We start from the raw sequence: 72089 nt of genomic DNA on the forward strand, positions 1-72089 counted from the left end.
GCTCTTCTTGGGGCAGACTTGACCCTACGTCCTCCACACATGAACAACAAAATTAAAGTTATCTACTAGCATTTATATGATTTACCATGTTTCTCCAAATCATAGCCAGCCTGTGTGCCTGTGCTTGAGTCAAGAGCCTCAGCACATCATGGGCTAAAGTTAATTTTAAGTGCAGGGCTTTTCCAAGCTGTGCAGCCTTGTTTAGTACGGAATTTCCACTTAACTTAATAAGGTTTTCTTAACTAGACTGTTTGAATACTTTTCCTCCGAGTTCTTGAACTCATTGTACAAATTTTTCCACGTTTCATCTTCTATTAGGTCAGCATAAAATGCATTTACAAAATCAAAGTTTATTGTCACATCTTAATTCTAGGATGGTAGGTGTGTACCTTCTCTACATTTGCATAAAAAAGAGGACATTTGGGGAAGACATAGAAACAAAAAACAAAACACAAAAGTTAAGTTAAACATGATAACAATTTGCAAAATTGTCTTATTTGAAAATAAAACTATAATAATTTAAGGATATTCTAAAACCAATTTAGAATGTCAATTTGTTGAAGAAGAATATATTTTTATATATTAAGATTTATAGAAGTTAAAATTTTTGTCTGAGCAATTCAATATATTTTTATGATGATAAATTATATAAATTCTAGCAGAAAATCATATTATATGATTATGGTTTATTTAAGGATTCTAGGAAAATATTTAATATAAAAAAAATACTCCTATTGGTATGCATACAGAACATAGTCATCTACCATTCATAGTTTAAGCAGGAGCTACTAAGAATATTAGATTGGGTAACTCAATATCAATATTGATATCCATTGTAAACATATACAATAGAAGCCACTAACCTTACAAAAAAGATATAAAATTACTGAATTTTTTTACAAACAATATTTCATAATAATATTTATTTCTGGGCTATAGTGTTAATTCTAAAAAATGACAAAAATTTGTAAGAAAACATATGACATTATTTTGACCTATTGAAATATTATTAAATGTGCTATTAATTCAATAGTCATGAAAGCGCTTATATGAAAAGAAAGTATTGTTCATGGCAGTTACAGAGAACACATTGGTATGACTCCTTCAGGATATTTATAATAAATATGAAGCAAGATTTGACTGAGAATACTGAAGAAAACATTTATTTAATTTTTTGAAACAGCTCTGAATAGATGAACAGCACTTATTTTGGTTATTTATTCTCTTTTGCTTCCTTTCTCTTTTCCTTCTTTTCTGTCGTAGAAGAGCCAAGCAAGTAACCCAAATGCATGATATGGACCAGGTGTAATAAAATTAAGTAGTGGAGAAATTCTGGTAAAATGAAGCATCTGAATTTTGCTTGTAAAGGTCAGCTTCTTAAGTCTATTCAGTATAAACTGCCTCCATCATATTTGAGGTTTATCAAGATAAACCAAAAATACAAGATTGCAAAATTAAATATTGAAATAGTCAACTATGGGCAATGTTCTCAATTAAAAAACAAGGAAGCAAGCAAACAAACAAACAAACAAAAAACACATTTTGCTGGCCCAGACTGTGAAAGCTAAAGTAACTCTGGAAATGTATTTGGATCAGTTACTGTAAATTTATAATTTTGCTTTAGGAAGTAGACAGTAAGATAAACCATTGAAGTGTTTCTATCTTGTTTTAATGTAGTTCCAATACTTATAAATATGTGGCTTGGACATGTTAGCTTCTTTATTTTTAAAACAGAACAAAAATAGACATCATGTTGATTTGAGTACTAAATGGGATAGAATTAATAAAGCATATATGGTAGTGCTTAGTACATTAGTAAACACTTGATAAGTAAGTGGTAGCTATTATTATTGCTTGCCAAACAACTTTACAGAGATGTCCAAAAATTCAAAATCCCATCATGTCCTCAGAGTTATTTCCGATTGCCAGATGTCCTTGCTTAGAAACTAATAGGAAGTACACACCAAAATTTGACATTTAGATGTTTCATTCAACTTATTTGTCTTCTAGTTTAAAAATACCTATGAAAATTCTTCATATTTTTTTAAATGTTAAAAGATAAACAGCAAAACAAAATATAAAGTGTTATTTAATGAATTCAAATTCACAAAACCACTTATTATCCTAAAATACCTTAAATAGTTCTTATATTGCCCTCCCTAATAAACTCTACCTTCTTGCTCTGCAGGCAATCACCTGCCTGTGCTTCATTTATTTTTCCTCTGTTTCGTGTTTATGATCCCTATACATTTTTACTTTCTTCTAATATTCAATTACTAATTCTAAAATAAAGGTGATATTTTTGCCTGTTTTTAACTCTAAATAATTTTATAATTTCATTATATCATTTCCTAATATTTGATTCAAACTTGAGTGATTCACAATATTAATTTGCATTAATTATCAGTGACGTACTATATCCCACTATGTAAAAATAGCTTGAATTATATTTTGATTCTCTACTGATAGATATATAGGTCAAATCTAGGGTTTAAAAAAATGCCAAAAATGCTGCTATAAGTACTCTTACATGTTTCACTGTGTATGCATGTGTGAGAATTTTTCCACAATATATACACGGAGGTACCTTTGCTGGATCAATAGCAACTGTGCATTTTCACATTTTGGGTACTTCCAAGTTTTCTCCAAAGTGGTTGTACAGTATATATGTTCACCAGCACTATAAATGGTAAATGAAATTTATCTTTATTACCCTTGGTAGTATCATACATTTTCTTATTTACCAGTTTAATCATTGGTGAGATGGAATTAGCATTGATAAACCTATTCATGATTCTTCTTTTCTTTCTTCAAATTACCTTATATTTAAGCTACTCTACTACTGGAATACTTTTCCACTTAATATCTTTCTTTGTATTATCATTAGTTTTGAATGTTAATACTTTTTGAATTATAAACATCTTATTTTTTCTCCTAGTAGCACTTTCCTATTTGTAATTGCATATTTTGAAGAATGGTGTTTTACACTTTGTCATCAACTTAATATTTTTATTTAAGTGTAGCTCTACTTTAAATCATGTTTATATCATTGGTTAGCCTAAGCTGATAAATATTCTACTGTATTACCTTCTAAAAGTTTTTAACCTTTTACTTTCTATCTAATTCTTTCAGATATCAAATAATTCCTCATATATTATACATTTCCCATGAAGTTTTTATTTACATTGAATGAATTTGTAGTTCTTTAACCATGTGAAACATTTCATTTTGAGATATTCCAATAAAAATATGATGTATAACTTTTATCAGTATGTTTTTGCTCATTCTTGCATATGTTAATTTTTTTGGCTATTAAATTTTCTAAGTGGAAACTTTTTGGTAAAATTTTTCTTTCTGTTTTAACCGACTATCTGATTGAAAAACAACTAAAATGTCTACAGATGGATTAAAGAATTACACAGAGAAATACAACTTTAGTGAAGTAGATCCATATGTCACCAAATAGCTTAAAACTAACTTGTTTTAAAAACAAGTCAATGTGACTACTTAAACATTTTGTCCAGATAATTGCAGGGATACCACTTTGAAATAATCTAACTTAAAATCATACATTTATGTACATAAAAGTAAATTTGGTATCAATGAAAACACTAAAAACTCAAAAACAATCTAACTTCTAAAATTATTCTACAATAGTATAAGAATATATTTTATATATGCTTGTAATGTAGGAAGGCTCTTTAAAAGCGTGACACAATTCCTAAAGGAAAGAATGTTTAAAGATACTGATTAATTGATTATTAAGCCAGATTCATGTAACCCTACTACTAATTTACGCAATTATATAATGAATCTTTGAGGCTTAGATGCTAATACATATGAAGTATCTAAAATAAAAAGTAATAAATTCCTTGTAATTGGTTTACATTTATTTCAGCAAAAATCATATATTACTCTTTTTTTTAAAAAAAAAAAAAAAAAGCATGTGTTAATGTTCAGTATGCTATTCTGTAAGTAAGTGAAAGTATGTTTGAAAATGGTAACGATGGAGAAAAATTACTTTTTAAATTTATTTTATTCAGCTGCATTTTACTTAAAACTAAACACACACAAATTACAGATAGAGTCCAATGAGTTCTTAAGAAATTTATTGAGCTATAATTAACATATTAAAAGTTGAAAATATGTAAGATAAATTATTAGATACGCTCTGAGATATTTTTACATCCATGAAATCATCATTACTATCAAGATAGTGAACATATAAATCCACAAAATATTTCCTCATGACTACTTTTAATAATCCCTTTTGCAATTATTGTATCTCCTAATAAGCGTCATAGCTAGACAACTGCAGATCATCTTTCAGTATTGTATATTACTGTATATTGTATTTTGGTTCATTCAAAAATTTTATATAAATGGAATCATATAAGGTGCACTATTTTTGGTTAGCATTTTTGCTTTACAGCAAAATTCTTTTGAAATTCATTCATGCTGTTGCATGTGTCAGTAGTCCAATGTTTTTATTGCAGAGCATAATTTAGCTCTGGATATATGGATATATCACACAATTACTTGTTAATGAATATCTGGGTCATGCCCAGGTTTTAGTTATTACAGAGAAAATGCCCATGAACATTTATACACAACAATTTCCTTTTCATTTTTCAAGGTGGAAATATCTAGAAGATAAATGACTAGATTACATGGTAAGCATAGGTTTACTTTTTAAGAAATTGTCAGTCTATTTTACAAAGTGGTTGTCAATCAAAAGTACATTACAGTTTCAGTTCCTCCATTTTGTTGCCTATACCTGGTAGGGTCAATATTTTTTTTCACTTTGGACATTGTAATAACTATCAGTAGTATTTCTTGGTGGTTTTCAATTCTTTAATGACTACAAATGTTAAAATATTTTCATATACTTATTTGTCATCCATGTCTTCTATCTTCTATCCATGATGTCGTTTTCAATCTTCTGCCTTAAAAAAAAATGGGTGATTTGTTTTATTTTTGATTTTTGACAGCTTTTATATATTCTTTATGAAAGTAATTTTTTAGTGTGTTGGGGCTCCTTACGACCACCCTTAGGATCAATTATTAACTATAATGATTCACAGGTCTTAGAAAAGATGTTACATTCACAGTTACAGTTTATTACAATGAAAAGATACAGATTAAAATCAACAAAGGAAAAAAAAAAGCCCATGGGGAAAAATGTAGAAGACATAAGGTACAAGCTTTCAGGTGTTCCCTCCCAGTGGAATCCCACAAGAACACACATAATTCTCCCAGCAACAATATTGGACAACATATTGAAGTGTTGTCAATCAGAGAAGCTCACTTAAGTTTTGGTCTCCAGAGTTTTTATGGGGCATCAGTCATGTAGGGTAGCGCCTATATGAATGATTTCAGCTACTCAGACTCCAGCATCTGTCAGAGTAAACACAGCCATTCACCTAAATTATATTGTTAGGCTAAACCTTTCTGGACAAAAGCACAGCATGGTCCAAGGCCTCAGACACTCAAAATCAGCTGTTCACTGTACTCTAAAGCCAAAGATATATAGAAACATTGTCATCATACATAATATATTAAGGGCTCACAGGTTATCTCCCAAAAGCCAGCCAAGTGCCAGTTCTAAAGACAAACATTAGTCCTGATGAGATAAACCCTTCTTGGCCTATAAGATGTATGCTATTCAAATATTTTCTCAGTCCATGGCTTTAAAAAAAAAATTATAAATGCCCTTTTCCCACTCCTATTAAACATAGTATTGAAAGTTCTGGCCAGGGTAATCAGGCAAGAGAAAGCAATAAAGTGTATTCAAATAGGAAAATAGGAAGTCAAATTGTCTCTGTTTGCAGATGACAAGATGGTATATTTAGAAAACCCCATCATATCAGTCCAAAATTCCCTTAAGCTGATAAGCAACTTCAGCAAACTCTCAGGATACAAAATCAATATGCAAAAATAATAAGCATTCCTATACACCAATAACAGACAAACAGAGAGCCAAATCATGAGTGAACTCCCATTCACAATTGCTACAAAGAGAATAAAATACCTAGGAATACAACTTACAAGAGATGTGAAGGATATCCTCAGGGAGAACTATAAACCACTCCTCAAGGAAATAGGAAAGGACACAAACAAATGGCAAACTATTCTGTGTTCATGGATAGGAAGCATCAATATCATAAAAATGGCCATACTGCCAAAGTAATTTATAGATTCAATGCTATCTCCATCAAGCTACCATTGACTTTCTTCACAGAATTAGAAGAAACTACTTTAAATTTCATATGAAACCAAAAAAGAGCTCATATAGCCAAGGCAATCCTAAGCAAAAAGAACAAAGCTGGATGCATCATGCTACCTGACTTCAAAATATACTACAAGGCTACAGTAACCAAAACAGCATGATACTGGTACCAAAACAGATATGTAGACCAACAGAACAGAACAGAGGCCTCAGAAATATTGTCGCACATCTACAACTGTCTGATCATTGACAAACCTGACAAAAACAAGCAATGGGGAAAAGATTCCCTATTTAATAAATGGTATTGGGAAAACTGGCTAGCCCTATGTGGAAAACCGAAACTGGACCACTTCCTTACATCTTACACAAAAATTCATTCAAGATACATTAAAGACTTAAATGTAAGACCTAAAACTATTAAAACCCTAGCAGAAAACCTAGGCAATACCATTCAGGACATAGGCATGGGCAAAGATTTCATAACTAAAACATCAAAAGCAATGGCATCAAAAGCCAGAATTGATGAATGGGATCTAATTAAACTAAAGAGCTTCTGTACAGCAAAAGAAACTATCATCAGAGTGAACAGATGATCTACAGAAAGGGAGAAAATTTTTGCAATCTATCCATCTGGCAAAGGGCTAATATCCAGAATCTACAATAAACTTAAACAAATTTACAAGAAAAAATACAAACAACCCCATCGAAAAGTGCTCAAATGATATGAACAGACACTTCTCAAAAGAAGACTTTTATATGGCCAAAAAAATGTGAAAAAAAGTTCACAATCATTGGTTATTAGGGAAATGCAAATCAAAACTACAATGAGATACCATCTCCAGTTAGAATGGTGATCATTAAAAAGTCAGGAAACAACACATGCTGGAGAGGATGTGGAGAAATAGGAACGCTTTTACACTGTTTTGGGGAGTGTAAAGTAGTTCAGCCACTATGGAAGACAGTGTGATGATTCTTCAAGGATCTGGAATCAGAAATACCATTTGACACAGCAATCCCATTACTAAATAGAAAAAGGATTATGAATTATTTTACTATAAAGACACATGCACATATATGTTTATTGCAGCACTGTTCACAATAGCAAAGACTTGGGACCAACTCAAATGCCCATCAGTGATAGACTGGATAAAGAAATGTGGCACGTATACACCATGGAACACTACGCAGTCATAAAAAAAGATGAGTTCATGTACTTTGCAGGGACATGGATAAAGCTGGAAACCATCATTCTCAGCAAACTAATTCAGGAATAGAAAACCAAACACCGCATGTTCTCACTCATAAGTGGGAGCTGAACAACAAGAACACATGAACACAGGACGGGGAACATCACACCCTGGGGCCTGTCAGGGGGTGGCGGGCTTGGGGAGGGATAGCATTAGGAGAAATACCTAATGTAGATTATGGTTTGAAGGGTGCAGCAAACCACTATGGTACGTGTATACCTATGTAACAAACCTGCATGTCCTGCACATGTATCCCAGAACTTAAAGTATATTAAAAATAATAATAATAGAGTAAAAACTTTCACTTTTGAAGAAGTTCAAGTTGATACTTTATTTTACAAATTAAATGTTTAATGTCATATACAACACTTATTTGCTTCAACTAAGGTCACAAAGATTTATCTTATGTTTGTATCTAGGATTTTAATACATTCAGGTTGGCTTTTTATTAATGTTTATGTATTTTACAAGCTATGAATCAAATTTATTTTTCTATTGCTTATAAATACCCAATTGTTTTACACTTCTTCTTTTGAAAACTCTTACATTTCTTCAAAGCTGATACTTTCCTTAATGAATTGACTTGCTTTAAAAAAAAAAAAATAACTATATGTGTAAATCTGTTTTTGTATTTTCTATACTGTTCTGTTGATCTATTTACTCTTCCTTGAGGACAATATCACACGGTCAAAACCATACTTCAAAACCATGAACATTGTATATCTCCCCAAATTTTGTCTTTTATTTGAGATATCTCGAAAGCATATAGGTCTAGAAATTGAAATTTGTTCTACGTATATTAGTTAGTCTTCAAGTAGGAATGATGATGGAAAAGATTGTAGAGATGAAAATTACCTAAGGAGAATGTATACCATGAAAGAGTAAAAAGCATTTTGTGCAGATCTCTGATGTAGCTTACACACCTAGAGGAAGATTAAATGAAAGTGAATTTAAAATTCTGTAACAAATTTTTAGGAGCTAAATTAGGACACTGCGTGGTGTTACAGAATCTAAAGAACTATTCTGAGCTGCTTTTGAAAAATAAACATAAAAGTTACCAATCTGTATGATTGAATTTTGTAACATTATCTCACTGAATACACATATTCTACAAAAAAAAAAAAAAAAAAATTGTAACCTTATCATTTGGGACTCACTTTATGTAGCAGATCTAAGCACTCATACATTCTTACATATGTTCACATCTATTAATTATCTATTATATTTTCAATGACATTTTCTTATTCTAATAAAAGCATGCTCAATTTTAACTATTTGTGTTAACTTATTTTGGAGATTCAAGATATTTTTGTTGTTGTTTATATCATTTTATTTTATTTTATTTAAGTTCTAAGATACATGTGCAGAATGTGCAGGTTTGTTACATAGATATACATGTGCCATGGTGATTTGCTGCCCCTATCAAACCGTCACCTAGGTTTTAAGCCACATGCATTAGATGTCAGTCCTAATGCTGTCCCTCCCCTTTACCCCTACCCTCAACAGGCCCCAGTGTGTGTTGTTCCCCTCCCTGTGTCAATGTGTTCTCCTTGTTCAACTCTCATTTATGAGTGAGAACATGTGGTGTTTGGTTTTCTGTTCCTGTGTTAGTTTGCTGAGGATGGTGGTTTCCATGTTCCTACAAAGGATATGATCTCATTCTTTATATGGCTGCATAGTATTCCATGGTGTATATGTACCACATTTTCTTTATCTACCACTGATGGGCATTTGGGTTGGGTCCATGTCTTTGCTATAATAAATAGTTCCACAATAGGCTGAGCACAATGGCTCACACCTGTAATCCCAGCACTTTGGGTGGCCGAGGCAGGCGGATCACAAGGTCAGGAGATCGAGACCATCCTGGCTAACATGGTGAACCCTGTCTCTACTAAAAATACAAAAAGAAAAATTAGCCGGGCGTGGTGACGAGCACCTGTAGTCCCAGCTACTGGGGAGGCTGAGGCAGGAGAATGGTGTGAACCCTGGAGGCGGAGCTTGCAGTGAGCAGAGATGGTGCCACTGCATTCCAGCCTGGGTGACAGAATGAGATCCGTCTCAAAAAAAAAAAAAAAAAAAAGAAATGAATAAATAGTGCTGCAATAAACATGTATGTGCATGTGTCTTTATAGTAGAATGATTTATATTCCTTTGGATATATACCCATTAATGAGACTACTGGGTTATGGTATTTCTGATTTTAGATCCTTGGGGAATCTCCACACTGTCTTCCCCAGTGGTCGAACTAATTTTCATTCCCACCAACAGTGATTCAAGGTATTTTTGATGGTTTGTTTGTTTTGCGTTTAATTGGTTTTTGTAAAGGGAGAAAAGTTTGGGCTTAAGGAATAGCATAATGCTTTAAACTTTTAGTTATTTCTTCTTTTTATTCTTCAAATAATGTCATTTTGTCATAGATCTCTGAAAATGATCTTGAAAACTTCCCATAAAAATCAACTGAACTTATGATGTTCAGAGCATAAGAAATAAATGTCACCTTACAAGATTCATCAAAATAAGCTTAGATGAAATTTTAATTGCCATACTCAAGCCACTTAAATAGTTAACTAAGATACTCTCACTTGTTTCTACAGTGATACATAGTGTTGAAAATTGCTTTGACTGTACACTCAAATTATTACAATTCAACTTTATTCAACATCATAAATTGAAAGGATATCAAGTGGATCTTTGTAGTTCCCAATTAGGATTGAAAATAACTTCTGACCAAATTAGTAGTGTAGAGACTTATGGAATGAAGTCAATTTAAAACAGAGAAATTTTTTTTGGAGTTAACAATAAGAGAGAGTTTGTTGCAATAAAATTCTTTGAAATTTTAGATAAGAAATTGGTATAAAAACTTAATAAAAATTCATCTACTTGATTTTTTGTGATGATGTCACAAATAATAGAAATATGGTCTCATTTTTCCTAAATATTTTGTTCTTACTCTTTGATAATACTGTAAAATGTACTTAAACTACATAGGAATCTTCTAGTAAAATAAAATGCAACATTTCACTCAGAAGTAAAACATTTTCAAAATAGTGTCCAAAAATTGCTTCAAGAGGATGACAACCTATGAACACACCATTCTAAATATTTCTACCCTAATTGACTTTATATTTATTTATTTATTTATTTTTGAGACAGAACTTTGCTCTGTTGCCCAGGCTGGAGTGCAGTGGTGTGATCTCGGCTCACTGCAACCCACGCCTCCTGGGTCCAAGTGATTCTCCTACCTCAACCAACCAGGTAGCTGGGATTAGAGGCAAATGCCTCAATGCCCAATTAATTATTATTATTATTATTATTTTAGTAGAGATGAGTTTCACCATGTTGGTCAGGCTGGTCTCGAACACCTGACTTCAAGTGATTTGCCCGCCTCAGATTCCCAAAGTGTTAGAATTACAGGCATAATTCACCATGCCTGGTCTCCCCTAATTAGCTTTTTTAATCCTCTCTGCATCATCACAAGATAGGTGTTACTATGATCACTATTTTACAGGTGAACATATGAGGCACAGAGAGGTTAAGGAGGAACAGGGTAATCTGCTACAACTCTTCAGCAGGGCATTCTGAGAAGGACTCTCTAACTTGTGAGAGGCAAGGGGACTATTTATAGCCTATGTATTCCCTTAAAGTAACAGACATATGTCAAGAATAAATATTACAGAATATTTCTAGCTACAATCTAGAAATAGGAAACAGGATCAGTACCATATTGGCAGATGATAGTAGGATTAAATTAAACAGGAATGACTAAGTAACTCAACCTTTATTCACTGCATTTAAAAGAAAAGTACGTCTTGGAGTTGAATTAAGTAACCTGGAATAGATTCTCTAAAAATCCCTAAGTGAAGCAGGATTACATATTAACATGTTATACTAGAAACAGAGTCTGAGAAAGGAATTTGGCACTGGAATCTACACTGGGAAAAATTAAATTACCCATAAATGTTTTTTAGTTTATCTTGAAAAAGGCATAGTTCCAAAAACTCCAGAAACACTGCTAGGCCCTCCAATAATATGTGTGATCTCTAAGACAAGAGTGGAAATAGAGGCCCGCATAACATATGTATAAATATTTTAACATTATAAACCAAACTACTCCAATAATCTGGCCTGTATTTCTACCTAGGTTCTCAATGGCCCACTTCCTGACCACCACCCTCTGGAGTCCAAAGGAGCTTTGCTTATTCCCAATGTTATTCCTGTAGATCAGCCAAAGAAGAGCAAAGAGTCGTCTATCTCACACAATCATGTTCAGGAAATGATCAGATCAAGATGTGGAGTGAGCAAGCCTTTCTCTTTGGTGCCACATTTCTGACCAGTATTTCAAGGTACTTCTAAACATACAAAGACTATTATAAGAGGGAGGAAGGAAGGAAGGTCAGTTATCTGAAGAACTCAGGCTAGCTAGAAGCCCAAATTTGGTGTGATGGGGGCCATCACGTCTCAACAGAAACAGCTTTATCTCTCTGTTAACCCAGACACGGCTTGTGATTTTTTTTTTTTTTTTTCTCCACTCAGCCATAGACTCAGCTACATATCCTCTAGCCTAGAGTAGTCAAATCGGCTCATCTCTCTCTTATACCAAACTTTCAAAAACAAAACAAAACAAACAAACAAAAAAACACTTTTGTTATTGGAATAAATGAGAAGAATGTATTTGTGTTTAAATATTTGTGATACATGAACCATCAAAAGCCTCGCTGCTAATGAAGGCAATTATTTAGGTTTACTTAATCTGTTAACTTATCAGTTAATAACTGCTATTTATTCTGCTAGAAATTCCCAATGGTACAATTGTTTGTGGCTGTAGTTCCTTCCATGCTTTGTACATCTTACTTGTGTTGGCAGAATCATGGCTCTCCATGAATGATATGATTTGGCTTTGTCCCCACCCAAATCTCACCTTGAATTGTATTAATTCCCACATGTCAAGAATGGGGTCAGGTAGAGATAATTTAATCATGGGGATGGTTTATCCCATGCTGTTCTTGTGGTAGTGAATAAGTTTCATGAGATCTGGTGGGTTTATAAATGGGAGTTCCCCTGCACAAGCTGTCTTGCCTGCCACCACATGGAATGTGACATTGCTTCTCATTCACTTTCCACCATGATTTTGAGGCCTCCCCAAACATGTGAAATTGTAAGTCAATTAAACTTCTTTCTTTTATAAATTACCCAGTTTCAACTGTGTCTTTATTAGTGTGAGAACAAACTAATGCAACGGGTATCCACAGTCTAGTCCCCAGAATTTGTGAATATGTTAGTTGCATGGCAAAGGAAATTTGAAATTGTAGACTGAATTAAGGTTGTTGATCAGTTGATATTAAGATAAGAAAGTTATTCTGGATTATCCTGATGGGACCAAAATAATCAGAAGGATATTTACAAGTGGAAGAAGGAAGCAGAAGAAGTTAGAGTGATGAGATGGGAGCTCATAAACTGCCACTGCTGGCCTTTTAAAACAATTTAAATATTGTTTTATGACACATAATAATTGTACATATTTATGAGATACAGTGTGATGTTTCAACACGTGTATGTATTGCTTAAATATTGAATCAGGATATTCAACATAATCTTCACTTCATACATCTTTGATATCTTTATGGTGAGAGCACTCAAAATCCTCTCTTCTAGCTATTTTGAAATATACAATACAATATTGCTAACCATAGTTACCCTGACTCCATTCCTTATTTTAAGATTGGGGGAGGGGATTCTGAGTAAAAGAATGCAAGCAGCCTCTGGGCTGTGTAAAACCAAAGGAAACAAACTCTTCCCATGCACCCCCCAGAAAAAACAACCCTGGCAATATGTTGTTTTTTACCATGGTGTGATCAAGTCAGATTTCTGACTTACAGAACTGTAACATAATAAATCTGTATTGTTTAAGCTACTATGTTTGAAGTAATTTTACTAAAACTTGAAAAGAATTTACATTTTGCTTTTAAAGTTCTTTATTTTTGAAACTTTAGACAGAGATCAACAAATCCTCAACAAAAGATAGCTCAATTTTTACCTTTGAAAAAGGAATTATGTTACATATCTGTAAGAATGAATAACTACAGCACAGAAAAATACTCATAAATAATATATTATTTGAAATCAGGAGTCTAATAAGAGAAAATGCAAATGAGCCCTTTTCTATGAGATTTAAACTATATGAAAAAAAATATGTGTGATAAGAGGTATGTGTTCTGAGTTAATATATATATAATTATAAAATCTGAAAAAATTGCAACAGGAACAATAAATAAGGAAATTGAAATCACAAAACAATGAATTTGAAGATCATTCAGAGAAATGCTTATATCATCTTAAGATCAATTTATTCTAAAAGTGCACCAGTGATAGTATTATAAGAAAAAATAAACTCATTATCATTTTTTACTGTATTTGTTTTTTAAGACAGAGATTGGTACTAATTCAGTAATGGAAAACTAATTACAAAATTTGTTCTGTGGTAAGTTTGGAAAACAAGGCATGGCACGGAAACAGCATATAATAAAATAATTTGGCATAAAGGCCATTTGAAAGAGATTAAGTATAGTGATGAAACACGTCATCATTTCCCGGACAAGTAGGGAAGATAAGCAATGAGAAGGCTATGGAGGACAGAGAAGAGAGTAGAGTACATAGAGTGACAGTCTTCAAGAGGTCAAAAACCTGTATGAGTTCAGGTCTTGAACAAGTGATATTGGATGAAATGGGAGGTAGAGAGGACCAGAGAGTAGAATATTTTATTTTTTTTAATATTGAGAAATATTTGCTGTCTAAAATAGAGAAGAAATGTTATTAACATGCATGGTGGTCAAGAAACTGACAGGTAAGATTTGAAAGAGTTACCAGTTTGTGGTAAGCACAATAGAAAATAATGACAGAGTTTATAATGGAGAGAATGTCTTTGAAAGCCAAAAGCAAAAGTTGTCATAAAGGAGAAAGAGACCAAAAAAAGGTCTGAAAAAGCAGTTGAATGGAAAACTTGGTGTAGACCAACATTATGAACCATAAACTGGCAAAGTTTATTGGTGATGCTTATTGGTTTATTTATTTGTTGGTTTTCAGAAGGAAAGAACTATAATAGACTGATAACTACAAATTAACTGAAATTGTATGTACCCAGCCTCCTCATTATTAGGCAGGTGAAGATGGGGTGAGCAAAAAAGTAGCAACACATTGAAAGGCCTATTGAAGGGGTTATATTTTCCAGACACATCAGGAGTTCAATTTTTTATTAAAAATGAAAAAGAATTTGCTAATCAGAACATAAGTCTTCAAGATCTATCAGGATGTTAGATAAGGGATAGATGATTGATTCTGTTGGAAAAACAGAGTCATATAATGATGAAAGTCTGATAATACTTCTGAGACTTGAAAGTGACAGAAATAAACAGGAACATGAGGCATAGAGTTTTAGTTATGATAGTCTCTTTGAGGAGGAGGAATAATGGCACAATTGTCATTTTTTGAATATTTTCCCTAGTATTTTTAGTGATTTCACAAATTGTTCTAATGGCTTAAAGGATGACCACTCTGGAATATCACTTAAAGCAATGTTCTTGTGAGGATTAGGTTTAATAAAAAGTCCTGTAATGGTTGGACATATGGAAAGCTAACCAGTAGTATATAAAACAAAAATTGTTATAGTTGAAAGTTATTATTATAGGTATTTTCCTCATCTTTTTGCAATACTTATAATTTTTTTTCTTAATGAAATATGATATTTCAGTTTTTAAAGTCAAATTGTATTACATTTAAAAAATTAATACAGAACTATTCTGTTGAAGACAATGAATACATCTTATGCTTAACACGTTAATATGCGTTTCACATTATTTATAGATTTTGTCTACTGCATTGAAATTTGCTAGAATGCTGCATATGTACAGCTTAATGTAATCACTTCCTAAATATAATCTTTGGAGCCAATCGAGTTACAACAAAATTAATCTAATTTTATGTCTTTTATTTGTTTCTACTTCTAGGTTAAATATGGTTTGAGAAAAGTGTTTTAGAAAACTTTGAAAAATCACTAGCTTATTAGAAAGCATGTTCTATTAAAAGATATGAGTCTTATCTCCAGATTACTTTAAATATTAGTTTTATTCCAAATTATGTTCTAGTTTTCCTATCTTTAAAATATGTTCATGAAACATTTCACTTCTCTTATGAAATTAAATGTACTTTTAAGTTTGAAATGTATTAGGGAACTCTAATATATGCTTTTTTAAAAAATAACACTCTGAATTACTTTCTAAAATGAAAGCAACCCTAAAATAAAAATATATTACCAATATTCAGTTTTACCTCTGGCTTCAACTTATTTTTCTCTCAAGATATTATTCTCTTCTCCAGCCACCCAAGGTGCCAAAAGGAAAGAAGGCCAAAGGGAAGAAGGTGGCGCTGACCCTTGCTGTCTGGAAAAAGCAGGAGACCATGAAAGTGGTGAATCTTCTGTTTGAAAAATTTGGCACTGGACAGGACATTCTGGCATTGGACAGAACATCCAGCCCAAAAGGGACCTCACTTGCTTTGTCAAATGGCCCCATTATACTAGGTTGCAGCAGCAGAGAGCCATCCTCTGTAAGCTGCTGAAAGTGCCTTCTGTAGTTAACCAGCTCACCAGGGCCTTGGACCACCAAGCAGCTATTCGATGGGGTAAGCTGACTGGCAAGTACAGACCAGAGAAAAAGCAAGAGAAGCAGCAGAGACTGTTGGCCTGGACTGAGAAGAAAGCAAAAGCGACATCCCCACTAAGAGATCACCTTTCCTTCTAACGGGAGTTAACACTGTCACCACCTTAGTGGAGAAAAAGAAGGCTCAGCTGGTGGTGACTGCGCAGGACATAGATCCCATTGAATTGGTTGTCTTCTTGTCTGCCCTGTGTTGTAAACTGGGGGTTCCTTACTGCATTATCTAATGGAAGGCAAGCTTGAGACATCTAGGATTAACAAACAAACAAACAAACATTCTTTAAAATATTCTTTTAAAACTTCTAATCATTAGTTTTTTATCTCTTCAGTACATTAAAATGTCTGGTGGTAGGAAAATAATGGACTCATATATGACTGTCTATGTAATTTGTAGGGCCCAGTGCAAAATGAAATGGAAGTTGTGCCTCGTTCAAAGTGTTAAGCACTTCAAGATGTCAACAGCAGGGCATTAGACCAAGTATGAGGTCGTTATGTGCATGGGTCCTTGTGTGACCACACAGGTCACAGGAACATGAAGCTAGACCTGAATGTATATCCAGATACGTAAATCTTACATATTTCTAACACTCAATAAAAGACAAACTACATTTTGTGTGTGAACACAAAAATTGGAATTAAATTGGCAATAGCATTGGGATTTGTGCTCAGAGTCACAGTTTATATCTGAACACAATTTCTATATGATTTTTTAAAATAAAACAGTAAGAATTTTAAAGAAGGTTTCTGAAATTTAAAAATTATAACATAATTAACTTTGATATTTTAATTTCATGTAATTTAAAACATTTAATAGATATATAATGTTCCACTATTAATTTAACTAGAAGTATAAAAATAAAATATATATAATAAAATATTCTGCTTATTTTTAAATTATCTATGCTATATTGAATAAAAGAAAATTTAGGAATATAAATAAATGAGTATTTTTGAACATGTAAAAATTATTTTCTTGCTATTTTTAGGAGACTGTTTTAGCAGCACAGAAGCTTACCTCTGATCTACCTCTGCTCGGACAAACCAGTGATATGATTTGCAAATAGGTTGTAACTTCCCCCAAAACACATCACAGTAAAGATATGTAGTGACTTTCGGAGAATTTGACCTAACTAAGAATTTGTAAAAGAGAAAAACATTGTCCTTGTGGCTAAACTATACGGCTGTTTCTTTTTAAGTCACATGTATATTTACCTGACCGATTTGTTTTACTCTCTATTTCAAGTTATCAGGTGAAATTATTTTGAAATACATTAATGAGTTGTCTGTTCTGAATAAATGTGCATGTTACAAATGCAAACACGTGTATGTATTATACAACTATGCAGCTTCAAGAACTGACTTATTTCTATCAGCTTTTTATTCACTTTTAAAAATTAGGCTACTGAAGTATATTAGAATTTAATTACACCAATTAGTACTGCCACATCAGACATATGATGTGCCTTCAATTAAGAAGTACCTAATGGGTATTAGTACAATTTAGCTTCATAATTAAAGTTCTAAGAACAGAACAAATTAAACATTATGATTACAAAACATTAAAAATCTACTGGTGAAATTAAAGCTGAATATTTTAGCTTCTCCTTTTGAGCTGATTTTAAAAAAGAAAATCAGAATTACATAAAATGCAATGTTATTATTGAAGCATTCTGAATTTAAAAACAGAAATTAAGCTCACATGCCCATAAATATGTGCATATATAATGATTAAATATTAAATAAAATATCCAATCTAACACTTATGTCATCTAATAAGCATTAAAGGTTATCATTTTGGAGTTTCACTTGGTTGGGTTGTTTTTTTTTGTTGTTTTTTTCATAGAAACATTTGATATATGTGGTCATCACTCACAACTCTTGCTTCAGTGAGCATGGATGACAGGAAGCCCCAGCTACTGTTTTTCTGGTCCTATGACTGTCTTTGCCCTCAGGCCGTATTTTCTCAGTCTGTACCTGGGCAATGTCTGAGCATACTGGGAGTTCTGATGAAAGTCATTTTTAAGATTTGTGATAATCTTCCAACAGAAGACTTTGGACTGGAGACTCCTACTGTCCTGGCCAAAATTTCCTAAACTGTGCTTCAGGCTGTGACTCTTTCACTCTCATCCTTCTTCCTTGTCCCTCTCCTTTGACAGAGGCCAAGCTTGCATCACTGAAGACTCCCTGCACTTAGATCTGCTTTCTCTTCTTAATCTTTAAATAACATTCCTCTCATAATCTTTTGAGCAACTTATAATTGCATAGTGTCAGCTGCTTGGAAAACCTGACTTGACAAACTATCCTATTTGAAATACAGACATATATGCATTTAACAATTTTTGACATTATTAGCACATTGAGTATTAAATAGTATCTGAAGAGAGATATATTTTAAAATGAAAACACCTTCCTATTGGAATTTTCTTCAAAACAAATAGATTATTTTTAAAAAGATGACAACTATAGCAACTTCAGTCTCACCTGTTTTATCCGCTAGAGTGATTTGCTTTCTCTGCCTTTCTTAAAGTGATTGGTTGAAATGTTTTAACACTTAGCAGTTTCTTCCTGGTTTTGCAGATATGGCCTCTGAAATGGCTTATGTGTAAGGCAAATAGAGGATGTTCTTTACTGAGCTACTGCTTTTATTTCTCTATTTCGCTTGTTCTATTTTTTTTTTTTTTTTTTTTTTTGAGACGGAATCTTGCTCTGTCGCCCAGGCTGGAGTGCTGTGGCCGGATCTCAGCTCACTGCAAGCTCCGCCTCCCGGGTTCCCGCCATTCTCCTGCCTCAGCCTCCCGAGTAGCTGGGACTACAGGCGCCCGCCACCTCGCCCAGCTAGTTTTTTTTGTATTTTTTAGTAGAGACGGGGTTTCCCCGTGTTAGCCAGGATGGTCTCGATCTCCTGACCTCGTGATCCGCCCGTCTCGGCCTCCCAAAGTGCTGGGATTACAGGCTTGAGCCACCGCGCCCGGCCTCGCTTGTTCTATTTTTTAAGTGAAAATGGCATTAATATCTTATTTGTCAGACTTTCATTTTCATATTTGAGAATTCCGCTTGTAGATAACCAATAGCTATAACCTGTTCAGGTCTTTAAAAAATAGAGCCTATTGAATGAGCAGTCACACACAAGAAATTCTGTTCTTCCCACAGTCTATCATGCTTCACCCGTACTCAGCTTCTCACTTCTGTATCTAAAAACATTAGATTTTATCAGTCTACTTTAAAGTTTCTATTTTTTAAAACTTTTCCTAAAATACTCAAATTTCCATAAAGGAAGGAGGGGTAAAGCTTAAGAATAAATTCAAAAGGGTCATAAGTGGGGGGAACAAGATCCAAACACAGGCTCTCTTGATGTAAAGATAGACCTTTAACCATGTACAATGAGTCTATTAAGAGAGGACTCTAAACACAAAATTAAGAGTGTAGTTGCCTCTGTGTGGCTGAAAAAGAGTGAAAGATAACTGCAAAATTATTGATGCTGTTCTTCTGTTTAAATTGGGTTGTGTGCTTACATGTGTTGCTTATGTTAATATGTCTCATAGGTTAGGTATTTTAATCAAATATGAAATTATATAAATACAATACACTGAGATAAGATAACTAGCAACACGTTGAAACAAAAAAACAAGAATAGGATTGAATACTGGCAGGATCTTTATAAGGTCTGGCCTTTCACTATGTAAATAGATATCTTTTAGTCCAACAAACCAGAGCTTACACATTTTTAGGAAAATAAAAAAAAAAATTCAATAGAATAAATTAATGCTATGTCTTGTAAGCAAAAGTCTACTGAGATGAATTCATAATATCCCATAACAGCAAAAAAAAAAAAAAAAAAAAAAAAAAATGCATTCAGAAGTCCTAAATCTATAAACCATAAAAATAGTTAAACACATAGAATTTACTTAAGTTCAAAATCATCATGCTCATTAGACTTATATAATTCTTGTAGCATTCAGTACATACTGGATAATTCTTTTTCCCATTATTTATTACTAAGCACATTGAAATTTCACCTTAATAATATTATTTTTTAACTTTCATTTGTATTGTAACTGTTGGTTTTAACTGATGAAGATGTAAGACAAAAATAAACATTCAGGTAAATAACTATTTTCTAGAAGGATCCAACCTGTAAGTATGGTTTGATTCTTTCTTTTTAAAGTTATGTTATTATATGTATATAAGAAATTCAGACTATAGATCCTAGGTTATGATGCATATCATATTTGCATAAGCTGAATATATTTTAAAGATAACCAAAAAAGATAATGCATAATTAGAAATATAAATAAACATATTACTCAATATAATTACTCTTTAAATATTCAATCCATTTAATATAGGTCTTTGCTTCCGTAAAAGAACTCCCATGAGCTTCCAGAGAGACTTGTTTTATTAAATGTTATAAAGTCTCTGGCTCTGACCAATCATAGCACTACAAACACTGTTATAAACAATGTAATAAGCTGTTTAAAAAGCCAGAGGTTTTTTTTTTTGTAATTTGATTTTATTATCATGTTTTCCTGCCCACACAAAATAATCAATACATTAACATACAACCATCACATATATTCAACAATTATGATTTTGTTGTTCCTGCTTAAAGCATCTCCGTTCTTTTCTTGACAAATTATTTTAAAAACGTATCTCAGAATGTAATTTTATACCTACATACTTAAGAATACATCTCTAGAAAATGCAAATATTTAGTAATACATTTTTGTACGATTAATTTATTTTTCTTCAAGATCTCAATTCAAATATTGTTTCTTATTAACAAACCAATCTAGTATATGTTTTACTATATTTTTAAGAACATAATTTGGAAAAAAAAAAAAGTCTGACACATAGTCCATGTTCAATTTACCTACTCAACTAATCTACTAAAAGGAAAAAATGACACCAATACTTATTACTCTTCCCTGAAGTTAGCTTATGATACTTTTAGATTTTGAAATCCTGTAAAGTGTGTTCATTATTGGTTTCAAGTACATTTCCTAACTCATTTCAATCTCTTCTATAATCAACTACAAGAGAAAATATACAATAGACCCTATGATTGTAGAAATAAAAGTGGAAAAAGCTAGTCTAGATTTCATAAAAGCAGAGACATATAAAAACCTTGAAATGATAAAGGCCATAATTAACTGAAATTAAAATTATTCATTTGAGTTATTTTTGAGTATTCTTCCAATTTTATTTTTTTTTGATGTAGCAATTCTCACAATGTATGCCTTCTAAAAGCAGAGTATGAAGTAAATATATATATAAATGGTAACATAAGCATATAAAATAAAATGTGGCAATTACTATTTAATTAAAAATACAGGGACAGTTGGGAGAGCATAGCAAGTAAGGGAGTGAATATAATCTGAGATAAATACATTTTTGTTACATGAGTCAGGTGTTACCCAAATAAATGAAAGATGAAAGATTAGGACACAGAGTATATAGGGTGTCAGTTCATATAACACTTTGTATTAAAGGAATTTGAGCTTTTGGATGAAACAATAGAAGTTATTGGGTGTTTTAAGGGGATTTATATGAAGGGGGTAAAATAGGAGTCTATAGCACTAATATAAACTAGTATGTGAATGGAAGTCAAAGCTATTTAGTGGAGTAGATTGAATCAAAATTGATGACTAAGTAGGTGGTGTGTAAAGGAAAGGAAAAGTTCAAGATTGTGTCTTGGTTATATGGCATGTGAATTGTACTAACAATGATATGCACAGTTATGTTGAGGCTTAGTGTATGAGGAGTGGCCAGTGAAATATGGAGCCAAGTCATGCAATTCACTTTCAAGTTGTGTTCTTAAAACTTCCTATGGCACCCATGAAGATTTCAAGAATCATTTCTTATTATATCCCATCTTGACTAATACCAAGGTGTTAGAAAAAATGAAATACTATTGTAACAATAAACTAAAATAAGTGGTATTGTCTTAACAATGAGAAAATATAGCATGAGGAAACTTAAGACCATAGATGATGAAAACTGTTTTCCCCAACCCCACTCCCAAGAAGGGAGAGGATGGGATTACACAAAATGATTAATCTAGGTGTTCTTCCCAGGAAACAAAGGCAGAGTTTAATCAAATAACTTCTCCAACCTTTAGTATATGGTTCATTCAAACTGACCTGTAGTGTTTCAGAATTATCAATGGTCAGTGGTTTCTGTGTACTATACCTTATATTTTGCCTTTCTAAATGGGCTATGAGCATTACATATCTTATCTCATTTATCTTTTAAATAACTTTAAGAAGCTGGTATTATTATTAGCTCGATTTTGCTGGTGAGAACATTGAGATGTAGAGATTCAGAGTAGCTAGCGTTTGGTATAACTGATTAAAATTCAGTTCTGTCATTATAGTATCAAATGAGTATGTGACTTCATATTGTAATGAGTCTCATTCTAAATATACAGCAGATGCAGTCTAAAGTCTTGTTACTTTAGGTGGTGACATTATGTATTGACTCATATTGAGCACTTCTAAATGTAAGTTTTCAAGTAGCTTTTTTTCTTTAGAAAGGTGCTGAAGATAATTCAAATACTTTTTTGCATGCTATTTTGTGTCCCTGTAGATTGCTAGTACTATGAGGGCAGGGCCATATCTATTGCGTTAATCTCTCTATATTTGTTTTCTAATACTGGTCCAAGAAACAGGTTGAGATGCCAAGTAAGGAGGCCATAGAAAGCATCACTGAAAAGATAGCATTTATGCAAAAATTTAAACATGATGAGGGATTAAACATGTAGATAACTGAAAAAGGGAACCCAGGCAAAGGGAAAAGGTAGTGCAAAGACCCAAGACAGCCCCATATCTGGCTTGTTTGAAGGGGTTCAAGGAAACCAGTATGACTGGCGTTGAGTGAAGAAGGGGAGTTAATGATGAGCACACAGAAGTAATTTGGGCCTTAATATATGTTTTCAATTTTTAAAAACATATGTTATATTTAAATAATACATAATAATTGTACATATTTACAGGGTATTTTAAACCTCACACTGCCTTAGAATTTTACTGTCACTATAAATAGAGGGTCACTATAGGTCCTAAGAAGAGAAGAGACATGATCTTTTATATAAAAAGGATGACTGTGGATATTGTATTAGTAACTGACTGTAAGGGGATACTTTTAGGAAAAGTCTCCTGTTTAGATGTTGACTTTATCCAAGAGGAAAACAGTAGTAATGGAACAGAAGTAGCAGATTCTAGATATTGTAGTAATAGAACAGAAGTAGTATATTCTAGATATTGTAAAGCCTTTGAGTTTAAGCAACCAGAGGAAGGTCTTGCCATCAAATGAAATGGATAAGCATAAACAGGTTTGGTAGTGACTGGGAGATGGAAATCAGCAATTTCTCTTGAGTCATACTTACTTTGAGATTTCTGTTAGGTATCTGAAGTAATCAGAAACTAGCCGAGAAAATTGAAATCATTGAGAATTTAAAACAAAGGAAATTGATACAGGTAATTGATGGTAGAAATAGTTTTAAAAAATTAAAACTATTTTAATTCAGTGAAGCAGCCTACAATTTAGCAACAGTGGGAGGCTACCACCACCTTCCCTTGGAAAACAGGGATAGGAGGCTGTACTACTGGAGCTGCAGGGAGGGATATCTGGAGGAAGTTGGAAATACAGTGCGCCTATGTAAAAGGAGCAGGATTCTGTGAAAAATGCAACTGTTATTAGGGATGACAGGGAGAAACTGAGACAATATCTAGATTTCTCCTTGCTCCTGCCTTTCATCTTTCTACATGTGTCTCCTATTGTTTGAGCCTACCTGGAAGACAATTTTCAGAAAATCTGCGATACATAATCCACAGTGTTCATCCCCTCTGTCTTATGAATTGAGCTGGGCAGAGTGAGGAATGGCTCTCAGGAAAAATAGACCCATTATCATCACAACATTCAGGTGGAAGTGTAAAAAATGCAATTGAATTTATGAGTGTGGAATTCGGGATAGAGATATGGCATGGAAATATAAATTTGGGAGTCATTAGCATTTACACTGTATGTAAAGCCATGAGATTGGATGAAATAAACAAGGAAAGAAGTGCAGAGAAAGATGAGGATGGGGGGAAATACAATACTGAGACCTGGAGTATTCCAACATTGAGTCTGAGGAACAGAAAAAACACTAAAAGAGAGAGAGAGAGAGGGAGATAGAGATAGAGAGAGAGAGAGTGGGAGAGAGAGAGAGAGAAAGAGAGAGAAGTATACACATAATATAAAACCAGGAAGTCAAATGAAGATAATATTATGAGAATAATCTACTTCAAATGCTGCTGATAAATCAAGTAAGGTGAGAAAAACAACTATAAGATTAACAAGATGGAGGACAGGTTTAATTAGAGTACTGGGGAGCAAAAATCTGTATGGAAGGTAAATGATTAAAGGGAAAATGCAAGGAACAAATGACACAGTGAGTATAAATTATCCTTTTAAAGAGTTTTGGTGAAAAAGGGATCAAATTCCCTGGGGGTATCTGACAATGAAAATGGGGAAAATGAAGAATACCGGTTGCTTATTTGCTTTTATTTTCTAATATGACAGAAGTAACAGCATATTTGTATGATCATGAAATGACCCAATAATGAGGAAAATTTGATTATGTATAAGAGGGGTAAGTATTGAAAAGTGTCTGTGTATAGCCTGTGTAGTCAGAAAGAGTTGATGAACAAGCAAAAGCATAAGCTTGAGGTAGGTGTATAAACATTTCATTTCTGTCAGTGGTTTTCTTTAAGGAGAGATTTCACTCTGCAAGGAGCCAATTGGCAATGTTTGGAGACGTTTTCTGTTGTCACAACTTGTGAATGGAGTTACTAATAGCATCGAATGGGAGAGGCCAGGGATGTTGCTAAACATCCTGCAACATACAAGACAACTTTTCCACACCCCATCCTAAACATAGAATTATCTGTTTCAGTTTGTTCATGGTACAAGAGAAAAAACCCTGCTCTATTAATATGCAGGATGAGTAGCATGTAATTTTAGATACTGGCATTAAGTATATGTGGTAGTAGGATTCTGCATACCTTTCCTCTTGATTGCTATTTATCTATCTATTCATTTATTTATTGACACAGGAAACAAGGTCATTAGCTGGCACTGAGATTGAAGAAAAGTATGTGAGGGGTGCGAAATGAGAAAAGAATCCCTAAGTTAATCTTATATGAGAGGGAGAAGGCAATGGCTAACGAAAGAAAAGTGGGCTTGTTTGCCTGCATGAAAGGCACATTTGCTTTTCAAGGTTGTGATTTTAAAGAGATAACAATCAGCACAATTTGGTTGTGTGTCTTTCTCCCACTGCAGTTTAGTGTATAAAAGCAATTCCAAAATTGATGGAGACATGCATGAAACTAAGGCTATAGTTTTGCTAAGTCAGTCATGTTTAGTAGATAGAAATTTATTTAGTGACCAAGGGTGGAACAAAATGTTTAAAAGACTGAATAGGTGAAATAATAAAGCACATTTGTGAAACAATAAATTGCTTTTTGTAAAGGTGGATTATTTGATGTATCTTGAAGAAGAAATAACAACTGTGAATCAAATATTTATTTGTGAAATTGGCAGAGAGTAAATTATTAAATAAAGTTTCAATGATCAGAGTGTCATTTTAGAGTAATTATCATTATAGGACATGAAGAAAAGTTTGAAGAAGTTAAGTTATCGAAAAAGGAAGCTATTGTTTTAAATTAATGCACTGGTCTAACTGTGATTTCATGAAGATGATTTCGTAACTGTAACAGTAACAATAGAAATATTGAGGACAAGAATGTTGAGTACAGAAATTAAAGATAAACTTATTGGTTGAAATCAATTCAGTTTTTAGATTCATTACGACTAATGTTTAAGAAGGAATATATAATGTCTAGTCAATATATAATGATGTAAATTTAACACATAACAAATATGGATAGAAAAAAAATATTCTACCTTAAACACATTGCTAGACCATGTGAGTGAATTCTGTAGAATAGATTCAAGAATGGTGTGGAAAGGGGTGGAATCTCCTAATCAGTTTTCTCCTCTGATGGGGGCAGGTGTGAAGGAAAACCCCGGGAAATAAAGAAGGCAGGTGTTCTGGTTTAATTTTTTTTTGTAAACATATTAATGCAAGTCTCTTGGAAAATAAAATAAATAGTTTTTGGTAGCAAAAGAATCATTCTTCATAAAATGTTTTTAGCAGACCATGCAGAGTTGTCTAAAATTGCTTATGAAAAATAAGCCAGGAATCAATAAATGTAGGGTGATGATTCCCAAGAAAATGTCATGTTAGCTGTGTTGGTCTCTTAGTATAAAAGGATATAGTTTGTAACTGAGAATACACCTGAGTAAGTAAAGCAACTGTACATTTTACTTAAAAACCAAATCTAGAAACTTGTACCAGACCACATTCAATGAAGATGAGAGGACCCAGGTCTCTCCCCACTTAACTCATACTTGATTATTTTATCTTTGAAATTATTCAGAAAGCATGATATCAAGCAACATCTTCAATCTGAGTCTGATTTGACAATGCAATGCTTTTTGTGGGTTCAGATTGGCACTGTGAGCAGGATCGTCTTTTAGACCCACACACCAAAATAGTGAATGTTTCCTTTTTCTACCTTGTGCTCCTTTTCAAAAGGAGATAATGAAAAAATATGAAAATTTGTTCTCAGAGTAGTTGACTATACATTTTTGGTATGAGGTATTGGAATCTTTGAGGTAGGTTAAGGGAGATAAGTCTTATCATTGAAATCTGGGGGCCATAGAATACAGTCTGGGAGTACAGGTCCAGGGAGTACATGGACAAAGGGAAATTGGGTGAAAATCCCATTGACTGACTCTTGCTAGTATACCTGCAAAAGTTAACCTTTTAATGAGTTAGTTTTTAATAGGAGGAGATGATAGTGGGAGAAGAAGCTGCGAGATTACATTTTATTCACTGGAAAACCTTCTTATTCCTCCCTGGTTTCTTGGAGAAATTTCTTGTATCCTTAGAAATTACTCAGAATATCGATTATTGAACAAATTATTTATGTAACTGGAGTCCAAGGTCAGTTGATGAGTGAAAACTATATTTTATTAAAGCACAGAATATTCACTAACAGAAGACTGGTGAATTAACATTGGCATGGATTCTTCAAATTAATGCTGGAGGACATGTTGCAATTCTATTATTATCTGATGCAAAGCGCTATTCATTTTCATGACTAATCATTAAGTGGCTGTAAACTTTTGAGAAAACACTTCCAAATACTGTGACAGCATATCTGTTGCAGTTGTTAAGGTGAGATTTGTCAGGCCTATGCTGAGAAGGGTAACTGCGACAACTCCTCTCCAAATTGCCAATTGGATTCCCCTTTTCACATGATAGGAATGATACAAGTGTAAATGTTGACAGGCTTTACATTTTCCAGAGAGAAAACACCTTACTTAATGCTATTGATACAAATAATAAGAGTTAGAGTGAATGGGATAAGCTCATGCTTCTCTGTCTTACAAGACTTATATAACATTGAGAGCCAAATATATATATTCAGAGAACAGTGACAAATATACAGGTTTAGTTACTATACATGGGATTATATGGAGAAAAATATTTATATCATATGCACAACAGGGAGAAATTAAAAGAAGAGAAAATAGAAATGCAGCTCACTTGAATTAATTTACTTTTCAAGAAAAGATAAATAGGATTTTAAAACTAAGCCTTGATAGAATTTTCAATAAGAAAGTAAAAAGCACATTATCAACTTTTGAATCAGAGGAGAGGAGTACTGTAGCCCCCACCAATCCCTTAAATAATCTAGAAAATTTGCTTTATTTATTATGGCTGAAAGGGTTCCAATCCAATTATGAGGATGGTGATATAGAACAGAATATACTTGAACAGGGGGCTGCGTTTCCTGCCTTAATTAAAGCCATAGAATCTGAAAACAATTAAATAAAGAACTGAGGTCTGTTCCTTCCAGTCCCAGTCATGGATCTGAGGCCATATATAATAATTTGAACAAAGTTACCTGGTAGTATTCAAAGTTTCTTATAATTGGTAGGATGTAGAGCAAAATTTACAGTAGGCCTTATAGAAGGTAGGAAAGAGCCTCATACATCTCTAAGTGAAACCTGGAGTGCATGGAGAGAACATCAGGGAGGAAACCAAGGTAACGATGAAGTTACAGTTTGGAATGTGTGGTTGAAGAGAATATTACCTGCTTGTGCTACCTTTACGTAAATACAAAATTACAATTGTCATTCAATATGAATGGGACATTGTTGTCTTTGTGTTTTCCACAGAGGATGATGACTACGCTCACACTTCACCAAATTTTAATTAGCCATGACAAATGGGATCCTTTGGAATTGCTCAAGCTCTCCACAGTAGTAAACATTAAGCAATGCAGAATTCCAAGGGGGCAATAAGAGACTACTGTTGTAATTAAGAAAATGGTTCAGAAGGAAGTTACCCTCCCTACATTAACTTCCTTTGTGTAGTTCTAACTGGTCAATAAGTAGGTAGCCGCTGGACATTTACAGTAGAGTATCAAGGTGGTTCATTTGCATGCTTTATCTGTACTTGATATGATGAAGAATGTACAGAAAATAAAGTAGACAAGAGGCTCTGATATGTTATCAAGATTAACTACATAATTCATAGAGCTGAGTATAAAATGAAAATGCATGGATACTTACTCAAAAATTATTAAGAATTTTGGGATAGCTACAACAGAGATTTAAACCAATCTTAGGGGCCTCCTAAGATTTTTTTTTTTTTTTTTTAGTTTCAAGTAGGCAAAATTTTAAGCTTTGCAGAATAGAAACAAGTATATGTTTACGATCTTATCATGGATTTTAAAAAATTCATTTTCACATTGCCATAATCTGGTAAAGAATAACGTAAAAGATAGAGTTCATACACTACTTTCATGGTACAATGATAATTTTCTTCTCAGAGCAAAAATTAGGAGAGGAGTTAAGGACCATAATCATCCATATTACAAATAGAAACTTGCTGATAAATCCACCTAGAATTTAAGGCACAGCTCAAGGTGCAAATTAATTCCTGGAAATTAGTACAGATCAACTTAGGACATTCCTTAAACTGTGAAAAGTAATTTATCTTTCATAGGACCCACCAATAAGCAATAAACTCAGAGACTGTCAAGACTGTTCTAAGAATCTTGTCTACTCGTACTCACAAAATAACTGGAAAGAGTTCAGAACGTGAATACAGTATTGTAGTACTTTCCTAGGGCTGCTAGAACAAATTACCACAAACTGGGTAGCTTAAAACAACTGAAATGTATTATTTCACAGTTCTGGAGGCTAGAAGTCTGAAGCCAAGGAGTCACTAGGGTCATGCTACCTTGAAAAGCCACAGAAAATAATCTTTTATTGCCCCTTCCTAGATTCTACTCTCTCCTACACATTTTGGGAGCTTTATTACTTATAGATTTATTACTCCAATTTCTGCTTTCATTTTCAATCTCTTCTCTGTGTGTCCTCTCTTCTTATAAAAACACCTTCAGTCATTGGAATTAGGACCCTCCTTAATCTAGTAGGAACTCATCTTAACTAATTATATGTGCAAATTTCTAAAGAAGGTCACCTTCTGAGGTTCTGAATGAAGAATAATTTTAGAAGAGCACAATTTAACTCACTACAGGTACTGAGCAGAAATAAGCACGAAAAGTATTGTGGTAGGTGGTAGCACAGGCAATAACATTAGGCCCTTATAATTACATCCAACTGGTAAAATGATACTAGAGCATACCCAAACTGGAGCCCTTTAGGAAAAGTTAAATGGGACCACCAATTTAGACTCCTCAGGATTTTGACTCAAAATACACCTGTGGCAGCTGTTTGCTATAATCCTTTTGAAAGACACATGCTATTGCACTGAATGGCACAGCCAATGTCAACAGGAAGGACCAGCTACATAACTTCTGTAACCCAGTGAAAAATGAAAAGCAAGGCCTCTTACTCAAAAATTATTAAGGGTTCATTTAGTGAAACCATTGCGTCCTGAGACTAATAGGAGAAGTAAATCACAAAATCCACTGTACCTTACTAAAATCAAGAAGTAGTAATGAGGGAGTGAAGGAGAATGTAATAATATAATTTTATATCTTTCCCACCTCTAATACATTTATTTGGCCTCTAATGGTGGTCCCAAACCCAGTTTTAAATTTGTGTGCACCAGAGGAGCTTATACAATACCAAAGACATGATATTTGTGTCATTTAATTTGACTGTGCCTTTTCTGAAAGGTAATTTGTGGTGTATCAAAAGTTCCTTCCCATGTAACCAAATTAGAGCTAAAGGTGAAGACAGTTCCATTATCAAGCAGAGGAGAGACTTCTGAGGTCCTTTGTCTATCACTTATAACATTTGTTTGACAGCAAACCCCCATGACACTAGTTTACGTATGTAACAAATCTGCACATGTATGCTTGAACTTAAAATAAAAGTTAAACAAACAAATAAAACCCAAACATTTGTTTGGGTATGCTAGTAAGGTTCTTGTTATTGGTTTTGCAGGCAAACATTATGCATGATGAGTTATACAGCCTGATATTGGAAGGAAGTGTTTGCAAATAGGATAAAATCACAGCAGATGGGAAAGGTATTTATAAGTAGATTACATTACCATGGAGGGAACCCATTACAATATTTTCATGCAAACAGCTCAGAGTGAGGATATCATACTTAACTATCTTTTGCTATTGTCATCCAAACAAATGGGCTTTGTTGGTGAAAGTCTCTTGGCCTACTTACTGCAGAAAAGGGAAATTGGACTCCTACTGATTTGGATGTTCTACCTGTATAATTTGAATAAAACAAATGACAAAGTGCCCCCGATGACTCAGCTATGTGTAGTTGACTACAATTATCACTCAATTTCTAGGCTTTGTTTACCATTCTAGATTACTTTTCTCCAGAGAAACTACCAATGAATTATACAGAGCAGAGGATGCTGTACAGTATAATTTCTGCACCCTATATGGCCATAAATCAAAGTGATACATTGCTAAGACAGTTCTCTGGTTATGAGAGAAAGCAGATAGTGGCTGCCTGTCTGGTATGTCACAACTTGATCTGATCTGTTGCTTTGAACATATCAGTGTGAATGTAAGTGTGAATGTAAATAGAATTAATTTAAAGAATATGAAACTAAAACATAGAAAGCCTCAGAGAATGTGATTTTATGTTTGATTTAATGCTTAAAAATTATAAATGATTCCCTCAAGAGGAACATATAGAACATTTAAGGGAAGCCTATGGCACAGCCAGATAAAACAGTATCTGGAACTAGAATATACCTAATGGAGAATTTCATGAAGCATATTATTTGGAGGTATAGACAATGCTTTCAAACTAGACACATTTAATTAGCACATAATATGAATAACATGAGTGGCATGTTAAGCAGCTATGGACCTGTTGCCAGGTGTTTCAAAAGAATTACAGGATTTGGTCATGCAATATTGAATATAACTGAGGTAGTGTTCCAGGAGGCCCATTACTATGATAAAAATGACTTGCTGCTTCAAACAGGGACACTAGAGGAAGCTGTTTTTAGAGGACTTAGTTGTAGTAGGAAATCAGTTTGATTTAAGACAATGCTTGAACTGAAGACATTTAATAAATGATGACTTCCATTCTTATTAACAACACTAGGATTAACTTTGTACCTTCAGTCAAGAAGGACTATTGGATATATTAATCACTCTGGGATATTATGTCTTTAATGTTGACTTGCAGGAATTAATAAAGAAACAAGCTCAAGGCCAGGCGCGGTGGCTCACACCTGTAATCCCAGCACTTAGGGAGGTCAAGGAGTGAGGATCATCTGAGGTCAAGAGTTTGAGACAAGCCTGGTCAACATGGAGAAACCCCATCTCTACTAAAATACAAAAATTAGCCAGGCTTGGTGGCAGGTGCTTGTAATCCCAGATACTCTAATGGGGGAAACCCACCCCCAATATTCAACGTGGGTTCTTTTCCATTTCCCTGAGTGTCAGTTGGTCTGAGAAATAAAGGAAAAAAGTACAAAAGAGAGAAATTTTAAAACTGGGTGTCCCGGGGAGACATCACATGTCAGCAGGTTCTATGATGCCCCCCAAGTGGTAAAACCAGCAAGTTTTTATTAGCAATTTTCAAAAGGTAGGGAGTGTACGAATAGGGAGTGGGTCACAGAGATCACATGCTTCAAGGGCGACAAAAGATCACAAGGCAGGAGGTCAGGGTGAGATCACAAGGTCAGGGCAAAACTAGAATCCCTAATGAACTTCCATGTTCCATTATGCACTCATTGTAATTGATAAACAAGGTTCAAGAGCAGAGAACTGGTCTGACTAGAATTTGCCAGGCTGGAATTTCCTAATCTTAGCAAGCCTGGGGGTGCTGCAGGAGACTAGGGTGTGTTTCATCCCTATCTGTATCTGATAAGGTAGATACCCCCAGAGCGGCCATTTCAGAGGCCTCCTCTGGGAATGCATTCTTGTCCCAGGGCTGTTAATTATTAATATCCCTTACTGGGGAAATAATTCAGTGATATTTGTCTTACCCATTTTTGGTAATAAGAGAAATATGGCTCTGTCCTGCCCGGCCTGCAGACAGCCAGACTTTAAGGTTATCTCCCTTGTTCCCTGAAAATCGCTGTTATATTGTTCTTAAGGTGCCCAGATTTCATATTGTTCAAATACACATGCTCTACAAACAATTTGTGCAGTTTATGCAATCATCACAGGGTCCTGAGGCAACATTCATCCTCAGTTTATGAAGATGACAGAATTAAGAGATTAAAGTAAAGATAGGTATAGGGAATCATGAGAGTATTAATTGGGGAAGTGATAAGTGTCCATGAAATCTTCACAATTTATGTTCTTCTGCCATGGCTTCATCCAGTACCTCCATTCAGGGTCCCTGACTTCCCACAATACTGCTCGGGAGGCTGAGGCAGGATAATTGCTTGAACCTTGGAGGTAAAGTTTGCAGTGAGCCAAGATTGTGCCATTGCACTCCAGCTGAGTGACAAGAGTGAAGCTCTGTCAAAAAGAAAGAAAGAAAGAAAGAGAGACAGAAAGAAAGAAAGAGAGACAGAAAGAAAAGAAAGAAAGAAAGAAAGAAAGAAAGAAAGAAAGAAAGAAAGAAAGAGAAAGAAAGAAAGAAAGAGAAAAGAGCAAGCAAGCTCAAGAAGTAAAATTATGGAAAAAACGTGCTTAGTCTAAGTTATGGCAAGGTTTCACTGAACACTGCGGCCTTTAATGTTGTTCTCTGACAACCCTGGAAATATGGATGAAAAACAAGTTTATCTCCCATGTGTGGAAATCGTAGAAAGTGGTTGGATAAAGAACAATCCTCTGACATGTGTGGGCCATGGGATGTGAATGGGCTCTTTGACATAATGACCCCTGAAAATTAGTATTTGTACCAACATGGAATATACCTAAAATACAGTTCATAGAAACAAATTTTTTCAGAAAATTTGATTTGAGAAGAAAAAATACGCATTTAATTAAATACTCCCATAAGCCCATGGAAAAGGATGCAAATAATTGAGATTGGTGGAGGAAAAATGTAATTGACTTTGTGAATGAACATCAACAGATCTGTAAAGGAAGACGTTAATGAGTAACATGCTTTGTGGAGGAAATTCCTACTCTTTATTGGATGGTTCAAATCAAGGTCAGAGTATTAGTTGGCTTAAGTGAAACATTGCAGAAAACGTTGTAAGCCAATAATGATAATACACCAGCAATATCTGGCACTAAGATGTTGACCAAGGCCAGAGCAAATTGGGAAGAAAAGGGTTTTTGATACTTTTTGATTACTGAGAGGACCTGCCAGGATCCAAGGAAGGAAGGAAGCCCAGTTTGCTTATATAAACATACTAATGACAGCTCCTGACAAACAATTTGAATGTTTTTTTGCTAGCAGGAGAGTGATTATGTATCACAGAAATGTTTTTAGCAGAATGTACTTGGTCGTTTAGAATTACTTATGGTTAACAAAGTAGAAGGCTATGGATTTATGGGGCTCCCTGGAAAATGTCATATTTACCACATATGTAACTCTCTGCATAAAAAGTAAGATATTTGGTAATTGAGACAGGTATCTCCAAGTAAATAAAGTGTTGGCATACCTCTCTAGAAGTCTCATCTATCTGCCTGGGCAAGGGAATGACAGAATGAGGGATCTAAAGAATCAGATTAAGAGATCTAAATAATTATGTGATTTGCCTATGCCTAATGATTACCTGAGTTCATGAAATTACTAGTAAAGCTTTATATTTTGTAAGATCTTAGATTCCTATAAGTCTAATGTCACAATCCAATAAGTTTTTCCTATCTCAAGGAATCATGTCCATATAATGAAATTAATCCAGAAACTCTGAAAAGTTTTAATATTCTGGGGTCAGGGTAGATGAGAAGGAGTTTCTGTATGACTTATAAACATGTAAGGAGAAATAGTAAAATTGTTGCAAAATTAAAAGAAGAACAGAAATTCATAAAGTAAGCTATAACTATCACGTTAAACAACAAAAACAAAAAGCCAAGCATCTATCAGTTACATGATTGAGTAGAAGAGCCAAGAGAGAGTTGTCAGTGGTAAAGGAATAAATATTATTTCATTTGATAGAGTGATTCTATCAGTCCATTTTAACACTGCTGATAAAGACATGCCAATTACTGGGCAACTTAAAAAAGAAAGAGGTTTATTGGACATACAGTTCCACATGGCTGAAGAGGCCTCACAATCATGACAAGAAGGAGCAAGTCACATCTCATGTGGATGGCAGCAGGTAAAAAGGAAATTGTGCAGAGAAACTCATGTTTTTAATGCCCATAGATCTCATGAGACCCATTCACTATTATGAGAACAGCATGGGAAAGACCTGTCCCCATGATTCAATCTTCTCCCATCAGGTCTCTCCCACAACATATAGAAATTATGGGAGCTACAAGATGAGATTTGGGTGGGGACACAGAACCAAACCATATCATTTCACCCCAGACCCTCCCAAATCTCATGTCTTCATGTTTCAGAACCAGCCATGCCTTCCCAACAGTCCCCCAAAGTGTCGACCCTTTTTAGGATTAACTCAACAGTCCATAGTCCAAAGTCTCATCTGAGACAAGGCAAGTCCCTTCCACCTATGAACTTGTAAAATCAAAATCAAGTTAGTTACTTCCTAGATACAATGGGGTACAGGGATACAGGGATTGAGTGAACACAGCCATTGCAAATGGGAGAAATTGGCCAAAACAAAGAGGCTACAAGTCCCATACAAGTCTGAAATCCAGAGGGGCAGTCAAATCTAAAGCTCCTCTGACATCGTGTCTCACATCTAGGTCACACTGATGCAAGAGGTGGATACCCATGGTCTTGGGCAGTACCACCCCTCTGGCTCTGCAGGGTGCAGTCTCCCTCCTGACTGCCTTCATTGGCTGGCATTAAGTGTCTGCAGCTTTTCCATGCACACAGTGCAAACTGTCAGTGGATCTACCCTTCTGGAGTCTGGAAGACGGGAGTCCTCTTCTCACAGCTCCGTTAGGCAGTACCCCAGTAGGGATTCTATGTGGGGGCTCCCTCCCCACATTTTCCTTCTGCACTGCCCTAGCAGAGGTTCTACATGAGGACCCCACCCATATGGCAAACTTCTGCCTTGGCATTCAGGTGTTTCCATACATCTTCTGAAATCTAGGCAGAGGTTCCCAAACCTCAATTCTTGACTTCTGTGTACTTGCAGGCTCAACACCACATGACCCATTAATTATCACGGGACCTGCCTTCATGATTCAATCATCTCCCACTGGGTCCCTCCCACACCATGTGGAAATTATGGGAGCTACAAGATGAGATTTGGGTGGAGACACAGTACCAAACCATCATCCATGATTATTTAAGATTTTTTGGAGAAGCCTAACTGTTCAAGGAAGGTGTGTGATGGCAAAGAATAAAAGCTACAGATAATGATATGGCATCAGCTTGAATGGATCCATATTTTGTGGGATCTACAGCACATTCAATTTGGAGGTCAGGGTTTGGGACTCTTTAAGCAAGAATACAAAACTACAAACTCAAAACTGGAAACTCAAATGCAAATGAGAAGGCCAGAAATGTAAGCCTCATAACTTAGGACAAGAGAACAAAAGCTAATAAACATTTTCTATAAAGGGCACTATAGTAGATACTTTAGGCTTGCAGGCCATATTGTTTGTGTTGTAAATATGCAACTTTGCCTTTGTAGTGCTTAAGCAGCTGTAGGTGATATGTAAAGGAATACCTGTGGCTGAGTTCCTATAAAATTTTATTTATAAAAACCCATGGCAGCTTGGCTTTGGCTCATTGGCTATAGTTTGCCTACCCCTGGCTTAATAAATCTGCCTCTACTCATAAGTAAGATTCTGTTTGTGTTTTGACTTTGCCATGTGCTCAAGGAAGGTAAGTAAAATTAAAATGTCTAGAAGAAAGTGTAAATAACACCAAATTCCTGGTGGCAACGTATTTATGAATACGGGAGAAGAGATGTCCTCTTATCTTGTGAGATGGAAAGAAAAAAAAAAAAACCTAAGAACAAATACAAATTAAAGCAAGCAATTATAAAATAAGAGAATTAACATTATTCTGGGAAGTAGAAGACAAAGTACTTCTGCTAGGAATGGGAAGACAAAATATGGACTGGAGTATTTGAAAACTTGTTGGATATTTGGAATATCTGTTGTGGGGAAAAAAAAGAGAAAGAGAAAAGAAACAGATCAAAAAGTCAAATAATGTGAAGTAATTATAGGGAAAAGTGATTTGGACACACAGTTTGTTTCATCCACAAAAGCATCTGACCAAGAGAATAAACTCTGTGTCCTGAGGTCAAAAGTTACTATTAAAATATCATCTTTCAGATTCAGTGCTTATTTCTAATTGATACAAAAGTGGCAACTTGCCCTACACAATGTTATACTTTTTGTTATTCAGAAATGTTGAAGTTTCTATGTATGAGGTTTTTGTTATTTGACATAATGATTTATTTCACTCATTGGGTTTATCTTATCCAGATTAGATAGAAATTGATCAATTTTAACTTTCTGTCTGTTCTGTATATATGTTTTAGTAATAAGAAATTCAGGAGTGCATGCAAATGCAACATGAAGTGAACAGATGATAAAATAGAGTATATTTGCATAAATATAAAGACTTTACAAAAGTTATAATAAACACTATCAAAAACATCCTCTTAAACTGTTTTTAAAATGCCAATATAAGTCATTTTTAACCTAGTATCAAAATCATAATCATGTGAAAAGTAAATATTTCTTTAAGTTTTGTAAAAGATTTGATGTAGAATATTTAGCTCCAAATTAATTAGGAAAATTTCATAGTGTCTTATAATTAAGCTGCCCTTAAATACGCCCGAACCTTCATGCAAACATCTGTGGATATTTGTCTCCACATGATTCAGCATATGAGGTGATTTGAATTCAGCAAGAAAATTTAATAGCTTAAGTTTAAACAGGAATTATCCTAAGGGAATCTGTAGAAATGCATTCAAGAGCAGACGAGCTATATCTATTTCTTTCATGCTTTGGTGTAGTAAGTAATTGTTCATAGCCAAACACTTTTCGAAGATAAATGATTGATATAATGAATGATGATCCGAAGATGCCCAAGAGCATATGAAAACAGAAATGCCTTTGTCCTGAAGGAGAACGTCTTAGGATAGTTATAAATTGAATGTAAAAATTGTGGCTGAAATTATTCTAAAAATTACAAGAAGCTGCATTTAAACTGTGCTATGGCATCCATTCAAAAGATTTGAAACCATTTGTTTTCTGAATTGCACCCAACACAAAGCTTTCCCACACAAAACAAAGCAGAAGTGAGCATCAGTCACACTTCCAACATGCATATATTTTGTTCTAAAGGAACAGCTGTTACTTGATGAAAAGTCAGTGAAAGATGCCCAGCATTTGTTTTTAAAAAGTTATCACCCAAACAAGAATTGTTTGGAACCAGATGCTAAAATCGAGCGTGGTCTGTTTATTTCAGTTTAAAGTGTTATAAAAATGTTAATAAGGTATTTTTATGCCTATTACTCAGCTATATTTGACTCTTTAATGTGCTTTTTGTTATAATTGGCTGTTGTTTCTATAGGCTGGCATTATTGGCATTAGATCACTGAAGAGTAAATAAAGTGAGCATGAATACTCTCTTGTCACCAGATTACTGAGGTGGACTGGAGATAGGCTGAAAGGTTTTACAGATGAGTTACAGTGAAAACTTTGAAACACTAATAATCTCTTGTGTGTTGAGAAATAACCTACTAATCATTAACACAATAATTATCAGTTCAACCGGGAAACTACACCACCTAAAAGGTAGTTAATTTTATCACTCATAGACACCTGCAGGAGACCATGATTCTCCATTATGTGAATGCCTTGCTGCCCATGTGATGCCCGCCCCCATCAATTCTAACAAGTTTCAGTCATCCAGTATTTAATATGTATTTTTTTAAATGACATAAGTAATACCTTCTCCTTATAGAGAATTGAAACTTTTCAGAAACAGTTAAAGCCTAATTTGACTATTGCCAAAGACCTGTCTCTTCTTCAGAGATAACCAGTGTTTCCAGTTTGGTGTGTATTTTCCCCAAATACAGTGAATGCATGTATAAACACATGTAAATTTACCTGTTCTGGATATGAGCATTTGCTTTGTGAGTCTGCTTTAAGTCAAGTTCTAAAATATGGCTCAGTTTAAAACTTCTATTTTTCTATTTAATAATATACCTTAGAAGTCATGCCATGATATTAATATTAAGATGAATAATAATGAAATTATTAATATTAGTCAAATTTAATTGGTTACTTATTACTTAGTGGGTACTTGGTGTGATATATGGATTATCTCATTTAATCGATTTGTTTTCTGAATTGCACCCAACATAAAGTTTTCTCACACAGAACAAAACAGAAGTGAGCATCAGTCACACTTCCAACACGCATACATTTTGTTCTAAAGGAACAGCTGTTACTTCATGAAAAGTCAATGAAAGATGCCCAGCATTTGTTTTTAAAAAGTTATCACCCAAACAAGTGAATAAATTGGCAATGCTATTATCTCATTTTACAGAAGAGAAAAAAAGATTGTAAGTACTTTGCTCAAGGTCATTTACAGAGAGACTGAATTATTCAAATCCATATATTCTGCTTTCAGAGATTGTATTATTAACTATTATGCCACAATGGAGGCATTGTCGTCTGCATGATAGTTCAACTATTTTTATTTGTATTTATATTCTGATGAGTATTTATTTTTTAAAATTACAACACAATACTGCAATTGACATTCTTGCATGATTATCTACCATGTATTTCCCAAAGTGGAAAGACAAACATATATGTTTAGTTTTTACAGAATATAGACTATATAACAATTGTACTGCAAAGGAGATCTTGTTTACACATTTATACCAGTATAGTTTGAGCCTATCCACTTCCCTGTGCTCTCAAAACCCTTGTTAACATCTTATGTTTTGCCAATCTGATGAAGAAAAAATGGTATCTAATTGTTTAATTCAATAACTTGATTACTAATTAAGAATTTGTTTATATTTATCATAATTTGTATTGCCTCTGATCTGAAAGGGATATTCATATTTTTTGCCTGCTTTTCTATTAAGTCAAGGCTCTCCAAGATCTAGCTTAAACATTAGTTTTTCCAAAAAACTTCCCTGATCTCCCACAAATGAAAACATTATCTTCCTACTTTAGTTTCTTACAACATTTTATCCAAATTTCTCTTATAACACCACTTCCCACTTTGTATAATTGTTATTTTAGTATTATCCAATCAGTCCTTTAATTTCCTTTGGGGACTAGTTTATGCTGATTAATCCTTATGACATATATTATCCACATTTTTTTGACAAAATTCTCCAATCAAGATTGATAATTAAAATTAAAGAAAATTAAAATAATTTAAAAATTAATTAACTTAGCTTTTAATTTTTTAAATTATCATGTAGGTCACCTACTGAGATATACAATTTCCAGTCTGAAGCCTTACTTTGAAACAATTACAAGGAAACTAGAAAAAATATATATTATTCTAAGATACTTCAGATTGGAAAGTTGTTTGTTCTATAGAACAAAATTTACTCTCTCCATATATTCTAGGATAAATTCATCATCTCTCTAAAACTTCCCTAATTTTTGTCATTCAGAAAAATACCCAATTCCCGTCCTTCATTAAATTTTAATGAATAATCAGTCAATTTTAAAAGTCTTTAAAAATTCATATTAAAAAGGAAACATTTATATTATTAAAAATAATAATTACAGGCCTGGAGCAGTGGCTCACACCTGTAATCCCAGTACTTTGGGAGGCCGAGGTGGGCGAATCTCAAGGTCAGGACATCGAGACCATCCTGGCTAGCATGGTGAAACCCTGTCTCTACTAAAAAAACAAAACAAAACAAAACAAAAATTAGCTGGGCATGGTGGCAGGCGCCTGTAGTCCCAGCTACTCGGGAGGCTGAGGCAGGAGAATGGTGTGAACTCGGAAGGCAGAGCTTGCAGTGAGCCGAGATGGCACCACTGGACACCAGCCTGAGTGACAGAGCAAGACTCTGTTTCAAAATAATAATAATAATAATAATAGTAATTACAAAATGCCCATATAAATATTATTTAGGGCCAGGCACACTGGCTCACATTTGTAATCCCAGAACTTTGGGAGGCTGAGGTTGGCAGATCACTTGAGCCCAGGGTTTGACACCAGCCTGGGCACCATGACAAAAGCCTGTCTCTACAAAAAAATTAAATATTAGTCAGATGTGGGGATGTGAGTCTATAATCTCAGCTACTCAGGATGTTGAGGTGGGAGTGATAGGGATAGGAGGCAAGGAAATTCTGGGCAAGAGAGAACAGGTCCCTAGCGAGGGCTCCACACTCAAGCCTGGAACCGCAGCCCAAAGCTAGAACATACATTCCTGTTTTCCCACTCAAATGTTGCCTTTTCCAAAATTACCCATGACCTCCCCTGCACCCCATCCTGTGCCCATAAAAAACCCCAGAACTCAGCTAGCAAAAAAGAGAAGCAGCTGAACATAAAGAAGAGAATCAACAGCTGGGCGTGGGAGACTACGGTTGGATGCTGGAGAGAAGCCTCTTGACTTCAGAGCGACAGCTTGACAGTGCAACTTTGGAGAAGAGTCTAGCCAGATACCTTCCTGCTATATCTTCCCAGCTGCCCTTCCTTCTGAGAGCCACCTTCATTGGTGATAAAATCCTCTACACTTACCATCCTTCAATTCGATCCTGTGAACTGACTTTTCCTGGATGCCGAACAAGAGCTCAGAAGTGAGTGTGTATACAAAAAGGCATGCTGAGCTGCTAACACTTCAGCTGTCTGAAGATGGCAGAGCTAAAGGAGCACTGTAATATGCCCACTGGGGCTTCAGGAGTCACAGGCACCCCCCAGATGCTGCTACGGGGCCCACACGGAGTTTGCTCCTGCCAACACTCAAAAGCACTCATCCTGGCTCCTGTACCTGTTCACCTGCATGCTCTCTCCTGCAAGGTGTGGAACACAGCGGGTCTGAGAGTGTGGAGTTCACTCCTTCCGGCACCAAAGAGGCCACTGGTTCCTGTACTCCAGTTCCTGCCTTGTTCACTTGCGCACTCTCTCCCTTGAGGAGTTGAGAGCAGTGGGCTGAGTAAATGGGGCACCATTGTCACGAGTCCCGTGAAGGGATCAGGGAAATGCCCTGCTTCAGGAGAGTTTCTTGAGCTCAGGACGTGAAGGATGCAGAGAACCAAGATCATGCAACTGCACTCTGGCCTGGGTGACACAGTGAGACTTTGTCTCAAAATAAATAAATAAACAACTTAATTAATTAAATTTAGCTGATTCTTTTGAAGTTCATTCTGCATAGTGATATAAATTATGTGATTTAAGACAGTGAGAAAGAAAGATAAGCCAGTGATGGACTTCTAGTAGAATTCAGAGTAGGAGTGGGACTTGTTTGAACATTTCAACCAAATTACAAAAGATTCCTGCAATTAGTTGACTCTTCAGTCTACCTCAGTTTTAAACATGTCCCAGGTTGCCCTTAACTAATGAGTATATTTTACTTTGTGCTGATAAATTCTGTGGATGGCAAGAGGTTGTGAATATCCCTTTATAAACCCAGAACTAATGCTAGATGTCCCTGGCATTAGTGCCTTATTTATCTGAACTTACAAATAGATGGCGTGAAATTCTGGGATATGGGCACGGAATTAATAATTGAATACCTTATTTTGTATGGTCATTTGCTCACTGACAAAGATAGAGAAGCAACTGAAATTCATGAGTATGATCTCTAGTTAAATCTCTCTTTAAGTCCTTATGTTTGGTTCCCTGGAGTTTCAGCGCATTTATATTTAGCAGCACCCAAGTTTTTATAATCTGTAAAGTATTACTACCCAGGAATAGCTACTGAAGAATCAAGAACCTGTAGTTCGTGAACTTGAAAGACAATTATCCTGTACAGTGTTTCTTGAGGACACTAATTTCTTGGGATAAAATGAGAGGAAAACATGATATTCACATATGTACATAAATTTTAGAATATTATATGCTTTAGTTTCCTCTTAGATATTTACAAAAATATTAGCATATTAACAGTTACAGAATGAAGAAACCTTTTTAGTTACATTTAAACTAGTGCTAGAGTTTGAATATATTTCCTCCAAATTCATGTTGAAGTTTAATCTTCAAAGTGATGATGAGGTGGTGCCTTTGGAGGCAATTAAGTCATGATGGCTCTGCACTCATGAATGAGATTAATGTCCTAATAAAGGAAGCTTCCGAGAGCTTCCTGGCTCTTCCATTTCTTCTGCCATGTGACATCATGGCATTTGTGCATTTTGTCCCTTTGCCTTTCCTACCATGTGATTATGCCATGCAAAATGACATTTGTGAAACAGGTCCTCATCAGACAATGAATCTGTTGGTGCTATAATCTTGAACTTCCCATCTCCTAGAACTTTCAAAATACATGTCTGTAATCATAAATTACCCAGTCTGTGGTATTTGTTATAAGACCAGGAACAGACTAAAATAGCAAATGCTTTCCCCCATCCTTGACTACTTTCAGAATGTATAAGACTTGTCCATGCAGTTTCTTATGGCAATTATGATGTAGATATTTTTCATGAAAGTGGCATTCATATATGTGAAATTTTTTAGAGGAGTTGAAAAACAAAACAAAACACTTGCTTGGCAATGTTTATTCCTCATAGAATCAGTGCTGTTTACTTTCAAAAATATCTTAGTATGCTGCTTGTTGCCTTATTAGTTGTTTTTCTCTCATTGCAATCAGCTATTGCCATGTATCTTTTGCATTTGGTGGTCAAGGTCTGTGGAATTGCATGAGTCTGATATCAAATCCCAGTTGTATTGCTGACTAGCTGTGAAAAAAGATTTTAAACTCATTATTTTCAGTTTAGTCATTTATTAATTACCAATATTAATATCGAAACTGGAGAAGTAGTTTAAATGGCATACTGAATGAAAATAAGCTTATATAGTAATTGTTACATAGGAAAACACTCAATAAATCAATGCTGTTATTATTACCATTAATATTCCCTAGATGTGAAGATTGCTTTCAGAAGAAACATACCAGAAAAAAAAAAAAAAAGAGTTTTACAGAAGTCTTGCAACAGAAGTTGATTGGTTTTACACACATATTTACACACATATAAATATGTATATTATATATATACACACATATTTGTTTCTACTTAAAATGAAAAAAGTAAGTTAATCATGTGTGCCCAATTTTCTGATACACTAAAAAATGGAAATATCTTGGCAGACACTATTGATAGGCTATGCAAAAGTAAACTTCTCTTGCCTAGTTTTTTATTTGGAAAGTAAAATATCTATGTTTCTTGGTGTAGCCATGTGAATTTTGTGACACTGAAATGAATATCATAAGATAGGTCCCCAGGAAAGCCTTTAAAAAAGCACAACTTGACCTGCATGGCTTTGGCCTTTTGCCCCTTTGCCCTTTACTGCTTCAGCCTGTCCTATTTTTCTTGCCTGCAGTATAAGCAATCATGTCTCAGGGTGCTACAGGCATCATGCTATTGAATATGATACCTCTTTCTAAGCAAATACTATTAATGTCCCTGCACGTGTATAACCAATCTTTGGTGTCACTGTGTGGCTGCCCTTCTTATCCTGGCCTGGCTTGTACTCTTTCTTTTGTAGAAGTAAATAAACATCTTGCCTGTGAAAACTGCTTTTAATTGCACTATGTACTCCTTATAGCTAAACCCTATCTACCTGAAACCTATATTGATACTTATGTCATATATTTAGTTTGGAGACCAGATTAAATTTAGAGTTCCATTAATTCCATAATAAATACTTTTTGAGTGGTTAGTATGGGTAATGTGATATTTAAGCTACTGATATAATGTAGTGAACTGAAGATATGACCTGAAATGTTTGTAACTTGTATGATAATAAGTGCAGAGAGCTGAAAATTAGGTAAATAAATAACCACAGATTTTGATCTGTTATACAAATATGATAAATATGGCAGAAAGGACTCTATGCTAAGGAGTAGAGTAAGAGAAGGCAATTATAAAAAGATTGGCAACTAAATGTTATCTAACAAGTGATATTTGAAGGCTGAGATACTTTAAATTACAAGACAGTTTTGTAAAAATCTTGGAAATTGTATTTTTTAAGTTAATGGTGCAATTTAATGTGTAAATAAAAGTGCTGGTTTGCTGAAGGAGCAGAAAAAAAAAGCAAATTAGTTTGAGTATGGAGAAAGAGAAGGAGATTGGAGAGCGGTTGAAGAACTAAGCATATGCCAGTTTATATAGAGTTTATGTAACAGTGAAGAGATTTTTTGTGTATCAAGTTGTATTGCTGCATAATACTATACCCCAAACTTACTGGTATAAAATAGTAAACTTGTATTATGCTCACAGATTCCGTGGGTCAGGAATTTAGAAACAGGCACAGTGAGCATACCCCTTCTCTGCACCTCAGTGATGAGGCTTCAGCTGGGAAGATTTACATGTCTGGATGCCACTCAAATAGCTGAAGGCTAGGACAGCTGGGACTGGAGTGTCCATTTCCAAAATTGCTTCTTTATGCCCATATCTGGCACCTGGCCTTGTGTATTCGAAGCTAGGAATGAACTGGGATTGTCAGGATTGTCAACCAGAACTCCTATTCACCATCTATCCTCATGGCTTGGCTTTCTCCCAACCTGGCAATACTGGGACCCTCCTGAAGGAGGATTCTGAAAAAATTGAGCAGAAGTCAGATTGTCAATTTAGGCCAGGTCTCAAAAGTTACACAGCTACACAGCGTTGCTTTTTTTTTTTTTTTTTTGTATTCTCTTAGTCAAAGAAGTTAAAGGCCCTCCCAGATTCAGGGTCAGAGACCCCAGTCCCCACATCTCAAAGAAATGACATTTGAAGACCTCTGAGGAGATATTTTATAACCATTACATTATATCAAATGAAAAAAAAAAAAAAAAAAGGTGATTTTATATGGCATCTGATTTGCCCCAAAATACTAACTTTTTACTCTTCTCCATGCACTGATACACATAATCTTCCTCATTTTTCTCCATTAAACTCCATCTTTCAGGGACAATTCTAATACATTACTTTATACTAAATTGTAAACTAGAATTAATTTTTGAAGTATTGCCACTTGCAGGGGAATGTATATTTAACTCACAGAATTATAAATCTAGACAATAATCTACATTGTTAGGATTTTCTATCAGAATTATTTTAGTTAATAAATTTTATCTTTAAATTTTTTAAAATCATCCTTTTTTAAGCATTTATTCAGTCGAGACTTTCAGTTCATGTACTTTCCTCTCAATTAAAATCAGATATCATTTGTAGAATTTTATGCAACAACTAAGATGGCTTTTGGGAGATGGTATTCATTACCAAATTTTCTGAAAATATGTAGTATTTACATTATAACATGATTTCTCTCTTTTTTTTTTTTTTTTTTTTTTTTTTTTTGAGACGGCGTCTCACTCTGTCTCCCAGGCTGGAGTGCAGTGGTGCAATCTTGGCTCACTGCAAGCTCTGCCTCCCAGGTTCACGCAGTTCTCCTGCCTCAGCCTCCCGAGTAGCTGGGACTACAGGTGCCCACCACCATGCCTGACTAATTTTTTGTATTTTTAGTAGAGATGGAGTTTCACCGTGTTAGCCAAGATGGTCTCGATCTCCTGACCTCATGATCCACCCACCTCAGCCTCCCAAAGTGCTGGGATTACAGGCGTGAGCCACCGAACCCAGCCTATATCATGATTTCTTATATTACAATAGATTTTTTTTCAGAAAATCAATAACATTAAAAGTATTTCTAAATACATCTTAATTTAAAGTAGTTAATTTTGAAATATTTAGTCATTTACTTATAGAATTTAATTTAACTTACCGAGGTGTGTGCATGAAATCAAATAATTATTCTACATTTGCAATATTTCACAGTGTTTTGTTCTATTTATAATTTGTGTTCCTTCTAATTGTGGAAGAAAAATAAAGCTTGTCATGTTCATAACAAAATGTCAGAACCTTTAAGAAAGAATGGAAACTACAACAGAATATTTCTAATTTCAATTGTACTCCATGTCTGCCATTAAACAGATTGTTTAGAGAATCTCCCAAATTACATGCCATATAAAAAGAAATTGAGTGTCAGTGTATTAAACAGAACCATTTTAAACAGTCATGCAAGATGGAGAGAGAAGGTATAATAATGTGGGCCCTGAAATGTTACAGTATGATAGAGTCATAGTTTTATGATAGTTTTTTTTCACTTTAATTTCCAGAAACAATCATGAAGTTTAAGAAGAAAGAATACTATCAGAAAAGAGGCAATTTTTTTATATTTAAAAAGTTCCTTTTTCCAGCCTATTCATTTTTATGCGTCAACTCTCATTTTATGTTGACAATTTCATAATAACTATATTTACCTTTATTTTTTATCCATATGTATTTCATTTAAAAATGAAAACTTCCATTCAAGATGTAAAAAGAACTTATAGAATTTGCCTCCAAAGAGCTCTACTGTCTTTCCTATTTCATCCAATGTTACTACAATTCCCATCTAGCAAACACAGCGGAGTCAATTGGTAAGCCATTTATATCTCTTTTTATATTATTTTTCATGAAGTTTCCCTATTTTCCAGTTCTATTGTATGTCATCTCAAATATCCATACAACACATTATTTTAATCTCTTTCCGGCTAAGCATTCCTGTTCCACTTAATCTAACACAATGTTCTCAATGATAGGACAAACTGCAACTCTGTTAAAAAACCTTCAAAGTCTTTCCACTGAACTGAGACAGAATTAGAATATATGATTATTTCAGTCATGTGTTGGTATATAACAAAGTATCCCAATCACCTATTCTTTCTTCTCTTAAAGTCGATGTATTATTAAAATGTCCCACTTCTTTTTATTAAATATTTCACACATGCCCAAAACTGAAAAATAATTGATACAGCAATATAACCAGCAATGAGATTATAAGAAATTCTACAAGAGATAATTACAGGCTAAAATTGTTTAGCCTCCCCTTGTATATTTCTCTATTTTTAAGTACAGATCTATGTATAGAATATTTTATACAGCATATGGTAGTGTTTATATCTTCAAACTTAAATATTATTGTTTTCTGTGTATTATTTCAACACATGCTTTATAATCTCACTATGATATTTTTGGGATACATTCCAGCTGATACTTGGGTATCTGCTTTTGTTTAATTTCTATATGGGATTTCATTAAATATATATAAAATGTAAAACTAGCAATTTTCACATCAGGAAATATTGGCATTTTTATACTTACCATTGCAAATGTTAAAAACAAAGCCACAATAAATATTTATGGTCTTCTTGTTTATATATATTAGAATTTTCATAGGATAGACATAGAACAGGGAAATTTTACAACTTTGGGCACTTTCACCCTTACATTGCCAAGGAGCTTTCCAAAGTCGTTGTATGAATTTATCTTCTCACTACATAATTGTTAGAGTTCCTGTTTTCTAATAGCCTCATCAAATGGGATGATTCCTCCAGTATTAAGCAGTAAAGTAAAAATAATAAATGTCATCATTTTATAAGTTTAATTTTACTAAATAAAATACATTTTATATTTTCTTTAAAAGTGATACAAGATGTCTTTCACGTTGAATACAATTTACGATTTTACTATATGTTAACCGAACGTATCACTGCCATGTTTTGAATAGTTATTCATTTTACTGGGTGATATGACAATTCAAACGTAAAATATCGAAAATCTTGCATGAATTTTTGAGTTTCCTGTTACAGTCCAGTGAACAAATTGTTCATGTCTGAGTCAATGCCACACTATCATAATGACTATAATTCATAATCAATTCTTATTGAATATCTTGCTCAGTGCCAGCATATGAGTTTGCTAGATCTGTTATAACAAATTACCACAAACTTAAAAGCTTAAAGCAACAGAAATATATTCTCTTACAGGTCTGTAGGGAAGAAATCTGAAATCAAAGTATAGGTAGGCCCACTTTCCTTCTCAAGTTTTTATAGGTGGATCCTACTTTACCTCTTTCAGCTGCTGGTGGCTCAAGGCATTCTTTGGTTTGTAGCTGTGTAACTCCAAGCTCTGCTTCCATACTCAAATAGCCTTCTTCTCTTTTCTGTATCTTCTCCTATTCTGTCTTTCATAAGAACACTTACTGGATTTAGGGTGCACTAGGATCATCCAGTATCACATCATCTCAAGATCCTTATTAATATATATAAAAAAATTAGGTCACATCGACAGTTTCTGTGGGTTAGCATATGGAAATATATGTGTATTTTATCATATTTTGGGAGGCACCATTGAATCTACTAGAGACAAATATCTACAATTAGAATATAAAAGAAAAAAATCCTTGCCTTTGTAAAGATTACAGTCAGATACAGGATGACAGAAAAGAAATAAAATATAGACAGGTGTTGAAAAGTTATATATTTTGTGAAGAAAATAAAGTAAGAAAGGATACACAGCAATAGTGGTAGATTACAATCTTAATTAATGTATTCAGTAAGTAACTTTGTAAAAATAACATTGAAATAAACACATCAAAAGGCTGAGGGAAGAGAAAGAATACAGTTTATTCTACATCCCAAATTACTTCTGATTGAATGTTTTTACTGGGATCTGTTTCTGGGAAAGACTGAGAGTGACTAACTTTGGATAGATTCTGAAAGTAGAGCAAGCAGCAAGACTCGCTGAAAGGTTGGATGTGCAATGTATGAAAAAGAGAAGAAATAGGATTGACTCTAAGATTTTTGCTCTGGGACAAATTGTCATGTGTGAGGATGTGCATTTCAAAGTTGAGATGTTTATTAGCTTCTCAAAAGAAGAAAATCTAAGAAGTTGAATGTAAGAGCCTGGCATTTAGAAGAGAAGTAAGAGGTAGAGGTACAAATTTGCAAGTTCTTAGCATAAACAATATTGTAAACCATGGCTCTGTGAGAACTCGTCAAGCGAGTGGGGGTGGACACAGAAGTGTTCCAAAGACTAAGAAATAGCATACAAAGACATAAGAAGAAAGCCAAGAGAACATGTATTCTCTGGAAGCCAAAGAAAAAAAGTTGGTTTTTTTTGTTGGTTTGTTTCATGTTTTTGTTTTTGTTTTTTTTTTTTAATTAAAGAAAAAGAGATTACTGATAGATCAATAAAATGAGAATAGAAAATTAACCTTCATATTTTGGAATATGAAAATAATTAGTGATTTGAAAGGAACATTTAATTGAAATGGTCTATACTTTTCTAGTATTTTAATTGTAACTCATGCCTCACTTTGTTACCCAGGCTCGACTATACTGCTGACCTCACATTTTTAAATAATTCATGCTTATTTAGATTTACCTTTACATTTAACAGGTTTACAGTTGCACTTGCTTCTCACACTTGTCTTTTTAATGTTTTTTTTTTTTCTTTCTTTGTTACTTTAAAAATGGTTGTTCAATGAATCCATGAGTGTGCTTTCTTAAAACTTTTTTAGACCCCAAAATTCTCACTGCTGTGTATAGTATTCTATCTTGCACTGTATCTTTTGCATTTGGAACTTTGTATGCCATTGTATTATTGTATTGGTTTTTCAGTGAACTAGCTTCTTTTTAAAATATTCACCAAATCAGTGTTCTTTCTAGTTTGGATTTATTTTTATCAATTCTGTTCAGAAATTGTCCAATTTCTGAATCTGAAATTTTTTTTTTCTTTAATGACTTATAGAAAATTTCCAGTTGTTACCTCTAAATATTGCCTCACTACCATCTTAAATGCACCCAAATTGTCTAATATAATATTATTTTTTGTCCATCTTGTTCTATATTGACAACTTTATTTCCCCATAGCATATATTTATTATATTAATTTTAATCATCTGTATCTCATAGGTTTTTAAATTCAATTACTTTAGTTTTATTTTTGGATATCCTTTGCCAAATCTGCTCTTCATTTCTTTTTAAATGTCTTTACTGGTTATATGTTCATTACATATTATTAATTTTATAATTTTTTCAAATTATTCATCTATTTTTACACATTCCTTTAATTCTGCTGTTTTACATCTGCTGACTGTTATTGATGGTAATTTTTTTTTTTTTTTTGAAACAGAGTCTCACTCTGTTGACCAAGCTGGGTTGCAATGGTACAATATCAGCACACTGCAACTTCCGCCTCCCGGTTCAAGCAATTCTTCTGTTTCAGCCTTGTAAATAGCTGGGAATATAGGTGCCTGCCACCACACTTGACTAATTTTTTGTATTTTTAGTAGAAATGGGGTTTTGCCATGTTGGCCAGGCTGGTCTCAAACTCCTGACCTTACGTGATCCACCTGCCTCAGCCTCCGAAAGTGCTGGGATTACTGGCGTGAGTCACCACGCCTAGCATGTATATTATTTTTCATTGTGTATTTTGTAATTTTTCTTTGTGAATTTATTTTTAATAGAGTTTTCGATTTAACTTGTTTGTTTCTGTAGTGGCAAATCCTTGTGTTTGCAATACTGGATTATTTTTCCATACGAGTTTCACATTTCTTCTGCTAGGAAATTCATGGGAAATAATGGATTTGGGTTAATTTTTATTTTATTTATAATGTTTAAAGTTTCTGAAAAATATTGGCGTTATAAAATTCTACTTCAATCCTTAGTAAAGAATAAAGTGCTAGTGACAAATTCCCTGTTGTGTTTTCCTTTCTTAATATTTGAGAGCCACAGCAAATGTTTCATACCCTTTGATGTTAAGCAGAAACTTTTGTCTAGACATTGACTTCAGGCTTTAAAATATGTAGTATCTCCAGCAGATTAAACGTAACCAGTCCCTGATTTCTAGTAAAGTATGGTTTATAGAAGCTTAAAATCATAGCTCTCAGGCAAATATACAATGAATAGGTTTTAAAGATGTTAACTTGAATTAATAAATAACAAATAGATGTTTTAAATGACACAAAGTGATTCTGAGAAACTGGGACATTTAGAAGCAATTTAACAAAGTAACATTAAGATTGCTTGATTAAATAAATAAATATAGATTGATATATAACAGGGTCATAAATCTCTGAGGTTATCTGTTTCTACAAAGGAGATATATTTGTATCTCTACAGGAAAAAAAAATCATGGTGTAAAATCCTTTTACTAAATCTAGTACCTTTATTTATTATTGTATAGCATTTAAGTATAGGAACTTGAATATAGCCAATATATTACTAAAAATCTCATAAATTACTCTCCAAATAATATGGTTTTTTGTACATAATTTTGCTGTTCCCATTAATTATCATTCACAGTTTTATTTTGTTTTGATTTTTTTTCTTTTATTCCTTCCCCCTCCCCTTGACATTTAGTTAATTATTCTATTTTCTTTCTCAAACAGGAACGTTATCATTAAATGTAATGGTAGGCTGAATCATAACCACATTTAAATATTGTTCTGTTTTGTTATTTGTTTTCATTCCTTCCTTTCTTCCTTCTTGCTTTTCTTGGCAAGCTTATGAAGTTTTATTTATGTAATTGCTACACAAAGAAACTTCATTGTATTTGTATTTGCCCTTCAATTGGATCATAAATGCCTTGGTGGCAATGAAGATACATAGCTATTTCTGCATCCTAAGTAGTATATATGTAGATTTTGAATAAAGGATTGATAAATATTTGTCTTGTGAAACTGAAATAATTACTGATGTCTACATATTGTTTCCAGCTTGCTTCTCTGTTGTTTGCTCTTTAGATATGCCAGATAACCACTTCAATATGATTCTTCTTATGTAAAACCTCATATATTCTCAAAATTCTTATGTATGCATTCAACTAACTGTACTTCTACAGTACAATAAAAAATGATGTTGTAATAAGTGAAAATGCATTTATAAGTATAGGCAAATTTTTAGGCAAGACACCTCATAAAGATCACTTTAGAAATTAGATCAAGTAAAAATAAATCACAAAAAGAAAAGTGAATTAGTCATCTTAAACCTTGTTTTAGGCAGTAAAACAACATTGAAAAAAGAGAATCTTGTAAAACCTGATACTTGATTCCTATAGGATAACGAAGTCAAATCAGATGTTTTAGATGTAAAGGTCACCTGATCGTTTTCTCTTGAATTCTTTCATATAATTGGTGCAGTGGTTCTTGCAATGAGGAATTATTTTATGGAAATGTGAAATAAAGTACACAAATTCCTAATGAAAAACTGTCTTTTAAGTGGACCTCTAAATTCTATGAAAGTGCTTATATTATCTTAGTTATTTGGCCATTAGCCTGTCAATCACTAGGAATGTAAGAGCAGTTTACAAAGCATCTACCACTGTGCTAGTACTTGCTCACATGTTCTCATCCACCTAAGGAAATATTTAAAGCATCTTAAGAGTTGCTACTAATTCACATAATTTAATTAATAGACTAACAAAAGCATTCTCATCTTATTTCACATTTTTAACATACACCAGATATAGCTATTTTATAGTGATTAGGTTTAGTAAAAATAAAACTGATGAAACTCAACTATTAGCCTGCACAGTTTTAGGTTATATATTTTTTCAAAATAACAAAATATAATTTTTTTAGACTCAATTTGAAATTTTGTGAAGAAGAAAAAGCTTCAGAAATAGTAAACTATCACAGAACAAGAAGGATAATAGAAAGTAAAAATTGTTTTAATATAAAAAATACTACAAATAAAAGGGCTAAATGTTTGTTAGTATTCATACATTGGTACCAAATATTAGATGCCTTGAGTCACTAAATTAAATTGTCCCTAAATATTAAATTTATTATTTAAAATGTTGCTTATAAACCTCAACAGATACTTTTGCCAACTTATAGATGGGAAAATTTAAAAAGATGTTGATTTTTCAAAAATAGCTTTTAGAAAAACAACACAGTGATTTTATGTCTGGAAGTGAAGACCCTTGGAGGAATTTTTCTCATGGACTGTCAAAATATATACCCAAACCATAAGTGGATGTCTGAGTAATAATTCATTTACTTTTATTTGATTTGTCAGGTTTCATTTTTCAAAACAAGAGTCAGAATAAGTGATGTCTTTTAGTTGGACTTGTTTCTATTATTTATTAACATACCAAGGAACATGTAGAGTGATTTAGCAGAATATAATCATATTATGAAATAATTAGTAGTTTAGTCAGTTTCATAAACCTAGATAATCAAATGAAAATACATAATATAATTATATCATAATTTTTATCAAAATTTAAAAATTAATGAATTAAATCTAGCTTCCAAAAATAAGGGTTTGTGGAAAGTGGATACAATATTAGAATGGAGGTTGTAATGAAAATTCAGAATGGGCTGTAGTATTAAAAAAAAAAAAATACACACCTCCAGTATTTTTTTTCCCAAAATGGCAGATTAGAGTCACTGTTAGCATGCTTCTCCTATTTGGAATGACAGAATCGTGTGTAGAGATTCACAATGTAAACTTTTTCCAAGAAGCAACACAGAAACTTAACAGGAAAACTGAAAGAAAGCAAAGACTTTTTGAAAGAAGTGTCAGGTTTCTGCCTACATCATGAGCCAGGAGGAAAACTACATGTCCTCAGAGTGTCAGATGGGGACAAACTGCCTCTAGGACATATACTCCTATTGGGGAACCAAACAATCCAGGCCACAGGGAAAAGTCTTAATCCCACCTAGTACTGCAGCTGATTTAGTGAGCAGTGGGGCATATATGAGAAGTAGCAGCATTGGGACGGGCTTAGTGTGCATGCCCAGGAGGACAGAGGAAAGCCATCCTTGATCCCACTTCACAGGGGGCCTCACAGAAGTCAGCCAGGTAACTCAGGCAGTGGTCACAGGTTGCGAGAAGCTCCCATCTGAGATTTGTGATGTAATCTCGAGTGGAGACAAACCCCCTTGGCCAAATTATGGGGCAGATGGGAAATGTGAGGCAGTCATAGGTGCAAGAGCTGGGAGCCCCTGCTTCATGGGCCGACTAGGAGAGGCGTGACCTGGAAGCCATGGTTGCTATCTCCTCTGGGAAGTCTTATGGCCTTGGGCAGTGTTGAGTTCTGAGTGTTGACTGCTTGGAACCAAGCTGCTGCGAGTGGGTCACTGCAGGTGCAAGACCTGCTTTGCCAAGTGTGTGGGAATTGAGTGGGGCTAACTGCTGCCTGCTACTCCCTATCCCTCATACGGATGCTTCTCTTCAGCAGAGGCAGCTGTGGTACTCCCTGAAACATTACTCCAACAGCCAGAGGACCACTCTCTGATTCCCACTGTGGACACTGTTTTTGCCCACATATGGCAGAAAAAAGAGAGCCAGAATGTGAACTTGCCTGATCCAGCCCCCAACTGGCTTTGCCCCTCCATCTGCCCTGGTAGCTTAACAAAAAGAACAGAAAAAATTGAGAGCTCTATGGTCTTGCCCATTGCCTGAGTCATCAGATTACCTCCCCTGGGTAACATAAGGCAAGCACAAATCCCACTGCTACCAGCTGGTGCTCTTTTGAAAGTGCCACTTTGTGGCTGGAGGCCTACTGACACAATCCATTACAGCATCTGCAGGCACAATAACAGTGCACAGGAAAGAGAAAACTTGTGTGTGACCTAAGCTATCACCTGTGCCTATATAACCTTGGCTAACTAGAAGGTCCTGAGTCTGTCCATGTGACCAGTTCATTACTACTACAGGTGGCATTACAGAAAAACTAATGCACCAAGGCTACTTATAATCAAGAAATCTCACAGAGTCTACGTTATTCTCCTGTCGACCCCATCAGAGTTGTTGTTGCTACTCACTACTGAGTCTTGAGAATAGGTCACATCACTGTGCCCCTTACAGACATTCCCCAGCATCAACTTGGAGTGTGGCAGCCCCACTAGGTGGCTAGAGCCAGACAAGCAGCAGCATTCATACTAGTCTGGCCCTCAGGGACTCCTACTCTTAGGATAAGGGGTAGTGGACATCAGTGGCACACCCCAGGAAAAAAGAATCTAGATGGCAGACCTTGAGTCCAGAACTTCCCACCTGTGGAAAGTTTCTTTCAGTAGAAGCACAGATACAGTGCTGGACTTGGGAAAATTTGCAGAAAGGTCTTGAAGAAAAAGACTTTCCCCCCTCATTCACCACTGCAGACACAGCTGGTGCTTCTCTTATGGGAGTTTAGCATGGGTGGACCTGTAGATAGCCTTTCTGAAACACTTCAAGTTAACTGCGTCCCCAGAGAAGGAGTCCCCTCCAGATTCAGATTTGCATGAGGCATAGAATCACAATCTCTCTCTACTTGGAACATCAGAATTCCTGCAAATAAAAAGGGCCTGTTAATCTGAATACCCAGAACGTATTTAGTAGTGTGACCTGCTTACCTGGTGGTCTGACAAGGGGGCTGAAGTGGCTCCCTCCCTTGCCCGTGCAAAGACCTCAGTGCATTTCACTAAGAGCTCCCACAGATGCCTCTGTCAAGGCTTAGACTTCTGCCCACCATTGGGTATTGCATTTACGAATCTGCTGGTTTTCACTCATGGGCACCTCCCCTACTGGACTGAAATCTGAATTATTCAAACAGGTAAAGAAAACACTGGGAGAGAAAAAAAAAAAAAAAAAAGGCAAAAATGTGCACAGCACTTGGGAACTAGATAAGCTTCATGAGACCTCTGCCATTGCTACACCACAGGAAACAGTGAACCTCCACACACACACTGAGCATAATGTTACCACAACTAGCATCTTAGAAAGCCAACATACAAAAACTTTAAATAACCAGGGAACTTATACAGAGTCTTCACCCCTGAAAGCACCCAGATCTGAATTAGGTTACAATAAACTATAAACATTAAAGTCACATCCTCAAGGTGAAAAAAAAAAGTAAAAAATCACAGTCAAATCAAAAAATAAATTCAAAAATAATTAGAAGATATAGTCTCAACAATAATTAGAAGATATACTCTACCCAAATGAGAGGAAACTAGAAAAATAATTCTGGCAATAGAACAAAATAGGGTTCTATAACACCTCAAAAAGAACACACTAAGTCCCCAGCAATGGATCCCAACCAAGATGAAATCTTTGAAATGCCAGAAAAATAATTCAAAGAAATAAGTAAAGTCTCTTAGACATATGTGATTATTTAAAATGGCCAAATATAGCAGTCATTGTTCCTGAGGGAGAAGAAACAGCAAAACCTTTTGAATACTTATTTGAGGGCATAACTGAAGAAAACTTTTTTAGCCTTGCTAGATATTTAGATGTCCAAATAAAAGAAACTCAATGAGCTCTGGGGAGATTCATTGCAAAACTGACGTTACAAAGCCATATAGTCATCAGGCTATCTAAAGTCAACATGAAGGAATGAAATTCTAAGAACAGTGAGACAAAAGCATCAAGTAAACTATAAAGGAAAACCTATTAGACTAACAGCAGACTTCTTAGCAGAAACCTTACAAGCCAGAAGTTCACTCTATCTTTAGGTTTATCTTTAATATCCTTAGACAAAATAACTGTTAGTCAAAAATTTTGTATACAACAAAACTGAGTCTTATAAATGAAAGAGAAATAATGTCTTCCTCAGACAAGCAAATGCTGAGGGAATCTGTCCCTATCAGACCAGTTCTACAAGAAATGCTAAATCTTGAAACAAAAGGTTGAGCTGCATCAGAATAGACCTATTGAAAGCATAAAACTTATAAGGGCCTACAAAGCAATAACAAAGCAGAAAAAAAAAAAAAAAAAAAAAACCACACACACAAAAAAAAACAACTAAGATTTCTAGGTAACAACACAGTGACTGGAATTCTACTTCATGTCTCATAATCGACATTGACTGTAAATGGTTTATGTACTCCACTTAAAAGATACAGAACGGCAGAGCTGATTTAAAAAAATCACAAACCAAATATCTGCTGTCTTCAAGAGACTCACCTAATATACAAGGATTCTTATAAACTTGAGGTAAGGGGGTGGAGAAAGATATTCAATGCAAATGGAAATCAAAAGTGTTTTGCATTTCCAATGCAAATGGAAACTACAAAAGCAAGCAGGTGTAGTTATATCAGATAAAGCAGACTTTAAAACAACAACAGTAAAAAAAAAGACAAAGAAAGTCATTACATAATAATAAAATAATTAATTCAACAAAATATAATAGTTCTACATATGTATGCACATAACACTGGAGCTCCTACATTTATAAAACAATTACTACTAGACCTAAGAAAAGGAATAGACAGCAACACAATAATAGTGAGGAACTTTAATACTCCACTGACAGCACTAGACAGATCATTGAAGCAGGAAGTCAACAACAACAACAAAAACACTGGACTTAAGTTCCACTCCAGAAGAAATGGACCTAACAGATGTTTACAGAGCATCGCACCCAAAAATTGCAGAATACACATTCTTCTCTTCAACACATAGAACAGCCTCCAAGATACACCATAGGATAGGCCACAAAAACAGATCTCAAAAAATTTTAAAAAGTCAAAACTATATAAAGTATCTTCTCAGGTCACAGTGAAATAAAACTAGAAATAAGTTCTAAAAGGAATCCTCAAAACTATATAATTACCTGGAAACTGAACAATCTGCTTCTTAATGATTATTGGGTTAACAAGAAAATGAAGAAAGAAATTTAAAAATTCTTTAAATGGATGATTATAGTGACACAAGTTGTCAAAACCTCTGGGATATAGCAAAAGCCATGCTAAAAGGAAAGTTTCTAGCACTGAACACCTCCATAAAAAAGTCTGAAAGATTACAAATTGACAATATAATGTCATACCTCAAGAAACTATAGAAACAGCAAATCAAACTTAGAGCTAGGAGAAGAAAAGAAATAAAGATTAAAGCAGAACTAAATGACATTGAAATAAAAATACAAAAGATTAATGAAACAAAAAGTTGGTCATTTGAAAATGGAAATAAAATAGCAAGATCGTTAGCTAGAATAATTAAGAAGATAGAAATTTAAATTAGCTCAATTAGAAAATGAAAATAGAAACATTTCAACCAATATCACAGAAATGCAAAAGATCATTTGAGACTACTATGTAACCTCCATGCACATAAAAATAAAAGTAAAGAAAACAGATAGATTCCAGGAAATATACAACCCTACCAGCTTACACCAGGAAGAAATAGTACCCTGACAGACCAATAACAAGCAGTGAGATTGTATAAGTAAGAAAAAAAAAATTGCCAACAAAAAACCCCGGCCAGATTATTCCCAGCCAAATTCTATCAGACATTCAAAGAAGAATTGGTACCAAACCTATTGAAACTATTCTAAAAGATTGAGAAAAAGGGAATGCTCTTTAACTCATTCTATGAAGCCAGTGTCTCCCTGATACCAAAACCAGAAAAAAGACGTATCAAAAGAAATAAAACTACAGATAAATATCTCTGATAAAGACAGATGCAAAAATTCTTTACAGATACTTGCAAATCAAATTCAAAACATATCAAAAAAAACAATTTACTATAATCAAGTGAGTTTCATCCCAGGGATGCAAGAATGACTCAACATACACAAGATAATAGATGTAATGCATTTCATAAAGATAATTAAAAACAAAAATCATATGATCATCTCAAGAGATGCATAAAAACATTCAATAAAATCCAGCATTGCTTTATGATAAAAACCCTAAACAAACTGGGCATAGAATAAACATATCTGAAAATAATAAAAGCTATATATGAAAATCCCATGGCTAACATCATACTGAATGGGGAAAAGTTGAAAGTATTCCCACTGAGAACTAGAACAAGATAAGGATGCCCATTTTCACCACTTCTACTTAAGCATAGTTCTGGAAGTCCTACTCAGAGCAATCAAGGAAGAGGAAGAAATAAAGGGCATCCAAACTGGAAAAGACGAAGTCGAATTATCTTTGTTTGCTGATGGTCTAAGCATATACTTAGAGAAGCCTAAGAATTCCACCAAAAGACTCCTCTATTTGATGAATGAATTCATAAAATCTTAAGTTACAAAATGAATGTACACAAGTTAGTAGTACTGCATAGCACCAACAATGATCAAGCTGAGAATCAAATCAAGAACTCAATTTATTTCACAATAGCAGCCAAAAAAAAAAAAAAAAAAAGAAAGAAATACACTTAACCAAATAAGTGAAAGATCTCCATAAGGAGAGCAACAAAAAACTGCTGAAATAAATTAGAGATGATATAAACAAATGGAAATACGTCCCATGCTCATGGATAGGAAGAATCAATATTGTGAAAATGACCATACTGCCAAAAGCAATCTACAGATTCAATGCAATTCCTATCAAAATATTGATATCATTTTTCATAGAATTAGAGAAAACAATTATAAATTTTTTATGAAACCAGAAATGAGCTTGAATAAAAAAGAAACTAAGCAAAAAGATCAAATCTGGAGGCATAGTGTTAAGAGACTTCAAGTTATACTACAAGGTTATAGTAATCAAAACAGCACAGTACTGGTATAAAGGTAGATAAATAAACCAAAGGAAAAGAATAGAGAAACCAGAAAGAAAGCCAAATATATACAACCAACGGATCTTCCACAAAGCATTCAAAAACATAACTAGGAAAGGACACCCTATTCAATACATGATACAGGGCAAACAGGATAGCCACATGTGGAAGAATGAAACTGGATCACTCTTTCTCACCACTCACAAAAATTAGAAGATGGATCAGGCTTAAATATAAGACCCAAACCATACAAATTCTAGAGTAAAACTAAGAAAAACACATCTGGACATTTACCTAAGCCAAAACTTTATGACTAAGACTCCAAAAGTAAATGCAACAAAAACAAAAGTAAGTAAAAAGGACATAAGTAAACTAAAAACCTTCACAGCAAAAGAAATAATCATCAGAGTAAACAGATAACTCAGTGAATGGAAGAAAATATTTACAAAATATGCATCCAACAAATAAATAATATCTAGAATCAACAAGGAAAACAAATCAGCAGGAAAAATAATCCCATCAGAAGGTGAAAAAAAGATATGAATAGACATTTCTCAAAAGAAGATATACAAATGACCAACAAACATATAAAAAATGCTCAATATCACTAATCATCAGAGAAATGCAAATGAAAACCACAGTGTGACACCATCTTTTCCCAGCCAGAATCGGCATTATTAAACAGTAAATATACATATCTATACATATAGATAGATAGATATAGATATAGATATAGATTTTCACATGAATGTCGTGAAGAAGGCACACTAATGCATTGCTAGTGGGAATGTAAATTAGTACATCATTTATGTAAAGCATTATGGAGATTTTTGAAATAACTAGATCTATCATTCAGTTCATCAATCCCACTACTGGTTATCTACTCAAAGTAAAAATAAGTAATTATATCAAAAATATACCTGCATGTATACATTTATGCCAGTGCAATTCACAATTACAAAGATATAGAAATAACCTAAGTGCTCATCAACGAATGAGTAGATAAAAAAATGTGGTAAACATACACCATGACAAACTACTCAGCCCTAAAAATAATGAAATAATACCATTTGCAGCAACTCCAACTGGAGCTGGAGGCCATTATTCCAAGTGAAGTAACTGAGGAATGGAAAACCAAATACCATATATTCTCACTTGTAAGTGAGTATGCATACAGAGTGGTATAATGGACATTGGAAACTCAGAAAGGGGGACAGTAGGAGATGGGTGAGGGATAAAACACTACATATTGGGTACAATGTACACTACTTGGGTGACAAGAGCACCAAAATCTCAGACTTTACCACTCTGTAACCAAAAACCACTTGTTCCTCAAACACTATTGTGTTATATGTGTATATTACATATGTCTATGTATAGTCATAGACATCCAGGATAATTGTTTTTAATCCTTAGAAAATCATATGATTTAAGAGAACTTAAAGTTATCAAAAATACATTATTATTTTAATTCTCCATCTCCCCAGGTAGTATGCTGTGCAAATCATAATAAGGAGATATTAAAGGGTCCCTGGATTTCTCAGGGATTCTCTCAAAAGCACTAGCTTCTTGAGACTCTTCATACACTAGGAGAATTAGATCTGTAGCCCTTTGTCTAGTTAATTTCTCTGATTTGAAACAATGGAAAAACTTATTTTACCTCCCTAAGAGGGTCAAATTTTTAAAATCCTTAGATTACTAGCTTCCTAGTTAAGTCCTAGGGTAAGAGGTAGACTAGATTTTGGTATTCATATGTTAAAAGATATGATATTTCAGAATATGGAGACAGCTAAAGGTCATAAAAACTTTGAGACACAGGGTTATTTGGCTCCAGGAGAGATTTTACAACATTCCAAAAAGTTAGAATAAAGAAGATATCCTCTTAGAAGGACAGAAAAACTGCTGTTTCCATCCTATTTTAAGTAGAAAAACAAAGACAAGGAAACAAAACCATTTTTCTTAATGTCTTGCTTTTAGAGAGTCTGGCCTCTCACTAGGATGATCTGGATCTCTTTACATTGTCCAAAGATAAGAACTGGGAAAAGGAGAAGCCAACACACATTGTTAAGAAATCTGTTTCTGACTGAGAACACTGGGTGGACATTTAAAATAAAATTAACAAACTTGAGCCCAGGAGTTTGAAGCTGCCATGAGCTACGATGGCATCACTAGACTCTAGAGTGGGCAACTAAGTGAGGACCAGTTTCTAAATAAATAAATAAATAAATTCATAAATTGTAAAATGAATAAGATGAGTATTAAAAGCCCCAAACTGATTCACAAATTTTGTTGAATATGGGAATGGATGAATAAATATGAAATGTAGATGGAGACATTAGGAAGAAGTTAGCTTTCACTGAAAAATATATACAAATCAAATTCCTAATAATTAAATATGTAGAATATAGCTTCTTTACAACAATCAAAAATAATGTTCTCTGTCAGAAAAAATTAAGAAAAAGCAATTTAAACTCAACCGTTACAGAAAGATTACCATCTATTTAACAGTGCTTAAAAAGGAGGTTATAGAGAATTAATTCCAATATAAGCCTGACATAAATAGCAATACAAAAAATTTGGAGTCAATGTAAAATATTATTGATGGTTTGAATAAATAATGAAATAAATGTTCATAAGATAAATTGTTGAAATAATTTGAAATCATTATTGAATAATTATTGAAAAAGCTAAATAAATTGTTCATGAAAAATCACTAGTCTTGAGGAAGACAATCCTCATTTTACCACAATTTCATTATTTTATATTGGCAAGAGAAGAAATATTTTGAAAAACATTAATAAATTTACTTAAACAGGAGTATGATCCTCTTTCAGATACAAAATACAAGATAGGAGATGCAGCAAGTCTACCTTCCTTAAAAAGGTAGTTGAAGTTATCAGGAATTGTTTATGTCATGCTACAGATCTATACCAAAGAATAATACATGAAACAGACTTTTGAACTCATCAGATTTATTTACACTAAGTATACTCATTAGAAAGTTCTCCTCATGTAATTTCTTCTTCCTGAACAGTCTCAAAAAATATAATTTCAGGTCTAGATACTTGAAATAAAAGTGCATCCATGAAACAAATTATTTAGCTCTTACTTTGTATAAATACTCTAATTGCTAAATTTATCAGGATCATGACCTATGTTGTATAGACAAATTAAATTCTAATTCTCTAGATCACAATATACAGACGCTAAGTCACCATAATTTTTTCCCATTTACCTCATTTCTGCCTTTCTTTGAGGTCTCTGTCTTCTGTAATCAGTTTTTAATTTGTAAAATATTTACTTAATATTAGTTGATTTATAATGAATTATTTTAGACTAGAATGGCATTTGAATACTTGTTGAAAATAATATCACTTGTAGACTTAGAATACATTGGTAGCTACTTTATTTTCTCTGTCTCTTTCTGAAAAGAGTTAGCCAGCTTGCTTTAGGCAGACAGTAAAGGAAGGGTCCCCCAGAGAACCTCCTACCCGCTCCACAAGTATTTAGACCAGATGTTTTGTGCAGAAAAGGGTACTTGTTCCGGGGGTTTGCCTAAACATGCCCGCAGTGGAAAATTTTGTTTCTTAATACATGAACAGTAAGAAAAATAAATCAACATGGAATGTCTCAGACTAAGGGTCTGCATGTGCTCTGTAAGGATGCAGTGGAGCCAACAGCAATTCATGCCTTATACAAATAGGGAACTCAGCACCATCAGCTTATATAAAAATGCCCTTGTATTCACCTGTGAAGTGGGCAACCAAGAACCTACTTTCAGGACTCCTCTCTTTGCTGAGAGCTTTCCTTTAACGTAATAAGTTCTATTCAATTCCAAACAATGTGATCTCCGTCCGTCCGTTCTTAGAGACATGTCCCCTACCCCAACGTCCAATGGCCACAGGTGCACATGTGAGACAAATGGGAGAGTGGCGGCTCCCAACCTGTTGGAGGAACTCGTTTGCATAAGAATAAAAGGTTTCTCCTCCAGGCATCTTCCCCACCCTGCACTTAAGCTGTTTTATGTATTTATTTATTTTTTTCTTTTCACCACTTTGTAAGGAGTTAACTTTTATGAGAGTTTGTTTTTTGTTTTTTTCCTTTGGGAAGGCATCTTATCAGGCCAGGACCTCAATTCACAAGATATCCTTTTCTCTCCCTTGTTTAAGCAAGACCCAGCTCCAAAGCCTTAGGTTAGCATGACTAATTTCTGCCAATTAGGCCCCCTCCCATCTTGTGGATAGAGGTCATTCTAATATCCATGGCATACATGAAGTCTAGGGAACTCAAAGGTTATCGACAACAGTGGGACAAGCAGCGCATGGGTAGTGGCGGATAACTGCCATCCTGTAGGCTGCTGTTAACATAGGTGAAAGCTGCATTGACACCCATAAATGGCAACCTGCGAAGATCACCAGGACTCAGGGATATAAGAACAGAAGAAAGAAAGAGGACAGTTTTCTCCTCTCCATCATGTACCCCAGGTATTTACTAGGAAAAAGAAGAAACTAGGGATGCCTTGTTCCCCTCTTCTTAGGTGGGTAACCAATCATATGCAGCCCGTATTTCTCTTGAATGCCCCTGAATCACTAGGACTCCACTGAAAAAAAAAAACACCTCCTTTCTCCTTTTTCCTCCTATGTCCTCTCTTTACGGGTAGGTCATTGTGTTACTGTACCACGGGACACCCCCTTCGGATGCATCCCTTAAATTGGGAAAAGTTAATTTCCCCAAAACTTAAACTGCCTGGCTAAAAACTGAGCATGAAAAAGGGAAACTCAGAAGCCTGGTATGCCAGCAAAAGGATAAAAGTTCTTACCAGGGCCAGGCAAGGTGGCTCATACCTGTAATCCCAGCACTTTGGGAGGCCAAGGCAGGCGGATCACGAGGTCAGGAGATTGAGACTACCCTGGCTAACACGGTGAAACCCCGTCTTTACTAAAAATAACAACAACAATAACAAAATTAGCCGGGCGTAGTGGTGGATCCCTGTAGTCCCAACTTCTCAGGAGGCTGAGGTGGCAGAATGGCGTGAACCTGGGAGATGGAGCTTGCGGTGAGCCGAGATCGCACCACTGCATTCCAGCCTGGGCAACACAGCGAGACTCCGTGTCAAAAAAAAAAAAAAGTTCTTACCAGTCAGACTTCTGGCCTCCCTCTCCCTGTGCAAACCAGTTGAATAAATGATAAAATCACTGTTTATATCCATTGTGAAGTTCTGATAAATGGAAAAAAAAAAAAAAAAAAGATTTATGAGGCTAGTCTTAAACTGTAGCCAATGTAGTGTGCTTTGTGTGTCTTTCTGTATAGTTCTGTCATAAAGAGGATACCTTAGGAAAGAATGTGGGCCTAGGACCCCAAAAGTTTGCTGTTCAAGCCAGCCTGGCAAACTGGTCAGTAACAAACCTTGCTGCAGTTCTTCATCTTGTTTTGTGTCTTTAGGAGATTGACCTTGTAACCACATGATAGTACTTTCTTTTGGCCTCTGCCATTTTACAATGGCAGCCTGGGTTTAATCCTGGCTTAGGGAATGAGTACATTTTGGCTAATATCTGTGTGACTTTTACCATTTGCTGATTCTCTTCCCCTCTATAAACAACTTCTAGCTTCTTTTCTTAAATCTTCCTTTCTCTGAACCAACTTCAAAGATGCTAGACTCTGTAAAAACTGCTTGCCACCTCTTTGAAAATAACTTTTACACTTACAGTTAAGTCATAACCTTAGTTAAGGCTTGTTGGTTTCACCTGTGAGGTTATTTTTAATAAAGTTCAAAAGCCAGAAATATTGGCTGCTCAGCATGGCTAAAGTCGAGTAATAGATTTGAAATGATTTTCTTAGAGCGCAGCTTAATTAAAAGTGAATATCCAAGTTATAGGTATATTTAAAGGCCTTTATGTTTTTCTCTTTGTGGATCTTGTTTTTCTGGAAAAAGGTTCTTTCTCTGTTGAATGATTTTTTTTTTTTTTTTCCCATTTTGTCTTGCCATTCAGTGCATACATGAGAGGCTCTAAGATAACTCCTGATAGCCTGGGGCTCCTGGGAAATAAAACAAGTGAAGGTGCCACAGACCCCATTTTGGGGACAAAAAACAACCCTGTTTTCCTCATGAAACCCCAGGAATTAAAAGTGGATAGATCCTTCTCAAAATCTAGCTCTGTCTTCCAGCTATGCCTGTTTATTAGGCCCTAGAAACTGTATGCTCTCCTAGCCCTGCTCTTGAAGGGCTGCACCCAGAGGCCAATAATCTAATCAGAAGATTGGCAAATGAGAAATCTTACAAGTACTGAATTTTCTTTTGTTCATCTCTGTAATTTTATATTTGTTATGGGTGTGATGTTTATATAAAAATGTTCTAGGAAAATAAGCACTTATATCAAATATTTTTTGAAGAAAAGTAAAACCCGTAATACATTTGAGTTCACATACTTATAATCTTTAAGAAATACAAGCAGCTTTAAAGATAATTGATAAAATGCAAATGTCTTTAAAATGTAAATATGTGGGCTGAATCATGTAGGTCAGATATTAGGTTTGCTAAATGCTTCAAGGTTATTAACTGCTGCTTTGGCTTTTAAGAACTATTTGATGAAGTTTGGCTCTGTGTCCCCACCCAAATCTCATCTTATAGCTCCCATAATTCCCATGTGTTGTGGGAGGGACCCAGTGGGAGATGATTGAATCATGAGGGTGGGTCTTTTTATGCTGTTCTCATGATAGTAATGGGTTTCATGGGATCTGATGGTTTTAAAAATGGGAGTTTCTCTGCATAAGCCACCATCCACATAAGATGTGATTTGCTCCCCCTTACCTTCCACCCTGACTGTGAGACCTCCTCAGCCATATGGAACTGTAGGTCCGATTAAACCTCTTTCTTTTTTAAATTGCCCAGTCTCAGGATTGTCTTTATCAGCAGCATGAAAATGGACTAATACACTATTCAAGTTGCCTGCTTCACAATTAGTAAGTCCAGGGACATATGGAATTAGTCACACCCTTAACTATGCAGGAAGGCATCAGACTTTATCTGTGCCTAGTACATAATTAAAGCAACTTGCCAGGTTTTTCACTGAAGCTAAAAATTGCTAAGAGTTACCATAATAACATGTAATCAAGACTATGAAAATAGATTTACATGCAAGTTGTGTAAGGAAAGTAAAATATGTTTTTAGTAAAAGATTATAAGAATGCATGAAAATGTAAATTTTTGCTTTGGGTGAAAGGATTGTTTTGAATTAGATAAGATAAAGCTGAAGGTTTAAACAAATGGTGAAAGGTTTGTAAAAACTAATCTTGCAAAAGAAACTGTGTGTAAACATATTGACTAACTTCAAAAAACTATTATTATCATATTTTGGTAAATTGAGCATTTAAATAAAAGCACAACAAGGTTTTCTAAAGTCACTGATCTGCTTTTTAACAACAGTTTGTAAAGGGTTATAAAAGTTAAAAAAAAAACTCACCTCATGGTCAAACTGGATAAGATTAGATATAATTATCTATAAGGTTTCATTAGAAAAATTGGGGTTAACATTGATAGTAGACTAATATAAGGGTGAAATTTGGCTTTCTCTTCAACAGGATTTTCCTGTAAAATTAATGACTGATTGTTTGGAAAGCTAAGTTTTCCCTCTTACTGTGAATATGCTTTTGCGTTGTTTTAAAATTTTTGAGTCATCATTTTAGCTAAAATAAATGAATTATGGTAACTTGGAATTCTATTTTATAATATCAAGTGCTTCGAACCTCTAACGTATTTAATGGACTTCCCAAAATCAAACTTCAGTTTCAAAATTGTCTTTCCTGGTCCTTGGAACATCCGAAAGAGAAGTAAACTGGATTTTTTGAAATGTTTAGTTACATGGGAATTCCAAGTTATATTTAATCTGCTTTACATTATATTTTAGTGAACATTAATATGTTTCCAAATTATATGAGACTTCTAAAATTCCAATGTCCGAGTATATGCAGTCAATTGTAATTAAGGTTATTATGCTAAGTTATTGTAAACCCCAGAAATAACTAAATTTCTTTGTCAATTATATTCTTGACAGTAACTACCCTGGACATTTCATCATTCACAGACAAATATCTTGTTTTGATCCTACTCAAAAGATGATTTATAATCAGCTATAGGACTTTGACAGGTGCTCTCAAATGCAAGATTCCATTAACTTTGGCGATTATGATATTGAAAAAAAGGGAAAACATACAGTACTCATGAAGAGCTGAAATGTTCATGAATATCAAGCGCAATAAGAGAATAGAATGGATCGAACTAATAGAAAACAAGTATTATTTTTAACCTTTTTGCTTAAAACTTTGCTGATCCTTGCTTTGTTTTTCTGAGTCAAGGACACTTATTTTGAACTATTTAAAGTCTTTAACAATTGAGTGAAGTGTGCGCCTGTGAACAAAATTTGAAGGATGTTTGTTTCTCTCTGCCTGGCTTTCCCACAATTTGGAAACTATTTGTGAGAATATTTAGTTTATGGCAATACAGTTATTTGCATCAGTGAAATAGGAATACATTTTCTTTTGCAACAGGACACAGTTGAAGAAACTGGTGGTTTTACCAAGGCTTTGACTGGAAGGGTATACTTTCCTTTAAGTAATTAAGCTTGACTTACCGAACCCATAAAAGTCCCTTGGGAAAACTGACTTCATACCTTGTCAACACAGTTCCTGTACAAGGTTCCTAACCCATGGTGAGTAAAGCATGTCACTTTTTAACAGGCCTAGGAGCCTGTTAAAAAGCTTGTTCTTGGGACATCAAGAAGAGAGGAATTTACCAAACTCATAGGTATCTGAGGGTAGAAACCCATGGCTGGGCTTGGCCTTAAAAGGTCTTATCTGAGATTCTTGATGGAACAGAGTTCCATCAAAGCCAATTTAAAAGCCTATGGGAATATATTTTTTCTTGTTGCACTTTATGCCAATAAGCCAAGTATAAGACTAAAGTTTATTTTGCAAACAACTGAGTCCTATTATGATTTGTTTTTGACAAAAATGAGGACTGGAGAGAGAGAAATTATGTTTCAAAACTTGTTAAACATTTGTCATTAAATTATAATGCCATTAGTTTTGTTTTTTGTTTTTTTTTTTTAAGTTTTTGCCTACATTTTAGACTACCCTGCTTATTCCTATGGACCAACCAGCATTTACGGCTGCAGCACAAAAGAACCAAAGGGATGAGTAATATAAAAAATCTGGATCAATATTTTCATTCTGAACAATTATCCTGCAAATCCTGCCAGCTGATAGGAGTAAATAGGTGCCCATAACCCAGAGGTTTCTTTGTTTGGGAAATAAGACCAAGGGAGCTAACCAAAGCCAAACCCCATGAATGCAAACCTTAGCAGACATAACTATAGCCACTAGTTATCTGGCTATATTGGCAATCTTGGGATTTGTTTTGTTTTGTTTTGTTTTGTTTTGAGCTGTCCTTATCCCTTTGTTTCATTTTGAATATGTGTTCTAATAACCCAAATTGTTTCTTCTCACTTAGAGGCCATTCAGCTTCGAATGGTGATGCAAACAGAACCACTCATGAACATGCCATTCTTTTGGGGACCCTTAAACTCACCTCAGGAGGAGCCTTAACTATCACTTTCCCAAAACAGCACCCTTGTCAACAGGAAGCAGTTAAGAGCAGTCGTTGTACACTTTTACCCAACAGAAGTTAGGGTCTCCAGTCCTGAAGGGAGGAATGAAAGGAGTTAGCCAGCTTGCTTTAGGCAGATAGTAAGGAAAGGGTCCCCTGGAGAACCTCTACCTACCCCCCACGTGTTTATACCAAATGTTTTGTGCAGATAAGGGTACTTGCTAAGGGAGCTTGCCTAAACATGCCCACAGTGGAAAATTTCATTCCTTAGCATATGTGTAGTAAGGGAAATAAATCAATATGGAGCGGCTCAGACTAAGGACTCACATACACACTGGAAAGGTGGGGTGGAGCAACTAGGAATTCACATCTCATACAACTAGGAAGTCACAGCCCTATTAGCTTGTATAAAAATGCCCTCGTGGCTGGGTGTGGCGGCTCATACCTGTAATCCCAGCACTTTGGGAAGCCAAGGCAGGCAGATCACTAGGTCAGGAGTTCGAGACCAGCCTAATCAACATGGTAAATCCAGTCTCTACTAAAAATACAAAAATCATCCAGGCGTGGTGACGCGTGCCGGTAATCCCAGCTACTCAGGAGGCTGAGGCAGGAGAATCGCTTGAACCTGGAAGGCAGAGGTTATAATGAGCTGAGATCATGCCACTGCACTCCAGCTTGGGCAACAGAGTGAGACTATGTCTCAAGAAAAAACAAAAAATGCCCTTGTATTCAACCGTGAAGGAGACAACCAGGAACCTGACTTCAGGACCCCTCTCTTTGCTGAGAGCTTTCCTTTCACTAAATAAATTCTACTCCACTTAGTCTTTGAGTGTCCACATGCCTACTTCTTCAGAACTCAGGCCTAGCTGGGCTAAGGAGCAAAAAACCCTGAATCATATCTCAAACTCAACCTTTAGGTTTTTGTCCTGCTAGTCTCCTTAACATTTTGCGATACTTTAAAATTGCTTCAAGGTCTTTTCAAAATGTGTTTTTGGTAATTCTGCTAATTTATGCTGTTTAAAACATCCTGGCTGAATGATTTCAAATACATTTTATAGCATGTATTTCCTTTTTTTTTTTCACTCAGTATGTATGAATCCAGTGTTTAATCCAATTTAAAGTAACAATCATTAAAGTAAATTAAAATGGAGTCCAGGCCTGAAGAATTTCTGAGCAGACAAAACCAGTTAGGCATCATAAGTGATCTAAACCTTGTTTGATCTACAGATATAAAGGAAGCTTGAGCTATTCTTATCAATTTCTATATTAAAGAAGAACAGAACTTAAGTTCAACCAATCAGAAGTAGCCAACACACATAATCATATAACTGAAGAATTTCCAATGGGATAGACCTAATAAGGTACAACTTTGGTAGCAAATAAGGTACAAATAACAGTACAACTATAAATAGTCAAATATTATCTTTAGTTTTTTTCTGTGCCTGTCCTCTAAAAGCCTTCCCCTGTGCTCCCTCAGTGGAACTCTTAAGTCACTTTTATGGTTTGGAGCTGCCTGAGTCATAAATCATTGTGTAAATAATATGTTTAAAATTTTATTGTGCCTTAGTTTATCTTTTAACACAGTGGTCCTCAACCCTTGGTAATGAGCTGTGGCTTGTTAGGAGCCAGATCATACAGCAGGAGGTGAGTGGCAGGTGAGCGAGCATTACCATCTGAACTCTGCCTCCTGTCGAATCAGCCACAGCATTCGATTCTCATAGGAATGTTAACCCTATTGTGAACTGAGCATGCAAGGGATCTAGGTTGTGCACACCCCATGAGAATCCAATGTCCGATGATCTGAGGTGGAACAGTTTCATCCCTGTATTACTCAGAGTTCTCCAGAGGGACAGAACTTATAGGATATATGTATATATGAAAAGGAGTTTATTAATGAGAATTGACTGATATGATCACAAGGTGATGTCCCATGATAGGCTGTCTGCAAGCTGAGGAGCAAGGAAGCCAATAAAGGCTTAGCTCAACTACAAAAGCCTCAAAAGTAGGAAAGCTGATAGTGCAGCCTTTAGTCTGTGGCCGAGGGCCCGAAAGACCCTGTGCAACCGCTGTCGTAAGTTCAACTGTTCAAAACCTGAAGAACCTGGAGTCTGATGTCCAAAGGCAGGAAGCATCCAGCACAGGAGAATAATGAAAGCCAGAAGACTCATTAAGCCAGCTTATCCCACCTTCTTCCACCTTGTTCTAGCCAAGTTGACAGTTGATTGGATGGTGCCCAACAACATTGAGGATGGGTCTTCCTCTCCCAGTCTGACTCAAATGTTAA

The 72089-nt window shown here is 34.6% G+C and overlaps 1 long non-coding RNA gene across 1 annotated transcript; it reads left to right on the forward strand.

Moving 5' to 3' along the window:
- Positions 1-10810: 10810 nt before the first annotated feature.
- LOC116274144 lies at positions 10811-17993 on the forward strand. The gene is made up of 2 exons (XR_004182682.1): positions 10811-11819; positions 15847-17993. It is a non-coding gene; the product is annotated as an uncharacterized LOC116274144 (long non-coding RNA).
- Positions 17994-72089: the final 54096 nt, after the last annotated feature.

Source organism: Papio anubis, chromosome 3, assembly GCF_008728515.1.
Source record: "Papio anubis isolate 15944 chromosome 3, Panubis1.0, whole genome shotgun sequence".
Classification (NCBI taxonomy): domain Eukaryota; kingdom Metazoa; phylum Chordata; class Mammalia; order Primates; family Cercopithecidae; genus Papio; species Papio anubis.